The sequence below is a fragment of the Theropithecus gelada genome, chromosome 3 (assembly GCF_003255815.1).
Source record: "Theropithecus gelada isolate Dixy chromosome 3, Tgel_1.0, whole genome shotgun sequence".
Taxonomy (NCBI): Eukaryota; Metazoa; Chordata; class Mammalia; order Primates; family Cercopithecidae; genus Theropithecus; species Theropithecus gelada.
Genome location: NC_037670.1, coordinates 1072312 through 1144400, shown reverse-complemented (window position 1 = coordinate 1144400; position 72089 = coordinate 1072312). Strand labels below are relative to the sequence as shown.

The 72089-nt window shown below is 43.4% G+C and overlaps 1 protein-coding gene, 1 long non-coding RNA gene, 1 other non-coding gene and 1 pseudogene across 3 annotated transcripts in view; 1 reads left to right on the top strand and 3 right to left on the bottom strand.

The window, feature by feature from the left end:
- The first annotated feature begins 15890 nt into the window (after positions 1 to 15890).
- Positions 15891 to 15997, top strand: LOC112621859. Its single transcript, XR_003118796.1, has one exon. It is a non-coding gene; the product is annotated as a U6 spliceosomal RNA (small nuclear RNA).
- Positions 15998 to 24738: 8741 nt separating this feature from the next.
- Positions 24739 to 57662, bottom strand: LOC112620576 (zinc finger protein 716-like). Its single transcript, XM_025379288.1, is given in 8 exon segments — positions 24739 to 25967; positions 31791 to 31886; positions 32371 to 32497; positions 38370 to 38422; positions 47814 to 47902; positions 49021 to 49137; positions 49263 to 49438; positions 57444 to 57662. Coding segments are annotated over 8 exon segments (2106 nt in total).
- A 561-nt stretch (positions 57663 to 58223) lies between these two features.
- LOC112620575 lies at positions 58224 to 59402 on the bottom strand (annotated as a pseudogene).
- Positions 59403 to 71370: 11968 nt separating this feature from the next.
- The window catches only part of LOC112621047, an 8841-nt gene continuing 8122 nt past the window's right edge, over positions 71371 to 72089 (bottom strand). The window contains exon 3 of the long non-coding RNA XR_003118648.1: positions 71371 to 72089. This exon is cut by the window's right edge and continues 1875 nt beyond it. This is a non-coding gene — a long non-coding RNA (uncharacterized LOC112621047).

The window sequence follows — 72089 nt, the reverse complement described above, 5'->3', positions numbered from 1 at the left end:
TCTTGGCTTCTATGGATACTTTGGAAGCAAGTAAACCAAAATCCTAAAACCAATGCTCCCAGAACTGACTGTGGCTAAGAAGTCAGTGGGTGACAATTACATCATTTCCATCACTCAATATCCCCAGCCTCAGTCACACCTGAGTCCCACTCTCAGCACTGAGAGGCAAAGGGGGGTTCCTTCTTAAGCATCAATGAGTTTACCCCGCAGTACAGGAACCTGGACTCAGAAGAGCCTCCTGACTATGGAATTTAGTTCACTTGACATTTGGTAAGTGTTTAACAAATTATTATGATATAATAATTACTGGCCTGTAGAATTTCATTTTCTGGAAACTTATAAAAATGAGTGAGGTGTTCACCTGTGTAAAATGGGGGTAGGAGGAGGAGTCCTGTCTGCAGGCTGGGCAGTGGATCTTTTATACTCCAGAGCAGGGTTCTTAAAATGTAATCCCTGAGCCAGCAGCCTTGTCACCTGGGAAAATGCAAATTCTCAGCTCCACCCTAGACCTACTGAATCAGGCTCTCTGAAGTTGGGACCCGGCCATCTCTCTTAACAAGCCCTCCGAGTGACTCTGATGCTTGCTCAGGTTTGGGAATCACTCCTCTTGCGTTCTCTTTACTATGTACATTGGTGAATTATATTTGATGTACTCAGAAAAGAAAAGGAGAGAGGGAGGGAAAGAGTGAAAGGGAGAGACAAGGAGAACTAAAACCACCTTTGCAAAACTATGACTGAGACAGTGAAAGAGATCTAACTTAACCGACTCCATCTTGCTTCTTACCTCCAAGCTGTCCTTGTTCATTTCTGGGTGTAGGCTGAACTAACTTTGGGAGAAACAGCTTATGGTTTAAAACAAAGATGATAACAATCCTTCCCAAAGCAGACCTCCTTCTTGCCTGGGGACTAGAATGCCTTCGTAGGATTAAAATTAGCACAAGATTAGAAATTATGGTTTAGGAGTCATGTAGCTGGAAGCTACAAGATTCTGACACTCCCTAAACTGCTCCTAAGACCACTACTTGAGATATATTTGGCAGACCCTGCACTTGGTGGATCAGCTGTCCCCACCCAGATGGATTAACTGGCTCATCTGATCTTGTGGCCCCCAGGAACTGACTCAGCACAAAAAGACAGCTTTGACTCCCTTTGATTTTACCCCTGATCCATCAGCACTCCTGGCTCACTGGCTTCCCCCCATCCACTAAATAGTCCTTAAAAACTCTAATTCCCGGAGTTTTCGGGGAGACTGATTTGAGTAATAACAAAACTCTGGTCTCCTGCACAGCCGGCTCTTCATGAATTACTCTTTCTCCGTTGCAATTCCCGTCTTTATAAATCGGCTCTGTCTAGGCAGCAGGCAAGGTGACCCCACTGGGCAGTTACAGAACCTCCTTTCGTAAGGGGTTATGGGTTATTCTGTTGTGGGGCATGAAATGATTAATTAATCTTTAAATGTTAAAAGAGATGGGAAATATAGGTAATTCAATTGAGGAGCATGAAATGATTACCAAGATAAAAATGCATGGGTATTTGGGAGAATGAATGGAAGCTAGGAACAAAGATTGACTTATAAATGGGTTCTCTTGGGAAGCTGAATGAAGCCGGGACGCAGGCATTATTTTGTAAAATGATTAGGCCAGTCTGGCTACATTCTTCCTTTCCTTTCCTGAAATAGATAATGAGATAGTAGAGAAGAGAAGGATAAAGCAATTGTTCTTCTTGGCAGGCCCATCTGATCTTTATGAGAATAAGGGAAAAGTCTTTTCCAAGGCCTGTAGATTTCGAAGGGTTTTTCAAAATAAATATTATACCAGGTGGCCATATTTGGGTGTGAAATTCTCCATGCTCCTTCAATTCGAACTTTGTCAATTAGATATTTGAAAAGAAAAATTTTTAAGAGATTCTATCACAACAGGTCTCTGTGGGTCTTGCCTCAGAAGCTGAGCCTGTTTCTTTGCAAACCCCCTGCTGGCTTTGCCCACAGCTGTGGTTCACGCTCTTGTTTCTACCCTATTTTGTTTCCTTACTCTCAACGCAGTGAACTTGCCTCCCTGTCCACCTTAATTGAGTTCACCATCATTCTCTCGCCTGGATTATTTCTAAAACCCTCTAACAGTTTTCCACTCCAACTCGACCTCTCTATGCTTCTGCCAGTGACCTTTCCACAAGCAAAGCTGATGGTGTCATTGCCCGCTTGAAGCCCTGTAGAGCTTCCCGCTCTTCCCAAGATTGAGCCCCGGCTCCTCACTGGCTACGCAAAGACCTCCTGGCTCTGCTCGCTCTGGGAACATGTCTCTCCAAGCCCTGTGCTCCATCCATTGTAAGTCATTAGCATTTCTACAAATGCACTGTAATTTCTTCAGCCTCTGGACCTTGTGTATTCCACTCTCCTATCTTCAACCAGATCAAAGTGCCATGATGGGAGGAAATGTGTTCTAAGCAAACTCATGTTCATTCACCAGCTCCCAAATCCACATGTAGACACGAGATCAACTTATTTATTTATTGTGTTAAGAGACAGGATCTCACTATATTGTCCAGGCTGGACTCGAACTCTCAGGCGGAAGTGATCCTCCTGCCTCAGCCTCTTAAGAAGTTGGAACCACAGGTTCTTGATGCCATGCCCTGCTAATCAACTTATTTATCTGAGCAATGAAATATGTAAAACAACTGCCTCTACCTTATGACTGCATAGGAATTTCAGATGCATGTGACTATCCAAGTCCTCCACACAGGCCATGAACATGTGGAAACAGCTAGTTATCCAAGGGTAAATTTCACTACCAGGAAACTGTTCACTGACAATATGGAAACCACAGTTACAGTGGAAAGAAATGCTAACGTTGAGTCCCAAGTTGTGGCACTCTGGAACAGTTAACTTGGAATATATTTTATTCATTACCCAAGTTTAGCTTAATTTACCTATTTTTTTTTCTTGTTTTTACCTTTAAACTTAGCTCAACCTCACTGAAACTGCCTTTGCAAAAATTATATCAGTTAGAAAATTACGGCAGTGAAGGAGATCTGGCCTGGCCAACCCTCACCTTGCCTTTGGCCTTCAAACTGCTCTTAATCATTCCTAGATTTAGACCAAGCTAACTTTGGGAGACACTGAGTTTATAGTGTAAATGATAATAGCCTTTGCCCGAAACTCAACCACTTTCATAAAGCCAGTGAGAGAACGCCAGGCTACGAAGATGAGTGGAGCCTGATTTCTGCTGAGGTGTAGACATAAACAATTGCCAGCCATTATTCCAGAGGTCACAAGATATGCAGCTTCCCAATTACTCCTGCAGATAACATCACTATTACAGAACCTAAGATTGGCCTTTTGAGATATCTTCTCAGGTTTTTTGCATTTCTGACTACAGATGGCTCCTCCTGGACCCACCAACCCCAACCACTCCAGTATCCCTTGCCATAAGTGACTTTGTGTGCAGGAAGACCATTTTCTACACCCCTATAATGATGCCTCCAACCATTCAACAGCAAGCACCCATTGCCTAGCCACCCCCACCTTCCCCCAAACTACCTTTGGAAAACCCTAGCCCCCAAATGCTCAGAGAGATGGATCTGAGTAACAACTGAATTTTCCATGTGGAGTAGCCAGCTTTGCATCAATCAAACTCTTTCTTCATTGCAAGGCTGTTGTCAGAGGCATTTGAACCAGAGCAAATCCATCTTGAATAGAAGCTGGGTAACATGAGGCTGAGACCTACTGGTCTCATTCCCAGATGATAAAGGCATTCTAAGTCACAGGATGAGATAGGAGATCGGCACAGGATACAGGTCATAAAGACCTTGCTGATAAAACAGTTTGCAGTAAAGAAGCCGGCCAAAACCCACCAAAACCAAGATGGCCACAAGAGTGACCTGTGGTCGTCCTCACTGCTACACTCCCACCAGTGCCATGACAGCTTACAAATGCCATGGCAACATCAGGAAGTTACCCTATATAGTCTAAAAGGGGGGACCCTTGTTTAGCATATCATCAAGAAATAACCATAAAAATGGGTAACCAGCAGCCCTCCGGTCTGCTTTCTCTATGGAATAGCCATTCTTTTATTCCCTTACTTTCCTAATAAACTTGCTTTCACTTTATGGACTTGCCCTGAATTCTTTCTTGCGTGAGATCCAAGAACCCCCTCTTGGTGTCTGGATTGGTACCCCTTTGCTGTAACATTTTGGCTCAGGGACCACGCAGCCTCTTCCTAAACCCCATCTTCAAAGGCATCAGCTTAAAAACAAATAAGAACAAGATGTGTTTTCTTACATCTAATTTCCTAAAACCTAAATGGCAAGTCAGGAAACAGTGAAGATCTTAAGACGTCCTTGACTGTTAAGGACCTGGAAAGGAGCCCAGAGAGGATTGATGAGGCAGGTGTGAGGCCCTTCCTGGGAAGTGAGAAGCACCCACTCGCCAGCTTCTCCCTGGAGCCCCAACCTCTCCTCAGATGGCAGGCAGCTCCAAGCCCACTCTTCATCTGTGTGTGTTCAGAGCTTTCCTGGGTCTTGTCACTGGGTCTCTGACTTCGCCAACTCATAGTGGCACGTAGGCCCAGGACATCAACCCTGGTGAAATGCATTCAGATGCTGAGGTGAAGCATGTCTTAGCTTCAAGGAAAAATGGGGAGTTCTTTATGCTCATGCTTGAAATGTTCACACAATTAAAATGCTTATGAAGAGATACATGCAGCTTGCATTGAAACATTAGAGATAGTTTTACCCTGGTCCTTTTCTTTTTTAAATTTACATATGTTATTTATTTATTTATTTTTATAGAGACAGGGTCTCCCTATGTTGCTCAGGCTGGTCTTAAACTCCTGTGCTCAAGGGATCCTCCTGCCTCAGCCTCCCAAAGTGTTAGGATTACAGGTGTGAGCCCCTGCACTTGACCCTACCCTAGTTCATTCTTTTCTTTTCTTTCTTTCTTTTCTTCCTTTCTTTCTTCCTTTCTTCCTTTCTTTCTTTCTTTCTTTCTTTCTTTCTTTCTTTCTTTCTTTCTTTCTTTCTTTCTTTCTTTCTTTCTTTCTTTCTTTCCTTCTTTCTTTCTTTCTTTCTTTCTTTCTCTTCCTTCCTTCCTACCTTCCTACCTTCCTTCCTTCCTTCCTTCCTTCCTTCCTTCCTTCCTTCCTTCCTTCCTTCCTTCCTTTCTTTCCTCCCTTCCTTCTTTCCATCCTTCTTTCTTTCTCTTTCTTTCTTTTTTTCTTTCTTTCTCTTTCTTTCTTTTCTTTCTTTCTCTCTCTCTCTTTCTTTCTTCTCTCTCTCCCTCCCTTCCTTCCTTCCTTCCTTCCTTCCTTCCTTCCTTCCTTCCTTCCTTCCTTCCTTCTTCCTTCCTTCCTCCCTCCCTCCTTCCTTTTTCTTTCTTTTATCTTTTTCCTTCCTTCCTTCCTTCTTTCCTTCCTTCTGTCCATCTTTCTTTCCCTCCCTCCTTCCCTCCTTCCCTCCCTCCCTTCTCTCTCTCTCTCTCTCTCATTTTTTATAGGGTCTTACTCTGTTGCCCAGGATGGAGTTCAGTGCTGTGATCATAGCTCACTACACCCTCAAACTCCTAGGCTTAAGTGATCCTCCCTCCTCAGCCTCCCAAGTAGCAGGACTAAAAATAGGCATCACCATGCTGGGCAAATTTTTACTTTTTGTAGAGATGTGTTGGTTATATTGCCCATGTGGTCTCAAACTCCTGGCCTCAAGCCGTCTTCCCTCCTTGACTTCCCAAAGTGCTGGGATTATAGATGTAAGCTACCATGCCCAGCCATGGCTCTTCATTAAAAAAAAAAAAAAAAGAAGAAGCCTTGCAGATATGCTTCTCAGATCTCTTTACAAGAACGAATTTGCCATTCAACTACAAAGAGTGCAGTTAGACATCAGCCTCCACTTCAGCAGTTGAGCTGAGACCACAGTCTTCCCAGACAGTGCCCAGTCAGTGACTAGCTTGGAAAGGCACCAGTGCCTGGCCAGTCCCACTCAACATGGGACACCTCTCTGGGATGTCTCTCTGCCCTAGAGGTCCCCATTCAACTTGCTCAGATATTCTCATAGTACCACCCCTATCTCAGACTCTTGCCACCCCATCTCCCTTCCTTCCCCTTCTCCTTTCGCAAGTACTGGGCCTGTACAATGATCTCAGGGCATTCCCTGTGCTGACAAAGACTCTTTGCTGGGCCAAATTTCAGTTAGGCCTTTGAATCTTCTGGTAGGCCTGTCTGTGCACTTTCTTATAGAATCTGGTTTTAGCAAGAACCCTGCTAAGTCAGTTTAGCAAGAACCCCCTGACATAGTTTGGATATTTGTCCCCTCCAAATCTCATGTTGAAATGTGATACCCAGTGTTGAAAGTGGGACCTAATGGGAGGTGTTTTGGTCATCGGGGTTGGATCCCTGATGAATGTCTTGGTGCTGTCCCAGCCGTAATAAACAAGTTCTCACTCTGCCAGTTCCTGGGAGTACTGATTGTTAAAAAGAGCCTGGCACCTCCTCCCCTCTCTCTTCCTTTCTCTCCCACCATTTAGGTGAAGGGTTGGTTCTCCTTCACCTTCTACCGTGAATGGAAGCTTCCTGAGGCTCTCACCAGAAGCAGATGCTGGCATCATGCTTCTTGTACACCCTGCAGTGAGCTGATGAAGGGGTGGCCTGCCCCGCCACACCTGTGGGTATATCTCGTCAGGTGGGACGAGAGACTGAGAAAAGAAAGAAGACACAGAGACAAAGTATAGAGAAACAGCAGTGGGCCCAGGAGACCGGTACTCAGCATACAAAGGACCTGCACCAGCACCCGTCTCTGAGTTTCCTCAGTTTTTATCCATTATTATTTTCATTATCTCAGCAAGTGGAATGCGGTAGGAGAGCAGGGTGATAATAGGGAGAAGGTCAGCAAGAAAACATGTGAGCAAAATAATCTATGTCATAATTAAATTCAAGGGAAGGTACTATACCTGGATGTGCGCGTAGGCCAGATTTATGTTTCTCTCCACCCAAACATCTCAGTGGAGTAAAGAATAACAAAGCAGCATTGCTGCCAACATGTCTCGCCTCCCGCCATAGGGCAGTTTTTCTCCTATCTCAGAATTGAACAAATGTACAATCGGGTTTTATACCAAGACATTCAGTTCCCAGGGGCAGGCAGGAGACAGTGGCCTTCCTCTATTTCAACTGCAAGAGGCCTTCCTCTTTTACTAATCCTCCTCAGCACAGACCCTTTACGGGTGTTGGGCTGGGGGACGGTCAGGTCTTTCTCATCCTACGAGGCCATATTTCAGACTATCACGTGGAGAGAAACTAGTTCAACCATTTTGGAAAACAGTATGGCGATTCCTCAAGGATCTAGAACTAGAAATACCATTTGACCCAGCCATCCCATTACTGGGGATATACCCAAAGGATTATAACTCATGCTGTTATAAAGACACATGCACATATATGTTTATTGTGGCACTATTCACAATAGCAAAGACTTGGAATCAACCCAAATGTCCATCAGTGACAGACTGAAGAAAATGTGGCACATATACACCATGGAATACTATGCAGCCATAAAAAAGGATGAGTTCGTGTCCTTTGTAGGGACATGGATACAGCTGGAAACCATCATTCTCAGCAAACTATCGCAAGAACAGAAAACCAAATACTGCATGTTCTCACTCATAGGTGGGAATTGAACAATGAGATCACTTGGACACAGGAAGGGGAGCATCACACACTGGGTCCTATTGTGGGGTAAGGGGAGGGGGGAGGGATAGCATTAGGAGATATACCTAATGTAAATGACGAGTTAATGGGTGCAGCACACCAACATGGCACATGTATACATGTGTAACAAACCTGCACATTGTGCACATGTACCCTAGAACTTAAAGTATAATAATAATAAAAAAAAAATTCCAAAGATAACTATTTACAAGTTCCCCAATCCATTTATTCTCCCTAGTAATCCCTTTGACAGAATTCTCCCTGCTCCTTTCCCATAACCTGTTTTTACCCAGATCCAAGGCCCCATTCTTTCTGTAACTTCAAAATGGTCTATAAGCTTCTGGTCTTGAACTCCTGACCTCAAGCAATCCTCCTCCCTGGGCTTCCCAAAGTGCTAGGATTACAAACATGAGCCATTGCTCTCTGCCAAGATGGCATACAATCTTCTGTAACTCATTGGGAGGTTGGGTCTTTATTCTGAAGGCTCTTGTGTACACATGTTAAATAAATTCGTATGCCTTTTCTCCTATTAATCAATCTACCTTATATCAGTGATTTTCAATAAACATTTAGGGGGCTAAAGCCTTTACAAAGGCTGGTGAATCTGTGTAAATGCTCTTCCACCTGGATTGCTCACCTCTGTTTAGACTTTCCTCAAATGTCACTTTCTCAGCAAGGCCTAACCTGTCTACCATATTTAAAATGGCACCTCACCCCTGTATTCCTATTACCCTGCTGTGCTTTTTATGTTACCCAGTATAATTTATCACACATGAATTTATTTACTATATTTATTGCATTTTTACATTATATATTAAATAATTTACCTTTATTACCTTTATCATATTATAAAAATGTATTATATTTATACTTATTGTTTTAAGTGGAGATTTATTCTCTCTCTCTACTCACCCTGTAAGCTCCTTATGAATGGAAATCTTTATTTTGCTCACGGACATATCCCAGTGATATGGTTTGGCGGTGTCCCCACCCAAATTTCATCTTGAATTGTAGTTTCCGTAATTCCCATGTGCCATGGGAAGGGCCCAGTGGAAGGTAATTTAATCATGGCGGGTCTTTCCCATGCTGTTCTCATAACAGTGAATAAGTCTAAAGAGATCTGATGGTTTTATAAAGGGGAGTTTCCTTGCACAAGCTCTCTCTTGCCTGCCGCCATGTGAGATATGCCTTTTGCCTTCTGCCGTGATTATGAAAGCTCCCCAGCCATGTAGAGCTGTGAGTCCATTAAACCTCTTTTTCTTTATAAGTTACCCAGTTTCAGGTATGTCTTTGCCAGCAGCATGAGAACAGACTAATAAACTGAAGCACCTAAACTGGTACCTGATGCATAGAAGATGCTCAGTAATTATTTGTGGACTAATAAATAAATAAGTGAATGGATGGGTTACATGTCTTCAGCTCTAGCACGATGGTCCTGTGCATCATAGGTATTTAATTATTGCTTACCAAAGGGAAGAGCTCCACAATCAGATCCAGTCCACTTTATCAATGACAGCAGTCCTGGAAAAACCAGTGTTAGGTATGATCTCATTCTTCCTGTTCGCATTTTTGTTCTTAGAGACAGGGCTTTATTGTGTCACCCAGGCTGGAGTGCAGTGGTGCAATCATAGCTTGCTGCAGCCTCCAACTCCTGGGCTCAAGCAATTCTCCAACCTCTGTCTCCCAAGTAGCTGGGAATACAGGTATATACCACCACACCTGGCTAATTTTTAAAAATTTGTTTAGAGACAAGGTCTCACTACATTGCCCAGGCTTGTCATGAATACCTGGGCTCAAGCAATCCTCCCACCTCAGCCTCCCAAAACACAGGTGTTAGCCATCTTTCCCAGCCCTCTCTTTGCATTTTTAGGATGAAATCATAGTCATGGAGGTATAATCAGGATGAAGGGAAGTTCAGGGCTCACCAGGATCCCTGGCCTCATATCCCTCCAAGCCCATTTCCTCTCTACCTGCCCCACCCGGGGAACCCTCCTCCCTGCAGACAAGGGCCCCAGCTTTCAACCATCAATCTGGTCTTTTTCCTCATCCTGCTCTGACCTTAGCAACCACATTTTATGATGACTGGTTTCCACTTTGAGATCCACTCCCAGGCTCTTGGAGTTGGTTCCTACTCCTTCCTCCTCCATTTTTTAGCTGCTCTATGGGGAAAGAGCATTTAGGCAGATCCCCACCAGCCTGTGCAAAGGCCCTGTGGCAGAATTGTGATTGGCATGCTTGAGGCTTGGCAAGGAGGCATATGTTTCAAGTGGAGGACCAAGAGACAGACTAAAGAATGGAGGAAGGGGTTTGGTTGCTTCCTGCTGTGTTGTTCCCAGTGCCTGGTTCTGGGCCTCCTTCCCAGTCTTCCAGGGCTAGATCCTGCCCGTATCTCCTTTCTCCAAGCCCCTGACCCCTGATTCCACTTGCCTGGCAATGGGTGTCTCAAGCATCAAGACCCATGGCTTAGTAGCTCCCAAAAAGAACTAGCAGTAGGCTTTCTGGACAAGCTTCTGGAGTTGAGGGCTCCATAGCTGCTTGTTCTATTCTAGGCCGCATCAAAGGCTGGGATCCTGGGCTATGTGCTGACCACAGCTTAGCAGAGTACCCAGATCTTGCCTTTCTTCCTCCATTTCCAAGTAGCCAATCCTCGGTGTATTAATGAGGGTTCTCTAGAGGGATAGGATTCATAGAATAGATGTATACATGAAGGGAATTTTATCAAGGAGAATTGACTCACACGATCACAAGGTGAAGTCCGACAATAGGCTGTCTGTAAGCTGAGGAGCAAGGAAGTCAGTCCGATTCCCCAAACCTCCAAAGTAGGGAAGCCGACAGTGCAGCCTTCAGTCTGTGGCCAAAGGCCTGAGAGCCCCTGGCAAACCCCTGGTGTAAGTCCAAAAGTCCACAAGCTGAAGGACTTGTAGTCTGATTTTTGAGGGCAGGAAGTATCCAGCAGGAGAGAAAGATGGAGGCCGGAAGACTCAGCAAGTCTAGTCCTTCCTGGCTCCTCTGGCTGCTTTATTCTAGCCACGCTGGCAGCTGATTAGATGGTGCCCACCCAGATTGAGAGTGGGTCTGCCTCTCCCAGTCCACTGACTCAAATGTTAATCTCCTTTGGCAACACCCTCACAGACACACACAGGAATAATACTTTGCTTCCTTCAGTCCAAACAAGTTGACACTCAATATTCACCAGCACACTGAGTCTGGTCTGCTTTCCAGACTCACACTTTTTCATGGGCTTTACTTCCCTGACATGCTCCTGCATCTTGTACTCCAGATGTGAATGGTCTGGTGGATTGTAGACTCTTTCTAGTTGTCTATTGAATTATCTCAAAGTTCTTCTATTGCTACTCAGCATCCAGCATCTCTGGACCACATGAATAAGAGTCCTGGGAAACCAGAGGGAGAAGGGGAAGCAGAAAGCAGAATACAGAAAATACAACAACAAAAAAGTAATGCACTAGAATCATCCCAAAACCATCCACCCCCCACCCACAATGGTCCGTAGAAAAATTGTCTTCTGCAAAACCAGTCCCTGGTGCCAAAAGGTTAGGGACTGCTGTTTTAAAGCCACTGTGTTTGTGCTTATGTGGCCTGGGTGGGGGCTGCACAGACGTCTCTCACAAGTCCAGGCCAGGAGTCAGAGAGCAAATGGAGCTTAAGGGTATAGAATAAGTTCTGTCCTTACAGGGGAGGGAGGTTGACGTCAGCCAGTACCTAAGCAGTAGAGCTGGCTGTCATTACCTGAATCTGAGGTCGTTAGACCAGACAAGTACAAGTTCTCAGTTGCCTCTGGTTGACTTTTCCTGGATTTGAGTAAAGCAGGAAAGGAAAACAAAGAACCAGCTCTGGTGGAAAAGAGGAAGAAGACCAGGTCCTGTCCACATGGATTACATTTGTAGGACTGCTGTAACACATGAGCACAAACACAGTGGCTTGAAAACAGCAGTCCCTAACTTTTTGGCACCAGGGACCAGTTTCGTGGAAGACAATTTTTCCACGGACCATTGCGGGTTGAGGGGGTGGATAGTTTTGGGATGATTCTAGTGCATTACTTTTTTTGTGTGTATCCTTCTGTATTTTTGTAGGGATGGGGTTTTGCCATGTTGCCCAGGCTGGTCTCAAACTCATGAGCTCAAGTGATTCGCCCACCTCAGCCTCTCAAAGTGCTGGGATTACAGATGTGAGACACTGTGCCCAGCCAGCATTACATTTATCATGTACTTTATTTCTCTTATTATTACATTGTAATATGTAAGAAAATAATTCTACAACTCACCATCGTGTAGAATCAATGGGAGCCCTGAGCTTGTTTTCCTGCAACCGGACGGTCCCATCTGGGGGTGATGGGGGACAGCGACAGATCTTCATGCATTAGACTCTCATAAAGAGCATGCAACCTAGATCCCTCGTATGCTCAGTTGACAATAGGGTTCACACTCCTATGAGAATCTAATGCCACAGCTGATCTGACAGGAGGTGGAGCTCAGGCCGTAATGTGAGCAAGAGAGAGTGGCTGTAAATATAGATGAAACTGCGCCGTTCTCCCGCTGTGTGGCCTGGTTCCTAACAGGCCACACATCTGTCATTTTACAGGCCTGGAAGTCTGAAGTCTGTGGTCAGTCTCACTGGGTTACAGTTGAAGGGTTGGCAGGGCCTATTCCTTCTGGAAGCTCTAAGGGGAGAATCAGTTTCCCTGACTTCTCCAACTCCTGGGGGAATCTTCATTCCTAGGTTTGTAGCACCTTCCTCCTTCTTCAACCTCCACTTTCATTATCACATGACCTCTGCTCCGACTCTGACTCACCTGCCACCCTCTTCTAAGAGCCCTTATGATGACATGGAGCCCACTGGATATTCCAGGATAATGTCTCCATCTCAAGGTCCTTGACTTAAGCACATCCCCAGAGTCCCTTTTGTCATATAAGGTAACATTCCCCAGTTCTGTGGATTAGGTCATGGCTCTATTTGGAGGAGTCATTATTCACACCACATCACCCCTCCTGGGGTCAAGGCATACCTTATTACATAGCTGGGCCACTCATCCTTTCCTAGGCTTATCTAGGAAATTTGTGTCCTAGGGAATCCCCAGGGTGGAGAGAAAATAAGGTCCTCCAGGAGCTGATCAACAGGGACCCACGCAAGGGCCAGGCTGCCAGCCTAGAGCCTCCCACTCAGGAGTGGGGGAATCTCACACGTTCACTTTGCCCTCCTGTTATAAATTATAACACCATCAGATCTCGAGACTTATTCACTAGCATGAGAATAGCAGGGGAAAAACCTACTCCCATGATTCAATGACCTCCTACTGGGTCCCTCCCACAACACGTGGGGATTATAGGAGCTAAATTTCAAGATGAGATTTGGGTGGGGACACAGCCAAACCATATCACTGGTTTTCCCCCAGGTTCCCCCATATAAGTCAGTGGATGCAGATGGATACTTGTGACAAAGGGCACCGTTGTGGTCCAGACACTGAATACACTGAAGTCCCAGCTCCTGCCCTGCCAGGATAGCCTAGCCCACCTGCCAAGACCTCCCCTTAACCAACTCCCTCTTCAGGAGGTGCCCATATATTCAAGAGACAGTTTTCATAATTTTATTTTCTTTCCTTCCTTCCTTCCTTCCTTCTTTCTTTCTTTTTTTTTTTTTTTTTTGAAACTTTTGCTCTGTCACCTAGGCTGCAGTGCAGTGGCACGACTTTGGCTCACTGCAACCTCCACCTCCCGGGTGCAAGTGATTCTCATGCATCAGCCTCTGAAGTAGCTGGGATTACAGGCTCCCACCAGCACGCCCAGCTAATTTTTTGTATTTTTAGTAGAGATGGGGTTTCACTATGTTGGCCAGGCTGGTCTCAGACTCCTGACTTTGCAATCCTCCTGCCTCGGCCTCCCAAAGTGCTGGAATTACAGGAACTTGCCACCATGCCTGGCCCAGAAATTTTGTATTTTTAGTAGAGACAGGGTTTCACCACATTGGCCAGGCTGGTCTTGAACTCCTGACCTCAGGTAATCTTCCTGCCTCGGCCTCCCAAAGTGCTAGGATTACAGGCGTAAGCCGCTACACCTGGCCTAATTTAAACAATTAAAATCTTGTTTAAATTTTGAAGTAAAATCTCAATTTGGTTTTTAAAAAACTCTGTCCAGATTGAGATGACTGACATTTGTAACTTTCAGCACTTTGGGAAGCTGAGGTGGGAGGATCGCCCAGGAGTTCAAGACTAGCCTGGGCAACATAGGGATACCTAGTATCTCTAAAAAATAATAATAATACAAAAATTAGCTGAGTTTGGTGGTGGGCTCCTGTGATCCCAGCTACTTGGGAGGCTGAGGCAGAAGGATTGCTGGAACCAGGAAGGTCAAGGTTGCAGTGAGCTGAGATTGCACAACTACACTCCAGCCTGGGCAACAGAGTGAGACTCTGACTCAAAATAATAATAATAATAATAATAATAGTGCTTAGTGCCACAAACCAGGAACCACAATGACAACAAGTCAGAAGTGTGTTGAGTCAGGGCCCACCGAGAGCCGGTGGAGAGTCTGACTGAGGGGACCCTGCCCTTTTCCAGAAGGTGGAGGTGCAGAGGAGCTCGTAAGGATCACGGCTTCTCACCCTGGTCCTGAACCCAGTCACATCAGCAGCTCTCTGCACAGCCAACCGGCCAGCTCACACCAATAAATTAAACCTTCTTATTTCTTGCCAGACACAGTGGCTCATGCCTGTAATCTCAGCACTTTGGGAGGCTGAAGTGAGAAGATCATTTGAGGCCAGAAGTTCAAGACCAGCCTAGGCAGTATAGGAAGACCCTGCCTTTACAGAAAATTAATTGGGACTGATGGCATGTGACTGTGGTCCCAGTTACTCAAGAGGCTGAGGCAGGAGGATCTCTTGAGCTCAGGAGGTTAAGGCTGCAGTGAACTATCACACCACTGCATTCCAGCCTGGAGGACAAAGCAGACCTTGTCTCATTAGGAAAAACAAAAAACAAAAAACAAAAAAGAAGCAAACTAGCAGGTCTGATCCAGACTTAAGAGGAGGGTATCGGCCAGGAATGGTGGCTCACGCCTGTGATCCCAGCACTTTGGGAGGCCGAGTTTGGAGGATCACTTGAGATCAGGAGTTCAAGACCAGCCTGGCCAAATGGTGAAACCCCGTCTCTACTAAAAATTCAAAAATTAGCTGGGCATGGTGGCATGCACCTGTAATCGCAGCTACTCGGGAGGCTGAGGCATAAGAATCGCTTGAACCTGGGAGGCTGAGGTGGCAGTGAGCCGAGATTGCCCTACTGCACTCTAGCCTGGGCAACAGAGCAAGACTCTGTCTCAAAAAAAAAAAAAAAAAAAAAAAAAGAAAAAAAAAGGCCCTTCAAATTGAGCCATTTGCACGATGCCTGAATTCCTGCTATAGCCCCAGCCGACTGACTTTTCATTCTCTGTCTGCACAATAACATGGTTAGAAAAGGTATCCCCGTTATATTGCAATGAAAAATGTCTACCTGTAACACTCACTATTTCTCGCAGGCACCTATAACCTGTGGAAAGGGTAAAAAGCTCAGAAGATTCTATTGTCTATTTTATTTTATTTATTTATTTTTGAGGCTGGGTCTCACTCAGTCATCCCAGTTGGAGTGCAGTGGCATGATCAAAGCTCACTGCAGCCTCAAACTCTCAGGCTCAAGTAGTTCTTCTGCCTCAGCCTCCCAAGTTATCTAGGACTACAGATTTGCACCACCACACCCAGCTTTTTTTTTTTTTTTTTTTTTCCTGTAGAGATGGGGGTTTTACTATGTTACCCAGTCTGGTCTCAAACTCTTGGCCTAGAGTGATCCTCCCACCTTGGCCTCCCAAACAGATGGGATTACAGGCCTGAGCCACCATGCCTGGCCTCACATATTTTGATGTATAAAACACCAAAGATCCTTTTAAGGAGCTGAACAAACCAGTAATTTTTAAAGAAAAAAGAAGTGGGAGTGTCCAGTACAACCAAAACCAGGCATCAAAGTGAGCAGTTAAACATTCCAGGCTGGGCACAGTGGCTCATGCCTGTAATCTCAACACTTTGGGAGGCCCGGGCGGGAGGATTGCTTGAGCCCTAACAAGTGAAGGTTGCAGTGACCCATGATTATGTCACTGTATTCCGACCTGGGAGACACAGTGAAATCCCATCTCAAAAATAAACAAATCAATCAATCCAGAACCAGTGCTCACTTCGGCAGCACACGTACTAAAATTGACAGGACATGGAGAAGATGAGCATGGTCCCTGTGAAAGGATGACACACAAATTCATGAAGCATTCCATATTTAAAAAAATATTTCAGAACCAAGAAAATAAATGAATCAAAAGAAAGGGAAGACCCTGGTGATTCCTTTGATATTGGAAAAAATCAGCCGGGCACAGTGGCTCATGCCTGTAATCCCAGCACCTTGAGAGGCGGAGGTGGAGGCGGGCAGATCACTTGAGGTCAGGAGTTTGAAATCAGCCTGGCCAACATGGTGAAACCCCTAAAAGTACAAAAATTAGGCTGGGTGTGGTGGCTCACGCCTGTAATCCCAGCACTTTGGGAGGCCGAGGAGGGTGGATCACCTGAGGTCAGGAGTTTGAGACCAGCCTGGCCAACGTGGTGAAACCTTGTCTCTACTAAAAATACAAAACTGAGCCAGGCATAGTGGCAAGCACCTGTAATCCCAGCTACTCAGGAGGCTGAGTCAGGAGAATTGCTTGAACCTGGGAGGCAGAGGTGGCAGTGACCTGAGATCGTGCCACTGCACTTCAGCCTGGGCGACAGAGCAAGACTCCATCTAAATAAATAAATAAATAAATGTACAAAAATTAGCTGGATGTAGTGGCACATGCCAGTAATCCCAGCTACGTGGGAGGCAGAGGCAGGAGAATCGCTTGAACCCAGGAGGCAGAAGTTGCAGTGAGCCGACATCACACCACTGCACTCCAGCCTGTGTGACAGAGTGAGTCTGTCTAAAAAAATAAAATAGGCAGGGCATGGTGGCTCACGTCTGTAATCCCAACCTTTTGGGAGGCTGAGGTGGGCAGATCACCTGAGGTTGGGAGTTCGAGACCAGCCTGGCTGCCAGCATGGTGAAATGCCGTCTCTACTAAAAATACAAAATTAGTCAGGTGTGGTGGCACATGCCTGTAATCCCAGCTACTCAGGAGGCTGAGGCAGGAGACTGGGTTGAACCTGGGAGACGGAGTTTGAGTTGAGCTGAGATCCCGCCATTGCACTGCAGTCTGGGCAACAAGAGTGAAACTTCAAAAAAAAAAAAAAAAAAAAAAGCCTTTCCGAGGCAGAGTAAGATTCATAAAATGTCTTCATAATATAGAAGAAATGTGTTAACTCTGTTCCCAGTAATCAGCTCTGAACACTGAGCACTCTCAGTTCCCAGTATTCAAACTGAGTCATTCAGAAAAAATTGGGATCTCTGTAAGGAGGCAGAAAAAGGTGTTTGGGGGAGGGTCACATCATCGCACATAAATGCTTTCTACATGCACCTGTTAGGATCTTAATCTAATTGGTCTAACATTTGCTTGGCTAGATAGTTACTGAATCTAGCCATACTATTTTTTTTTTTTTTTTGCAGATAATGACATCTGTTACCTATAAGTTTCATACAATAACATGCTAAGCTGAAACGTGAGTCTTTTGTTAATTTACCCTAAATTGAGGGACTACATTTGCAATTTCTAATCTTTCAATGTGAAAGCAAATAAGAGAAATGTGTGTATGTAGTATGCATTTTCTTGCTTAACTATCAAAATTCTTCTCATATTGCCTTGGACACTCTAGGCAGCCACCTAAAAAATATTCCCTCCTAATTTTTTAGCCAGGATATTAGATTTCAAAAGTTCAAGGACTTAATAATTGGTCTAAGCCAAAATCTTGTCTTTGCTTCTTTCAAAGAACATAGCAGTTATGCCAAGCCATTTAAAAATGTGGATCTGATGACTTTTATTTCAAATGTTTTCTCTAATTGTTTGCTCTATTTGTCTTATTGCATTAATGTAAAAGAGAAACTACACAATAATTTATGCATTCAAGAAACATTCATGTTAAGGTGATCAAAGTTCAATATTGTATTACAATATAGTAGAATACTCTAAAATTAGAAAATCAGATTCTTTATAAATTCACTAATTTTTCAACATTTTCCAATGTTGAAATTAAATAATTGGCTATGCTTTTTCATGATAAATTCAAATCTAGGATAGTACTCACGGGTCTGCATATTTTTTTTTTCTTTTTTTGGGGGGGGTGGGGGGCGGGGAATGGAGTTTCACCCTTGTTGCCCAGGCTGGAGTGAAATGGGCGCAATCTTGGCTCACCACAACCTCTGTCTCCCAGGTTCAAGCAGTTCTCCTGCCTCAGTCTCTTGAGTAGCAGGGATTACAGGCATGCACCGCCATTCTTGGCTAATTCTGTATTTTTAGTAGCAATGGGGTTTCTCCATGTTGATCAGTCTGGTCTCCAACTCACTAACTCTGGTGATCCGCCTGCCTCATCCTCCCAAAGTGCTGGGATAACGGGCATGAGCCACCACACCCTGCTGGTATTTTTGTCATGAATTATGTAAAACTGAGTTGCCATAATGGTACAGAAATGCTAATTTGATCAGAACAAGAAGGAATACAGCCTTGTTGGTAGACGATTGGTATCCCAGAGGCTGGTCATTTACTTCGGCTGTGTAGACATTGCTTCACAATGCCAGTGAGCCCTTTCAACCAAGTTGCCTTTGTTTCCATTGATGTGGTCATGTTCTGGTCTGTTTTTCTTAAGCTGTCCCAGATGAGGGGTGATTATTTCTTGCATAAATGAGATCCCTTCTTTTTCCTCTGCCATGAGATCCTCCTATTCTCTCTATTGAAAGCAACATGTTGAAGGCAGAAATGGAGACAATATACAAATATATCCCTTTCCATGTGGCCACCATAAACAGTTTATGACATCACTTACCAAGAAGTTTGATTAATTTCAGGGAAGCACGGCTGTTTTTCTATGATGTGCTCTTTCTCTTAAAAGTACCTCTGACTAAGTTTAGTCTAATCAAGATAATCTCTCTTATGATAAACAGGAAGCCAATACATTACTAACCTAATTACATGAATAACGTCCTGCCACAGTCACACATTTTCTTACACTCAAGAGAAAAGGATTACACAGCAGGTGTGCATGGAAGTGGAAACCTGAGGGTCATCTGAGAATTTTGCCTACCCACCTGAATAGATTTCTAAAATCGCCTTTCAGTTGCTTTTGTTGTCTTTCTAAGTAAACAAAGATATCATCTGCAAACAATAATTAATTGAACTGCTTTTCAATTTTATTCGTTAAAATAATTATATTTTTCTGGCTTACATGAAGTATTTATTTATAATATACATTCACACATATACATATATAACAATACAAATGTATCTATTTTCATTTTTGTTAAATTTTTAAGAATGGATGTTAAAGGTAACTTATTTTCTGTCTGAAGTGTTTTTATTGTTGTATTCAAGAGTATTATCTCTGGAGTCAAAGTTGTTTGTATTTTAATACTGGCTCTGCTATTGTGAGGAATTTATTTCTCGCTGGCTCTGTTTCTTTCTTTATATATTGAGAATAATAATGATATCTTTGTTATTAAGTTACTGTGTCTATTAGTCCATTCTCACACTGCTGTAAGGACACACCAAAGACTAGGTAAATTATAAAGCAAAGAGGTTAATTTGACTCACAGGTCAGCATGGCTGGGGAGGCCTCAAGAACCTTACAATGATAGCAGAAGGTGAAGGAGAAGCAGGTATCTTCTTTGTTAGGTGAAGGAGAGCAGGAAAAATTACCACTTACAAAACCATCTGATCTCATGAGAACTCACTCACTATCATGAGAACACCATGAGTATCATCCTGCCCCTGGCAAATCTCATGTCCTTTTTATATTTCAAAACCAAACATGCTTTCCCAACCATCCCCCAAAGTCTTAGTTCATCGTAGCATTAACCCAAAAGTCTAAGTCCAAAGTCTCATCTGAGACAAGGCAAGTCCCTGCTACCTATGAGCCTGTAAATCAAAAGCGAGTTAGTAACTTCCAAGATACAATGGGGGTACAGGCATTAGATAAATTCTCCCATTTCAAATGGGATAAATTGACCAAAACCAAGGAGCTACAGGCCCCATGCAAGTTTGAATTCCAATGGGGCAGTCATTAAATCTTAAAGCTCTGAGATGATCTCATTGACTCCATGTCTCACATGTGGGCCATGCTGATGCAAGGGGTGGGCCCTCATGATTTTGGGAAGTTCCTTCATGGACCGGAATTGAGTGCCTGTGGCTTTTCCACATGCACAGTGCAAGCTCATGGTGGATCTGTCATTCTGGGGTCTGGATTATAGTGGCCTTCTCACAGCTCCCGCAGGCAGCTTCAGTGGGGACTCTGTGTGTGAGGGCTCCAACCCCACATTTCCCTTCTGCATTGCCCTATCACAGGTTCTCCATGAGGGCGAAGAAGACTTTTGTAGAAGACTTCTGACTGAACATTCAGGCATTTTTATACATCCTCTGAAATCTAGGCAGAGGTTCCTAGAGCTCAACTTTTGTCTTATATGCACTCGCATGCACAACACCACATGGAAGCCACCAAGGCTTGAGGATTGCCCTTTCTGAAGAAATAACCCAAGCTGTACCTTGGCTCTTTTTAGCCACAGCTGGATCTGGAGCAGTTGGGATGCAGGGCACCAAGTCCCAAGGCTTCATAGAGGAGTGGGGCCCTGGGCCTCAACCATGGAACCATTGTTTCCTCCTATGGCTCCTGGCCTGTGATGGAAGGACCTGTCTCAGATCTTTGACATGACCTGAAGACATTTTCCCCATGGTCTTGGTTATTAACATTCAGCTTCTCTTTACTTTTGCAATTTTCTGCAGCGGCTTGAATTTCTTTCCAAAAAATGGGGTTTTATGTTCTACTTCATGGTCAGGTTGCAAATTTTCCAAACTTTTATGTTCTGCTTCCATTTTAAACATAAGTTTCTCATCTCCATCTGAGACAACCTCAGCCTGGACTTTATCATTCATATCACTGTTAGTATTTTGGTCAAAAGCATTCAACAAGTCTCTAGGAAGTTCCAAACTTTCCCACATTTTTCTATCTTTTTCTGAGCCCTCTAAACTGTTTCAACCTCCGCCTATTACCCAGATCCAAAGTCACTTCCACATTTTCAATTATCTTTGTAGCAGTGCCCCAAACTCCCAGTATTAATTTTCTGTATTAGTCTGTTTTCACACTACTATGAAGATACTACCAGAGAATGGATAATTTATACAGAAAGGAGGTTTAACTTACAATTCTGCATGGTTTGAGAGGTCTAGGAAACCTACAATTATGGTAGAAGGTGAAGGATAAGCAAGTACCTTCTTGACTAGGCAGCAGGAGAGAGGGAGAGCAGAAAAAACCACCACTTATAAAACCATCAGATCTTTTGAGAACTCAATTACTATCAAAAATAGCATGGAGGAAAACTACCCCCATGTTCCAATCACCTCCCATCAAGTCCCTCCCTTGACACGTGGGGATTACAATTTGAGATAAGATTTGGGTGGGATAAGATTTTACACTGACGAATTCAATACAAGGCAGAGAATATAAACTTTTTTTTTTGAGAATCTCTGAGGTTTCCTGTTTCTCGTTAATTATCCACCTTATTAAAATAATCTTTTTTGTTTCAACATTGTTCAATTCTGAAATGCATACAAACTCACACGCAAACACACTCACTTGCTACATAACTTTCTTATGTGTAAGGTATACCTTTTAAAAAAAATGTTTAAACAGTGTCTTGCTCTGTCATCCAGGCTGGAGTGCAGTGGTGGCATCTTGGCTCACTGCAACCTCTGTATCCCAGGATCAAGCGATTCTCCTGCCTCAGCCTCCCTAGTAGCTGGGAATATAGGCACGCACCACCACACCCAGCTAATTTTTTGTATTTTTAGTAGAGATGGGGTTTCGAGATTACAGGTCTGAGCCACTGTGCCTGGCTGATATATCTTTAGAGTAATATATTTGCATATGTAACTCTATGGAAATCAAAACTAAAAGTCTGTTTGTTTTTTTTTTTGTCAGCAGAGAGGCCACATGTACAAAAAATATATAAAACAAACTTTTAAAACTATTTAATCGAGACTCAGAAATGTATGGATATTAATTATACTCATGTAATTTTATGATCATAAAATGACCCTGTGGTTAATAATTCAATTGCACATATTGAAATAACTAAAGCTATATAATGGGATTGTTTGTAATACAAAGGATAAATACATGCTCAAGGTGACGAATACCTCATTTACTCTGCTGTGATAATTAAATAATGTATGCCCATGTTTAAATACCTCATATATGCCATAAGTGTGTATGCCACACAATCTACCCACAAACATTTTTAAAAATCAAAATAAGGTAAATAAGAATACAAACTTGACCTATGAGAACAAAATTATTCAACTTATTTACAGTTTAAAACCACTGGAGGGCCAGGTGTGGTGGCTCATGCCTATAATCCCAGCACTTTAGGGCACCGAGGCGGGTGGATCACCTGAGGTCAGGAGTTCAAGACCAGCTTGGCCAACATGGTGAAACCCTGTCTCTACTAAAAATACAAAAATTAGCCAGGTATGGTGGCACATGCCTGTCGTCCCAGCTACTTAGCAGGCTCAGGCAGGAGAATCGCTTGGACTCAGGAGGTGGAGGTTGCACTGAGCGAAGATCATGCCACTGCACTCCAGCCTGGGCAACAGAGCAAGATTCCGTCTCAAACCAAACAAACAAAAAACACTGGCAAAAGAGAGATTACTAGAGATGTCATTCCCCTACATTACCAAATAGTATATTGTCACCATTGTTCACTTAGAACCTTAAGTAAAATGGGACACATTAATGTTGATGGTAAATTTCCACTTCATTCAAACCACAATAGTTTTAACACATTAAAAACAACTTTGTTTAATTAAAAATTAAGATCATACATAATCTTCAAACATTTTTTAAATTTATTGCATTTTATTACATAAATGTACATTGAAAAAAACACTCTCATATCTCTGATGCAACAATTGATGAAATACTTAAACAATGGGAAGAATCAACACGAAATAATCTGAGACTTGAGTTACATTATTTGTTTTTCAGAAAATCTAATTTTGTTTTACAGAAAAAGAAGCATAACCTCAAAGATAATTATAAATCTCCAAAAAAAATCTACTTTAAAAAAAATATATTTGGATCTCTTTTACACTCAACACTCTGATTTAGTGTAATGTCTGAAGTTTCAGTGCCTTTATTCTTTTTACTGTGAATCCTCAAATGTTTATGTAAACAATTTTTGATTAAACATATTTTCCCCATTTACTAGACCTGCAAAAAGAATTTAGTATAAACTGGTGTCTGCTTCACCAGTTTAACTGCTTCAGATTTTTCCTTTAATATAAAATGTGTACAATAAAATCTATAATGCAAGTAAAGGTACAACAATCCTCTTTATGTTTGTATGTCTTCAGAATAAATAGTTTTTACTTTAAAGGCCTACATTTTCTGAAGTCTTTTTACAGTAATCACATTTATTAATGCTTTGTTTTTTTGAGATGGAGTCTTGCTCTGTCACCCAGGCTGCAGTGTAGCAGCTCTATTTAGGTTCACTGCAACCTCCGCCTCCCAGGTTCAAGCAGTTCTCCTGCCTCAGCCTCTCGAGTAGCTGGGATTACAGGTGCATGCCACCATGCCTGGCTAATTTTTGTATTTTTAGTAAAAATGGGGCTTCACCATATTGGTCAGGCTGGTCTTGAACTCCTGACCTCATGATCCACCAATCTTGGCCTCCCAAAGTGCTGGAATTACAAGCATGAGCCAACACACCTGACCTATAATGCTTTTATTAAGTATAAACTTTGATACTAAGATGTGAGCTGATATTAATGACTTTTCACATTCTTGGTACAATTTTTCTCTAGTAGAAATGCTTTCCTGTGTCATATGAGAATTTGTTAAAAGTTTTGCCACATTCTTCATATTTGTAGGAGTTGTCTTCAGTATAAATTATCTTACTTACCATAACATATGACTACCATTTAAAGGCCTTGCCACATTGAACACATTTCTGGAGTTTCTCACCAGCATGATTTCTCTTTTTTAGAAAAGTTTGAGGTGTGGTTAAATGCTCTGTCACATTTTTTATGTATGTGGAGTTTCTCTCCAGTATAAAATTTTTAAATTAATTAGGATGGAGAACCAGTTAAAGGCTTTGCCACATTTTTTTCTACAATTGCAGTGGTTCTCTCCAGTATCAATTACCTTACATTTGTTCAGGTTTGAGGACTTTTTAATGACATTGCCATATTCCTTATTGTAGGGTTTCTCTTCAGTATTATCTTATGTATAATAAGGGTTCAACACTAGTTAAAAGCTTTACCACATTCTTTGCTTTTGTAGGGTTTCTCTCTAGAATGAATTATAAGATATTGTGTAAGGCCTGAGTGTGCTTAAAGGTTTTGTCACATTTTTTACCTTTCTAGGGTCTAATATAAATTCTCTTAGGCTTTGGGAGGCTGAGGCAGATGGATCACCTGAGGTCAGGAGTTTGAGACCAGGTTGGCCAACATGGCAAAACCCCGTCTCTACTAAAAACAAAAAATCAGCCAGTGTGGTGGTGGGCGCCTGTAATCCCAGCTACTCAGGAGGCTGAGGCAGGAGAATCACTTGAACCCGGAAGGAAGAGTTTGCAGTGAGGTGAGATCATGCCACTGCACTCCAGCCTGGGTGACAAAGTGAGACTCCATCTCAAAAAAATTCTTTTTTCAATAAATTCTCTTAGGTTTATTAAGTTTAAGCATTAGTCAAAGGGTTTGTTACTTACATTTATAAGATTTTCATCCAATATGAATTCTCATATGTTCAATTAAGGTTTGGAACTGGTTAAAGGCCTGACCACATTCTCTACACTTGTAGTGTTTTTCAGTATAAATTATTTTATGTATTATAAGGCCTGAGGGTGGACTTTGCCACATTATTCACATTTGTGGGATTTCTCTCCAGTGTGACATATCCTATGTATAGCAAAACTTGAATGCCATGTAAAAGCTCTGCCACATTCTTCACATTTGTAGGGTTTCTCTCCAGTGTGAATTCTCTTATGCTTCTTAAGGGTTGAGGAGCAGTTAAAGGCTTTGCCACATTCTTCACATGTGTAGGGTCTCTCTCCAGTATGAATTCTCTTGTGGTCAGTGAGGGCTGAGGAAAAGCTAAAGGCTTTGCCACATTCTTCACATTTGTAGGGTCTCTCTCCAGTATGAATTCTCTTTTGGTTAGTAAGGGCTGAGGAGCACCTAAAGGCTTTGCCACATTCTTCACATGTGTAGGGTTTCTCTCCGGTATGAATTCTCTTATGTTGCATGAGGCTGGAGGAGCAGTTAAAGGCTTTGCCGCATTCTTCACATATGTAGGGTCTCTCTCTAGTATGAATTCTCTTGTGGTCAGTGAGGGCTGAGGAAAAGGTAAAGGCTTTGCCACATTCTTCACATTTGTAGGGTCTCTCTCCAGTATGAATTCTCTTGTGGTTAGTAAGTGCTGAGGAGCGCCTAAAGGCTTTGCCACATTCTTCACATGTGTAGGGTTTCCCTCCAGTATGAAATTGGGTATGTTTCTTAAGGGCTGAGGACCGGCTAAAGGCTTGGCCACATCCTTCACATGTGAAGGGTTTCTCTCCAGTATGAATTCTCTTATGTCTACTAAGGCTTGAGGACCAGCGAAAGGCTTTGCCACATTCCTCACATCTGTAGGGTTTCTCTCCAATATGAATTCTTTTATGTTTAGTACAGTATGAGGAGCAGTTAAAGGATTTGCCACATTCTTCACATTTGTAAGACTTCTCCTTAGTATGAATTACCTGATGTTGATTTAGGTGTGAAAGCATGCAAAATGATTTGCCACATTTTTTACATTTGAAATGATTCTTTCCAGTATGTCTTGTCTTATGCTTACTGGAATTTGAAAATTTACCAAAGACTTTGACATATTTATGAGTCTGAAATATTTTGTTTTGGGTAGTTGACAAACATTGGTTAACATCATTATAACCTCCTTTGTGCACCTCACACTCACCCACACTTTTACAGCATTTTTTAAATTGTAAATTCTCATTTCCACATTTTTCATATGTTCTTGGTATTGCTTTTTGGAGTGAATCTTTTATGCCCTGCTGTGGCTGAAGGTCTTGGGCGCAATGAGAACACATAACTGAAAGACATAAAAATCACAAAGTACTCTACTTACTGGACTCAGATAAATATACTTTACAAATTGAATATATAAAATTATATATGGTACATTAGCAAAATGGCATATCAAAACATCACAGGCCATAATTCCTTCATAGATGTATAAATGCAACAGAATCATAGTAATCAAAATGCCTTTGTTAGAAATTTAGAAAGTGTGTGCACCATGTGAGCACAATGTCAAGAGCTTTATAGATAGAAAAGTCTGCTACCTTTACTGAACACAGCCCTTCCTCATCCCCAACAGAAGAACATGGTGTCTTTAATGACAGATTTAATTCTTTTGAGATAAAAAGTGAATGTTACAACAGCAGAAAGACTGCAGTACCATGGACAGACAATAGGTGTAGAAAGTAGTTACTGACCAGTAAGAGGAAATATGAAGAAGTCTTTCAACTGAAAAATAAGTACAAAATTGCAGACAAGACACATCCTAAGAACATGGTCGTGAGACTCCCAGAATCTTTGCCCAAGACAATTGGTTTCAGGCTATGCCAGGAAAGAGCCGTATTATAAAGACGGTGAAAGGTAGTTTTATGTTAGTGTCTAAATCTCAACCAAAGATTACAATGTATACAAAATATTTGGGCAACATGGTCTAATCAAAAAACTCAAAAATTGTGAAAAAGCAACTATAAAAATAAAGATATATGTATTAATTTTTAAAATTTAAGATAATCCATATTATGCTCAATGAGAAAAATGGAAAACCAGACACCAAAATAAAATCAGAAAAATAAGAATATCAACAAAAAGCTTGGAATAATAAAAATAAACAATTGTGGAGGTAAAAAAGAATAACTGAAAAAATTTAAAAGTAGGAAAAAAAGTAATATAGAAAAATGAAGAAGCTAAACAAACTAGGATATACACAAAAAGATCCATAACACATATTTAAGCAAAGTTTGAAAAGTCACAAACCATAAGATAATCTTGGGAGCTGCAAGATAAAAGTGAGGTATTATTTATAAGCATAGTCCTCCGAGACAACCAATGAATTTGTCAACAGAAACCTTGCGGGTCAGAAAAGAACTGTGTAAAATGGTCAAAGTGCTGAAAAAAATCTTCATGGTGAGAATAATATAACCAGCAAAAATGTAAATGTACTACAAAATAAACAATGAAGATATTCCAGAATAAACAAATTCTGGAGAAGCATATAAACACTACATGTGCCCTAAATAAAATGCTGAAAAGAGGTCTTTCCACTTAAAATAATATGATGAAAAAAATATATAATCATATGAAAATACGTAACTTTCTGAAAAACATATGCATATACAAAAAAGTAAAAATCTGTGTCATTATTGTGATCGTGCAGAAAACACTGTTAGTATTTAAAATTTGAAATATATAAGCATAAAAACAATCATAAAATATACAAAGATATAATTTGCAACATCAGTAAGAAGTATAGGGTAGATATAATGAGGACAAATTGTTCTATGCAACTGAAGTCATTTTTTTTTTTTTACCAGATTAAAATACACTGTTATAACATTAAGAGGTTTTATAAAATCTCCAATGTAGCACAAAGAAAAAATATTTATAGACACACAAAAGAAAATGAGTCAATTACTAGCATGAGACAGATTGATATTATATAATGGTAAAATGAGTCAATTGGCTAGGAATCTATAACTATTATGTCTATCTATATATATGTGCATATATAACATCAGGGCTTCAAAATATGTAAAGCAAATATTGACAGAAATGAAGCAAGAAATAAAATAGCAACAAAAATTATAAACATTAAGACCTCAATTTCAATAAAGAAAAATTAAAATAATCAATTAAAAAAACAGAAAACCTGAAGAACATTATATTGTGTATGAATTCATTTTGCATTGCTATATAAAATAACCTCAGACTGGATAACTGATACAGAAAAAGATTTCTTTGGTTCACAATTCAGTAGACTGTACAAGAAGTATATACCAGCATCTGCTTCTGGTGAGGATATGAGGAAGCTTAAAATTATAGCGGAAGGCAAAAAAGAACCAAACATGTCACATGGTGAAAGATGATGCACGTGTGAGGTGGAGGAGCCAGGTTCCTTTAAACAACCAGCTCTCATGTGGATTAATAGAGTGAGAACTCTATGACTACCAAGGGGATTGTACCAAGTCATTCATGAGGGATTTGTCTCCATGATGCAAACAGCTCTCATTAGGCCCCACATCCAACAATGGAGATTATATTTCTACATGAGATTTGGAGGGCATCTACACCATATCACAAACCAAATAGGCTAAACAGACATGTACACAGAACTCTCCAATGAAAAACAATTGGATACACAATATTCTTATTTGCACCTGGTGTATTCTGTCAGAACACATAAGACCTAGTAAATTTCAAAAGATCAGCCGGGGGCAGTGGCTCCAGGTGTAATCCCAGCACGTTGGGAGGCCAAGGTGGAAGGATCACTTGGGGCAAGAAGTTTGATACCAGCCCTGGGAACACAGTGAGACCCTGTTTCTACAAATAATTAAAAATTAGCTGGGCATGGTGGGGTATGTCTGTAGTGCCAGCCACTCAGGAGGCCAAGGTAAAAGGATTACTTGAGTCCAGGTGGTTCAGGCTACGATGAGCCAAGATTGTGCTACTGCACCACAGTCTGGGCAACAGAGTGAGAAACCCTGTGTCAAAAATCTTTAAGAAGAGCAAAATCATACAGTGTATGTTTTCTAGCCAAAACTGAAAAAAACTAAAAAGAAAAAAGTAATACTGGCAAATCAAAAATGTATGGAAATAAACACACTCTTCACTGTATTCTTGCACAGGGTCAAATAATTTAATTTAATATTTTTGCTCAAGGGTCAACATATTTAAGTGACAACTTAATTTGTTAAGATGTCAATATGACCCGAAGTGGTGAACTAATTTAATATAATCTGTATCAAAATTCCAAAAATATATTTATTCCTGGAATATTGTTTAAAATTTTTAAATTTTATTATGAACTATATCTAGAGAAACACACATGAAAAACACAGAGGCATTATACTTCATAATTTCAAATCATAATAAAAAGCTGCAATAACAATAACTATGTGGTACTCAAAGACAGATAAAGACATGATAGAACAAAATAGGGAGCCCAGCAATTGAACTCTTCTGTGTATGACCAAATAATCTGCCTCAAGGTTGTCATGAGCAGACAATGGAGAAAATATAATCCCTTCAACAGATAATGTTGAAAACCGGATATCTACATTGAAACAATGAAGTTGGATGCTTTAATTGCATCATATACAAAAAATATTTTAAACAAAATACTTTAACTAAAAAAAAAATACAATGGAAAGACATGACATTGGTCTTGGCACCATTTTCTTAGATATGCCATTAAATGCTTGAGCAACAAAGAGAAGAACAGAAAAATTTAACTGGGCTAAACTTCAAAATTTCTGCAATCAAATAAAACATTTAATAGAGTAATAGTATCACCCAAGAAATGGGTGACAATATTTGAAAATCACATGTGATAAGATTTAATATTGAGAATATATAAACAACTCCTAGAGCTAGACAAGAAAAATTAATTACTTGATTTAGAAATGGGTGACGTGGCTCATGCATGTAATCCCAGAACTTTGGGAGGCTGAAGTGGGCAGAGCACCTGAGGTCAGGAATTTGAGACTAGCCTGACCAACATGTGAAACCCATCTTTACTAAAAATACAAAATTAGCTGTACATGGTGGCACATCCCTGATCCCAGCTACTCAGGAGGCCAAGGCAGGAGAATCATTTTAATCCAGGAGGCAGAGGTTGCCATGAGCCAAAATCATGCCATTGCACTCCAGCCTGGGCAACAAGAGTGAAACTCAATCTCAAAAAAAAAAAAAAAAAAAAAAAAAAGAAATGGACAAATGATTAAGCTAAACTTTAATAAAAAGGATATACAAATGAAAAGAAGCATTTGAAAAGTTGCACAAAATTGATAATTTATAGAAAAATGCAAAACAAAATCACAATACAAAACAAAACTACCTTATGTCAATTAGGATGACCACTATAAATTTTTTAAAACACCAACTATGTTCATGATGTAAAGAAATTGAAACCTATGTAAGTTGATGAGAAAAAAAGGTGCACCCATCATAAAAAAATCATGTTTTTCAAATAAATAAAAATGAAATTATCACATAATCCAGCAATACCATGTATAAATCTATATCTAAAATATGCAGCACAGTAAAATGAAGACATAAGAGGTACCCCGCTTGCATATGCCCACATAGCAAGTATCATAACCCAGCCTCTAAATAAATAAATACATACAGATATAAAAATTTAAAAATTGTAAAAAAAAACTTTAAGTTATATCTCAAGGCTATGGTAATAAAAACAGAATGGCATGTGCAGAAAAATGGACAACCACCAATGAAACAGAAACTACTGTTCTCACACATTTTAGACATGATGCAAAAAAAGAATTTTAAAAGTGGTTTAACATAGAGTTTCTCAAAAATATGCAGATATTAGTGTGTCCCCAAAAGTAATGGCAAAGCAGTCAGTTTGTGCAGTCCCTGATAAGCCATAAAGAAAACTTTGGCTCATACTGTAAACTTGAAGAAAGATTACTGAAGCGAAAGTAGAATCCTTAGAGAATTTAACAGCATGGGGCAGAAGGTGTGAGGCGGGAAATTAAAGAAAAAGAAAATTAAAAAGAAAGAGAAATAAGCTTTCCTATATTAGGCTGACTTGTCCCAGAGGCAGCAATAGGCACAGCCCAGACCCAGGAAAAGTCTTGATAATATTATCTAATGTGCTCTGGAGACTCGCCCAGTACTCCATCAACATTGGGAGAAGAAAATCAAATTTTCCTTTGTTTTATAGTATAAGTTTATAGATTCTTTTTTTTTTTTTTTTTTTTTTTTTTGAGACGGAGTCTCGCTCTGTCGCCCAAGCTGGAATGCAGTGGCTGGATCTCAGCTCACTGCAAGCTCCGCCGCCCGAGTTTACGCCATTCTCCTGCCTCAGCCTCCCGAGTAGCTGGGACTACAGGCACCCGCCACCTCGCCCGGCTAGTTTTTTTTTTTGTATTTTTTAGTAGAGTCGGGGTTTCACCGTGTTAGCCAGGATGGTCTTGATTTCCTGACCTGGTGATCCGCCCATCTCGGCCTCCCAAAGTGCTGGGATTACAAGCTTGAGCCACCGCGCCCGGCCCTGTTTATAGATTCTTAGTCTCTGTAACTAGTAACTTCAAGTATTCTGTTTTACGTAAGAAGTACAGTGAAGGTCATGAGAAGCCTGAGCAGGCCTGAACCACAGCTGTCTAGGCACCATAGTGAAGGTTATGGGATAAGCCTGTGCCTAGGCAAACCTAGACAACGGACATCTGGGTTGCCTGGCAACAGTTATGCGCAATCCTGAGTTATGAAGCTGTTACAATTTGATTAACTGTCTTTGTCCTGCCTCTGTATCCCTGCTTTCACACCACTGTAAGCTTGCTTCAAGCTAGCCCACCCTCCTTGTGAAGTGTGTATAAAAGTCAAGTGCTGTCTTTGTTCGGGGCCCAGTCTTTGGATGTGAGTCTGCTCGGTCTGCACTCAATAAAAGATTCTCCTGTTTTAAACCCGAGGTGTCTTTCATCCTCCTAAATCCTGCAACAGGTGTCCCTGTGTGAGAGCAATAGAAAAAAATGACTCAGGCTTCCCAGAAACTCTTTCCATAGAAGCACAGCTCCCCAGACTACATTTTAAGGAATGGATGCCTTCTTAACTTGTGTACCTCTCATCTGTCTCATCTACTTAATTTGCTATCACCTACCTGGGTGTTTGGCTAACATCTCATTTTTCTTTATATTCCGGGGCTCTTTATTTTGCTCTAGATGGGTGATCAAGTCTGGCTTAGAGACAGCAATACCTGTTTTATTCAGAAAAAAAGTAACATAAATCTGGCTGAATTCTTTAATTACCAAATTAGTCTTATGCTTAGTAAAGAGGATATAATAGAAAGTTCTAGAAAATTAACATTGATTCATAACAGAATTTTCTAAATATTTAGAAATTATTTTAAATTTATAGGTCCTTAATTTCACTACTCAGTAATACTGAATCAAAAATTGATGGTGGCAACTGAATTCTAAGGCATGGGCAATGCTATTTTATGCCATGAGACTTTTGGAATTGCCACTAACCTAGAGCAAAAGATACATAAGCTCAGGGAAGGGAAAAGTTTAGGTCAAGATAAAACATCCTGAAGAATTTGTTCTACACCAATGAATCCACAAGATTTTCTTAAAATCGGAGAGCTAAAATTCATTCATGCAAAGCAGAAATTACCAAAATCATCTTAGAAAAGAGAGAAAGGCAATATATTAGGAATGGTGTATTGAAGTTACCCTCACCCAGGGAGACCAGGTTTTTGTAGTTCTCTAACATCACATCTCTATACAAATTCTGCTGAGCACGATCCAGGCATTGCCATTCCGCCAGAGAGAACTCTATAGCCACATCTCTGAATCTCAACAGTCCCTGAAACAAACAAAAAAAAAACAAACAAAAAAACAAAACAAAACAAAAAAACATGAACACACAAACACCCGGTAGCCATAGGCAGAGATTTTTATTTGATTCAAGTTTAAAAAGAGAGTAAAAAGAAGTGGTTCTCACTTAGTGACTAAAATTATTCAATAAGATAATTTTTAACACTGAAGTATTATCTAACTCTGAGAAAAGAGGATAGCATAAGATCCACAATACCATGGTGGATTTGATACTTTTCCGGACAATAAATTATAAAACTAAGGGCATCAATATGGACATGTCTCTCTTTTTTTTTTCTTTTCTTCTTCTTTTTTTTTTGTTTTTTCTTTTATTTCAAACTGAGTCTCCCTCTGTTGCCCAAGCTGGAGTGCAGTGGTATGATGTTGGCTCACTGCAACCTCCGCCTCCCGAGTTCCAGCAATTCTCCTGCCTCAGCCTCCCATGTAGCAGAGTCTACATGCGTAAGCCACCATGCCTGTCTAATTTTTGTATTTTTAATAGAGATAGGATTTCTCCACGTTGGCCAGGCAGGCCTTGAACTCCTGACCTCAGGTGATTCACCCACTTTGGCCTCCCAAAGTGCTGGGATGGCATGCGTGAGCCACCTCACCCCCTCGAACATGTTTATTTTTGAGTGTTATATTTACATAATACAGAATAAGTTGTGTATATTTCTCAGAGCAGTCATGATGAGTTGGAAGGTACCTCTCAATTCTTAATATGTGCAATAAACTAAAGATCGTGTTGTGAGATTTTGTTTCAGACTATTTGAGATAAAGTCTGAATTTCTGAATTTTTAGCAAGCTCACCAATGTTTCTAGCCTAGTAAGAATAGTTTGTCAAACATCCACTAAGTGGCAGAGTCTCGGTTTCTCCCAGTTTCTCTCACCTGTAAATAAAGATAAGAGCCTTCATTTTTAAAAGACAAATATATAAAAAGACATCTAAAAAGAAAGGACAGCTTCCAGATTAAATGTGATGGTTTATGCACTTCAGCTAGTAAATCTCCTAAGTGTACTTAATAATTAAGAGAATAATAACTAACTCTATAGTGGAAAAAATATCATAGAGATCTTGAACCAAGTGAATAAAACTGTTATCAACTGTACCGGGACACATTTTTATTACGTGCTGATGCACACAGGACACAACATCACTGCTGTGGTATTTCTCTCCTCTCAGAAAAGTAAATTGTAATCTAAATTCAATTATATATAAATTTTATTTATTTATGTATTTATTAAGACAGAGTCTTGCTCTGTTGCACAGGCTAGAGTGCAGGGGTGCAATCTCAGCTCACTGCAACCTCTGCCTCCTGAATTCAAGAAATTCTCCTGCCTCAACCTCCCAAGTAGCTGAAAATACAGGTGCATGCCACCACGCCTGGCTAATTTTTGTATTTTTTTTTTTAGTAGAGACAGGGTTTCACCATGTTGGCCAGGCTGGCCTCGAACTCCTGACCTCACGTGAAGTGCCTGCCTCGGCCTCCCAAAGTGCTGGGATTGCAAGCCTGAGCCACCGCGCCTGGCTTAAATTTAATTATAAAGAAACATCAGTTTTATGCAAAGTTGAAGGTGCAGATAACTTCCCTGTTCTGTAATTTTTAGTAGTAATTTCAAGTAGTCTTTCCTTAGCACCCTGGAGAGCAAGTATCTCCTAATAGTTTTTTCAGAACTTTCTGGGTAATAAATGCTATCCTGTTTAAATGAGCATTTTCTAAACCTCAACATGACATGTTTCATTTTTCACTAATATCCAAAGATAACTGTGTTTCCCCAAGAGAAATATTGAGTATTTACACCTTCTCATGTTCAACAGCTACAATGGGAACATTTTAAGTATTGCAGGTCATATATTTGTGGTGAGAATTCTGCATGGCATACAAGAACCCAAGATGAAGAGAATGTATAGAACGCTATGGTAAACAGAAAAAAAATATTTTTTTCAGAACCCCTTGACTATCATAAAAATAACAAAATATAGTTGAAACAAACTCAATAGGGATCAACAGCACAAGTAGAGAAGTAAAAATTTGCAAGTTCTGAACACAAGGCATTCCAAAAGGCAGAGTGGACACGACGCTTCATCTGAGACATGCTCACTCGAGAAAAACTGATTTTTTTTCTCTTCCTCTTCTTTCTCTGAAATGTATTTTCAGATACGATGCTCTGGACATATCAAACCTGCATCTTGAGAATATGCCTTTAAAGGACAACCTACTCACCTGCTACCACCACACACACCCACGGGCAGAAAGACAGAGGCTTGCAGAAAACTTTCACCCACTTTTGTTGTTTATAACTGAAAAGATTTAACAGCAATGAGAGAACAACGAGCTTCTCCATAACTATTAAAATATAAGTTTCTTTTTCCCTGCCCTCCCCTATCAGTCACCAGCAATTTTCTTTACAGTAACGGGAGCATGAACTGCACTGACCTCTTCCTACCAAACTGCAGTGCAGTTTTCTTTGCGGTGCAGCCTTTCTTTGATGCAAAGGTTGAACTAAACTCTCCTGAATGTATCTTGAACCCCTCAAGTTTATAAATCAGTTGGTAATCTCGGCCCTGTTTATGCAATGTGATTCTGCAGGATCCAAAAGGGTCCAGGAATGGGCTTTTCCAACAAATCCCCAGTAAATGCTGATTGCGCTTTCCCAGACACATTATTAGCATTAGCAAGAGAAAGCAGGCACAGTAAAGAGTCCCTTACACACACCACGTTTGTCCCAATACAAATACTTCTGGTACAAATAAAGACAACCAATTTCCACCCTGAAATACTATATTTTTGTTGGCTTTTTAAAGTTTACAGGGACAACAGAAGACAGTAATGTCTGAGTAAATCTGTACTTGGGAAACCTGTACGCAAGTACTAATACAATGTTTATTAAGTAGGTACTATGTGCTCAGGAGCATGTCACAGAACACTGTGCTGGGAATAACATATTTTGTGATTTAATTTTCATAGCACCCTGGGAGTTGGTACTAAGTGTTGAATAATTGTTAGCATTTACATTAAGAGCAAAGGATTTTTATTTCTTCTTATGTTTCTCTATCATTAATTTTAAAAAGAAAATGTACAGGCTGGGCACAGTGGCTCATGCCTGTAATCCTAGCACTTTGGGAGGCCGAGGCGGGCGGATCACAAGGTCAGGAGATCGAGACCACGGTGAAACCCCGTCTCTACTAAAAATACAAAAAATTAGCCGGGCGTGGTGGTGGGCGCCTGCAGTCCCAGCTACTCAGGAGGCTGAGGCAGGAGCGTGAACCCGGGAGGCGGAGCTTGCAGGGAGCCGAGATCATGCCGCTGCACTCCAGCCTGGGTGACAGAGCAAGACTCCGTCTCAAAAAAAAAAGAAAATGTACAGAATAATAATTCAATACAAAAAACATACAAAATGATGCAATTACATAAAGATTGAATAATCAGCTTCCAAATGGCTATTTTGTAAATAATGAAGTTAAGGCAGAAATAAAATTTTTGAAACTAATTAGAGCCAAAATACAACATACCAGAATCTCAGAGTTAGAGCTATGTGTTAAGATGTGTTAAGGAAAAAATGTATATAATGTGCTATATAATGTTATATATAAATGTATATATGTTATATAATGTGTTAAGAAAAAATGTATATAACTGAACATCCACATCAAAAAGTTGGAAAGATCTCAATTTAAAAATCTAATGTTAATTTCAAAAGTAAGAGCAAACCAACTTCAAAGCTCGCAAAAGTCAAGAAATAACCAAAATCAGAGCTGAAATGAAGAAGGTTGAGACAAAACAACCATAAAAATTTCAATGGGCCATGCACTGTGGCTCACTCCTGTAATCCCAGCACTTTGGATGGCCAAGGCGGGCAGATCATGAGGTCAGGAGTTTGAGACCAGCCTGGTCAACATGGTGAAACCCTGTCTCTACTAAAAATACAAAAATTAGCTGGGCGTGGTGGTACATGCCTGTAATTCCAGCTACTTGGGAGGCTGAGGCAGGAGAATCGCTTGAAAATGCAAAGCGGAGGTTGCAGTGAGCCAAGATCGTGCCACTGCACTCCAGCCTGGGCAGAAGAGCAAAACACTGTCTCAAAAAAAAAAAAAAAAGTTCAACGAAACCAGAAGTTGATTCTATGTAAAACCAAGAAGACAGATAAAACACTAGACTAATGGAGAAAAAAGAAATAATTCAAATAAAAACAACTGGACTAAAAAGTCAAAAAAAAAAAAAAAAACAACAACAGATGCTTATGAGGTTATGGAGAAACTGAATGCTTATACGCTGCTGACGGGAGTATAAATTTGTTTAACCATTGAGAAAAGCAGCTTAGCATTTTTTCAAAAACCTGAAAACAGAATTACCACTCCCAATCCCACAATTGGGAATATACCCAATGAATGTAAGTTATTCTACCATGAAGACGCATGCATGCATGTTAATTGCAGCACGATTCACAATAGTAAAATCAAGAAATAAACCTGTATGTCTTCAACGGTAGACTGGATAAAGAAAATGTGCTATGTAAACACCATGAAACATGATGCAGCTACAAGAAAGAACATCATCATGTCCTTTGCAGCAATGTCGATGGAGCTGCAGACTGTTATTTTTAGAAAACCAGTGCAGGAACAGAAAATCAAAAACTGTATGTTGTCACTTTTAAGTGGGAGTGAAATAATGAGAATACGTGGACACAAATAAGAGAACAACAGACACTGAGGTTCAGTTCAGGGTGGAGGGTTGGAGGATGAAGAAAATCAAAAAACAAATCTGTTGGGTACTATGCCTAGTACCTGAGTGATAAAATAATCTCTACACAAAAACTTCATGATACGATTTTACCTATATAACAAACCTGCATGTATCCTTGAACCTAAAATAAAAGGTAAAACAAAAATTCAGCTGGGTGTGTGGTGGCTCACAGTCGTAACCCCAGCCCGTTGGGAGGCTGAGGCAGGCAGATCACCTGAGACCAAAAGTTGAAGACCAATCTGGCCAACATGGTGAAATCCCATCTCTACCAAAAATACACAAATTAGCTGGGCGTGATGGCACGCACCTGTAATCCCAGGTACTCAGGAGGCTGAAGCAGGACAATCACTTGAACCTGGGAGGCGGAGGTTATAATGAGGTGAGATCACACCACTGAACTCCAGCTTGGAGGACAGAGCGAGACTCCCTCTCAAACAAACAAACAAAAATTACTATCTTGAAGAAAATATTCAGGCGTAGGCAACCACAGACTGCCAATTAATCTCTGATGACATAACCAAGAAATGTTCACCGGGATCTTACAAATAAGGAAACTACATAACTCTACCAAACCAATTATTAAATCTGGTTTGCTTCATCATGCAACTTAGACTTTTCTTCAAGTCTCTCCCATGGATCACAACCCACAAACCATAGCTGGGCGCTATTCTTGAATCACACTTTGATCAGATTCTCATTTTTACAGTGACTCTCATATATTTTTAAAAGGAAAAATGAGGAACTAGGGAACCCAGGACCACAGCTCTTTCCACTCATGAATCCTGTACCCTGAGTCAGGATTCTCCCCCAATGACTTTCTCATCGCCGCACAATATGGGTGAGATGAGGCGCTGGGAGTGCAGAGCAAACCAGGGAGGCCTCCAGTCCAGGGCAAAGCCACGGCAGAGGAAAAAGACTCAACTCCCAGGGTCCCAGCCGCTGGCCCAGGCACCATCTTGTGGCTCAAGGGGACTGAGAGCCGAGCTGGGCCAAAGAGGATTTGGGTCCTCAGATTCTGGAGCTGACTGCGGTAAAGTTTGGGTCCTGCCACAGCCACTTTCAGCCGGTTCCAACCAGCCTCCACCCCTCTCTCACGATGACAGACCCAGCACTCACCATTTCTCAGCTTCTAGGGGGTCCCGGTCTTTCAGTCACAAATTTGCGGATACCTGCATGACACAAGGAAACATAGATTTGACCTGTAGGAGCAGAGGACGCAGAGCAGTGAAGAGAAGAACTGCAGCTCTGGACACAGAGAAACACAAAGGACCCGCAAACTTAACGGAAGCAGCCTGTTCTCTCCAGCTGCATGCCTGACTGGATAGTTTCTAGTCTGCGGCTCCTGATTGGATAAGGTTTCAGGCCCCACCCTTCATGCTCCAATGAGGTAATAGTGATCAGACACTGGGCTGAATCGAGCAAAAGTAACAGCCTAGGCTGCAGCCTTTACAGGCAGGGCTTCTTCCTTCATCTGAACCAGGCCAGCTTCAGAGGATATTTGCATTTAACCTTGTGTACAACGTGACATGCATTTATAAATGATATACAATATTTATTCATAAATTGAAATAATAACAAGCATTTTAAAATTTAGGATTTTATGACCTTTCTTGCTGTGGATCCTTTGCAGTGATATGGTGTGACTCTGTGGCTCCACCCAAATCTCGTCTCAAATTGTAATTCCCGTCCATGCGCGGTGGCTCACACCTGTAATCGCAGCACTTTGGGGGGCCGAGCAGGCAGGTCACTAGTTCAGGAGTTTGAGACAGGCCCGGCAAATATGGTAAAACCCCGTCTGTACTAAAAATACAAAAATTATCCAGGCGTGGCCCCACGCGCCTGTAGTCCCAGCTACTTGGGAGGCTGAGGCAGGAGAATTGCTTGAACCTGGGAGAAAGAGGTTGCAGTGAGCCAAGATGGTGCTATTGCACTCCAGCCTGGGAGGCAGAGCAAGACTCCATTTCAAAAAAGAAAGAAAGAAAGAAACAAAAAAGAAGTCCCTGAAACAAACAAAAACAACAAAATAATGGATCAAGTTTCCCTCTTGTTTTATGTTCTTGGGAGCTTGAACTTGTAGCCGTGTGGCAGTATTTTGTCTTGGTTTCTACTATCAGCATACAGAAATTTTGAAATTTATGTTATACTTAACTCTAAAAATGATCTTTGAGCCGTTAAAAACCTTTGCAAGCTCAAAATTGGCTGCTGTAGGCTTCTTCTGGGAGACTCCATTGGAGACTGCTCAGTGCTGTAGCTCAGTAGTTGGGCTTTGCTGTCTCACAGTGGCAACCGGAGTTCAGAGTTCAATTTCTGGCTTAGGAAATGAGTCCTTTCTGATTTGATATCTGTGTGAACATTTGTTGATTCTCCTCCCCTCCATGAATCATTCTGGATTTTCCTTTCTCTGAGCTACCTTTGAAGATTCTAGATTTTGTAAAAACTGCTTGGCACCTTTTTGAAAATACTTTGTACACTGGTGGTTAGGTTCATAACCTTAGTTAAAGCTTATTGGTTTCAGGAGGCGGAGGTTGCAGTGAGCCGAGTTTGGCCACTGCCCTCCAGCCTGGGTGACAGAGGGAGACTCCATCTCAAAACAAAACAAAACACAAAACAAAACAAAACAAAAGTTTATTGGTTTGAACTGGGAGGTTATGTTAGTGAAGTTCAAAAGTCAGAAATGTTGGCAATTTGGCATGGCTAAAGTCAAGCAATGTGAGAATTAAATAAATGTTTTTAAAAAGGACATCATGGTTAAAAGCTGGCTTAATTATTATTATTTTATTTACTTATTTATTTTGAGACGGAGTCTTGCTCTGTCACTCAGGCTGGAATGCAGTGGTGCAATCTTGGCTCACTGCAACTTCCACCTCCGGGGATCAATCAATTCTCCTGCCTCAGCCTCCTGAGTAGTAGGGATTACAGACACCCACCACCACATGTGGCTAATTTTTGTATGTTTAGTAGAGACAGGGTTTCACCATGTTGGCCAGGCTGGTCTTGAATTCCTGACCTCAATTGATCCGCCTGCCTCAGCCTCCCAAAGTGCTGGGATTACAGGCATGAGCCACCACACCTGGCCCAAAAGTTGGCTTAATTAATTGCAGATATTCAAGCTCCAACAGCTGGAAGTCCTTGGAAAAACAGAGGAGGTGCCACAATAGGCTTTTTGGGAAAAACGTCTGTTTTCCTCATGAAACCCCAGGAATTGGAAGTAGATAGATCCCTCTCAGAGTCTAAGGCTCTGTTCCATTTTTGCATTGCATTATCTGATGGTTTTACTTTCCAGGGTATCAGAAATTACTTCACATTATGAGACAATTTAGATATGTAACAAGTAGGTAGGAAATATATATTTAGGGATGGTTAATGGCAGCTACAGGGGATACTCAGCTTTTTGCACATTTGAATCAGAGAAATGTGCTCTTGGCCGCCTAGAAGGCATGGAAATGTCCCCTCCCCACAATGAGCAGTAAGACGCCAGTGGGAGATGGGCCGATTCTCTCTTTTTGGGATCCAGGTTCTGGTATAAAAATAGCAGACTTAATTTGTGGGGGGCGGGGGGGGGGGGGGGAAAAAAAAAAATCTGTTTTGCCTTCCAGCTGTGCCTACTTATTAGGCTGTAGAAACTGCTTGGTTTTTGCTTTCCTGGCCCTGTTTCTCCTAGGGATCCATCTTGAAGCCAGGGTGGTAATCCAATTAAGAAACTGATGAATGAAAAATCTTACAGGTACTTGATCTTCTTCCATCTGTGTATTTCTATGTGTTGTGTGTGTAATATGAAGGAGCTTTGATTAATTGGTTTAAAAATAATAAGAGCTCAAATCAAATATTTTATCAGAAAAATAGAAACCATGGTGTACTGTAGTTTACATCACTTTAGTAATCATTGGGAAATAAAAACAGTTTTACATGCTAGGTATGTAAAAAAAGTAAAATGTGTTTTTGGTAAAAGATTACAAGAAGTCATGGGAATGTGGATTACTTTTGGCCTAAATTAAAGGATTAAAGGATTGTTTTAAGTTAGATAAAATGGAGCTGAAGGATTAACCAAGTTGTGAAAGGTTTGTAAAAATTTACATCTTGTAAAAGAAATTCTGTGTGTTAACATATTGGCTAAAGTTAAAGGCGTATTCAGTTTTTTTATAAATTGAACACTGGAATAAAAGTACAACTGGTTTTCCTTAGAGCACTAATCTGCTCTTTCACAAAATTTGTAAAGTGTTATAAAAGGGTTATAGGAATCTTACCTTATGGTCAAACTGATTAAGACTAGATAGATTTGTCTATAAGGTTTTATTAAGAATTAGGTTTGACATCAATAGTGCACTAATGCAACGGTGAGATTTAGCTTTCTTTCATGAACAAGATTTTCATGTAATATTTTAAAAATGAAAGATTTTGTCTGCCCTTTTGAATAAACTGGAGCGAAAGGAAAGGAAAAAAAGATTGTTTGGAAAGTGAAGTCTTCCCTCTATTCATGAGTAAGGGTTTTTGCCTTTTTAAAATTTTTGAGTTATCATTTTGGTTAATGAGTGACTTATGATAACCTGGGATTTGATATTTGACAAACCTTTAAAAAAATCAAATTATAAATTATGTATTTTTCTTACCTAAACATCTTTTAGATATTAGGTCCTCTAAAGTACAAAAATGACATTTGGCTTATTCGGTATAAAAATCATACAGGAAGAAATGTCAGAAAGCATTGTCAGGCTGGGTGCAATGACTCACATCTGAAATCCCAGCACTTTGGGAGGTCAAGGAGGGTGGATCACCTGAGATCAGGAGTTAGAGACCAGCCTGGACAACATGGTGAAACCCTGTCTCTACTAAAAATACAAAAAAATTAGCCAGATGTGGTGGCATGCACCTGTAATCTCAGCTACTCACGGGGCTGAGGCAGGAGAATAACTTGAAGTCAGGAAGCGGAGGTTGCAGTGAGCAGAGATTGCAGCATTGTACTCCAGTCTGGGCAAAAAGAGTGATACTCTATCTCAGAAAAAAAAAAAAAAAAAAAAGGAAAGAAGGAAAGCATTGTCAAATATGAAATGGTGTTTGATTTTTCTTGGGCTGTATTTGTATAAATATGTTATTGGTATGTGATTCAAAACAATGGAAAACTCCTATAATTCCAATATGACTTAGTGTATGTTATTAATAGTAATAATTGTTATGTAAAATCATTGTATGCAACAGAAATAACCAAAATCTGTCAATTGTAGCTTTAATAGTGGCTGTCCTAAGACTTCTTTGTCATCCACAGACAATTGTTGTCTTGTTTTAATCCTCTTTGAAAGGTGATTTACAATTATGTTTAGGACATTGATAGGTGCTCTTAAATGCAGGTTTCTGATACCTTTGGAAATTTTGGCAATAGAATAAAGAAAAAACTTTCAGGACTCTCATGGAGAGTTGAAATGTTCATGAATATCCAGCAGAAAGGGAGATAACTGCATGGAGTGAACTAATATAAGACTAAAGTAATTTTTTGACTTTGCCTGAAATATTACTGATTCTTTGTTTTGTTTTTCAGAGTCCTGAAAACTTTTATTTTGAGCTATTTACAGCTTTTAGCAATCGAATGAAATATACTTCTGTAAACAAAATTTGGAGCACATTTGTTGCTATCTGTTTTCTCCAGAATTTGGAAACTATTTGTGAGCATTCTTAACTTATGGCAATATAATTTGCATAAGTGCAAAAGAATGTTTTCTTCTGCAACAGGACACTGTTGGGGAAATTAGTTATTTTGCCAAGGCTTTGACTGGAATGACATGCTTTCCTTTAAGGAATCAAACTTGACTTACAGAGCCAATAAAAGCCCACTGGGAAAACTGGCTTTATGCCTTGTCTACACAGTCCCTATACAGGGTTCCTAATCTGTGGTAAGTAAATAATGTCACTTTTTCACAGGCTCTTGAGCCTGAGTTATCCCGTGATATCAAAAGAGAAATGTATGCAACTCATATTTCAGGGTATAGACTCATGGCTGGCTCAGCTTTAAAAATTCTTATCTGAGATTCATTTTATGGAACAAAATTTCATCAATTCCAATTTTTAAAACCTATGTAAAAATAATTATTCTTGCTGCACTTCATCCAAATAATCAGGCCAAGTATAATAAAGCAACTTGGTCATACCATGATTTGTCTTTAGTAAAATGGCAGACTGGGGAGAGTAAAACTTACACTTTAAGAACTATGGTACATCTGTTATTAAATTCTAGATTTATCTGTTGTTGTTGAAATTTTTTTGAAGAAGTTGAATCTTTGAGTAAGCCAATAACAAGTTCTAAAACTGAGGCAATAATAAATAGCTTACTAACCAAAAAAACCCAGGACCAGATGTTTTCACCACCAAATTCTACCAGAGGTACAAAGAGTAACTGGTACCATTTCTTCTGAAACTATTCTAAACAATTGACAAAGAGGGACTCCTCCCTAACTCATTTAGTGAGGCCAGCATCATCCTGATACCAAAACCTGACCCTGGTGGCAGTGCAGCATGAGATGGGGTGGGGATGGGGTTTATCCACGGGCCAGGGGTTAGAGGATTCCCTGGGCAGCACACTGCCTGGCTCCATTCTCTTCATCTTAGATGTATTGGGAGGGTTTGATACACAGAGAAAGAGGAGACCCATCTCAATAAAGGGTATGAATAGGGGATGAAATCAAGGACCAATCTTTGGAGGAGGGCTGCTTGTATCTATCTAACTCTGAGAACAGATTGGAGCAGCATGGGATTGGAGGAGAGGAGGCAGCCTCTTAGGGGAAAGGCCCCAGGAGGTTGGACCCCTACTCCCTCCCTTCCCCACAAGACCCCTTCAGCATCTTCCACCCAGGCCCTGTCAGTATCCTGTCCTTCCCTCTGTGTCTAGAAAATCAAAGTTCTCCAGGAGATGTAGCCACTATAGGTGGCTGAAAAAAATGACTATTTTCAGTCCAAGGAGCAATTTTGGGTCTGCTTTCAGGCAATGAAGTGGTGAAGTGAGAATGAGAGAAGAGGATCCAGTAAATTAGCATAGGGGAGGAGAAGACTCTTTTTTTGTGGCCAGCTGCAGAGAGCCTGTGGCCATAGCTCCCTGGCCAGTGTCAGGTCCTGTTGCATAGTAACCACTGGGGCACAAATATTCCAGCTGGGCAGGTACTGGGAGTGAGACCTGAGGTGTGACTCCCAGTAGCCTCACAGCTGCCTTAATGTCCTGCAGCTACAACCATTTCTGCCAGCTGCTGCCCCCATCCCAGCAGGCCAGCAGCTCATTCAGCACCTGTAGTATCTGAGGCTCCACCAGAATGGGATTCAGGACATCAGTCCTGTACCATCCTTGACCTAGAGAGTGAGCCCCAGGGGACAACCTCGATGCAGGTATCAACTTAGCTCCGTGATGTCTCTGTTACCAACCACCAAGTGCTCCTGCTGGTTGGGATCAGATCCTAGGACCTCTGCAGGTGAGGTGGGTGACATGAGGCAGGCACCCCAATATTTGATGCTCTGGGGCTTAACATCTGCACAATAGGCGCATGGCACCCCCACTTTACAGACACCCCGGTGAAGGTCAAAGCAGCTCTGAGAGGGGAAGAATCTGACCCAGAGCCCAGAGTCCCACCGGACAATTCTCAAACCAGGGTCTAAAACCTCTTCCTCAAAATGGCTAGGGGTCAATATTTGCAGCTTTGCCAACCCATGTCGATTGCAATGACTCAAATCTGCAGCTGCAGCATGACAGCAGCCTCCCACAGACAACCTGTGAATGAAGGCGCGAGGCTGCAATCTCACAGAACTTTCCTTACAGGCACTGGAAACTCCAATTTCAAAACATCAAGTATGAGTCTTCTTTTGGTTCGTTCGACCATTTGGAAATGTAAAATTCATCCTTGGCTCATGGGAGACAGAAGAGCAGGTGGGGACAGGCTGCACTTTGATGACCTCTGGCAGAAATGAAGCTCAGAGGAGGAGATGACAGGAGGGGGTGAGCCCAACCCCCTCACAGCTGAGATATACCCCAGGAGGGGCCCCTGTTGGCAGCACCCTACTTATCCCTCATCTTGGCTTCAAGAGCAGTTCAAGTGAAGAGCAGGGGAATAGAAAAGACCTCAGCAACAAAAAGGAAGGAGACTCAGGGTCGGGCAGCCATGTGGATGGGTGGCTCTCAACAGTGCATGCTACAGCAGCCATTGCTTTTTATTTTTTATTTATTTTTTACTTTTTGAGATAGAGTCTTGCTCTGTCGCCCAGGCTGGAGTGCAGTGGTGTGATCTCGTCTCATTGCAATCTCCACCTGCCGAGCTCAAGCAATTAACCTGCCTCAGCCTCTTGAGTAGCTGGGATTACAGGGGTGCGCCAAAACACCTGGCTAATTTTGTAATTTTAGTAGACACAGGGTTTCACTGGTCAGACTGGTCTCAAACTCCTGACCTCGTCCTCCACCTGTTTGGCCTCCCAAAATGCTGGGTTTACAGGCATGAGTCACTGCACCCGGCCTAATTTTTATATTTTTAGTAGAGATAAGGTTTCGTCATGTTGGCCAGGCTGGTCTCGAACTCCTGACCTCAGGTGATCACTCGCCTTGGCCTCCCAAGTGCTAGGATTACAGGTGTGAGCCACTGTACTGGGCCAACAGCAGTCATTTACACCAAGTTGAGTAAGGCATGACCAGCCCCAGGAGGACCATGGTGGGGGCTCTGTGGGGTAGAGGACATTCTGTATTCTGCACTTATATGGAAGCTCCACATAGCAGTCATTACAGGAAACACACCGGGTAAAAAGGCAATATACAAGTAGGACACCAGGACTGGCCAGTTGGGTCTCACTGGTCAGTGGGGTAAAGAGGTCCAGGTGGGCCCACAGGGTGTGGCTGCTGGTTGGCTTCTGTCTGAAGGAAGCCTGGGACCCCTGTCTAACAGAGGAGGACCCAGGCTTGGGCGAGGAAGCCATCAGAGTCACCAGGTGAGTGGGTCAGAGCTCGAAACAGAACAGGCAGGGAGCCCTGGCCTCTCCCTGTGAGGGCTGAGAAGCTGGGGTGGGAACACAACCCATGGGCAGATGCACACAGGTGATCTCTGGGCCCCTCCCCCTGACCAGTGACTGCCCAGTTGCTAAGGAGCCACTGAGGCCTGAGACCCAGGGACACACCACCTGATCATCACCCCCAGGCCTTTCTGCCAAGACCCGACAATGCCCAGTGCAGGCAGGTGTTCTGGGATTGGGGTCTGGGGCAGGGGTGCATGTTCCTATCTGGCAGGCACTCTGACCTAGACCTGCCTGAGCTGACTGCACCATCGCTTGTTTTTCTGCCTGTGTATGGCCTAGATTCAAAGGTCTAGCTATCCATTCTGGCCACACCATTCTCTGACTTCTCTACCAGGCCCTATTGTGCCTGACCTACCTAAGCCAGCCCCACCTGCCCAGTGATCACCAGAATCCTGCCAGCCAGAAGGACCCACTTTTGACCCCTGAAATATCCACAGGAGCCTTTATTTATTTATTTATTTATTTATTTATTTATTTATTAATTGAGATGGAGTCTCACTCTGTCGCCCGGGCTGGAGTGCAGTGGTGTGATCTCAGAGGAGCCTGTCTTTAGGAGGGGCCACAGCTCAGGGCCAGCTTTCTGGAAGCCCCAGAGTCAGGGGTACTCCTGTTCTGAGTTCCAGCCTCCCAGTTCTGGCTGTCATGTCTTTTGGGAATCACTCAGCACTGGGAGCTGCCTGAGGCTCCCACATGGCAGAGAACATGCTGGTCATGACAGCCTCAGCCCAAGACCCTGGACCAAGAGCAACAGCCAGTTTGTTCTAGTGTCTGGATAGTGACAATAGGTGAAGCCATCTGCAGAAATACTGCTTCAATCTGGTGCAGTGACAGACTAGGGGGGGCCATAGAGCAGCTCCCAGGTCAGCTCTGCCCAGTGTCTCCATCATTGTGGCATGGCAAAAGAACCTGTGCTCAGCCAAAAGCTGAGACCTGACCTGCCCATCCTGCCCACGAGGGACTCTGAGTTCAGGCAGAGGCCGGCAGCAGGGTTGTCAACTTCTGTGATGCTATCCCAGGGCTCACAAGAGCCTGAGGAGACTCAAAAGGAGCCAAGCTGGGGGCATCAGGGAGGAGCCTGCTGAGTGAAGGGCAATGTGGGCCAGGGCATGAGTCAGCACTAAGAGCACATGGCCTGGTTCCCACTGGGGAGGAGGCAGCAGGGGAGAGTCCTGCAGAGCCCTCACGTGCTCCACTTAGCTTCCAGGTACATGGAGTGCCCATAAGCCTCCCAGGAGACCCAGGAATGGTTCTTTCTTGGTCAAGAAAAGAGGCAACCCCACCCATACCCACACAGGCCCTGATGCCCACACATATCAGAGAACAAAACTTTTGTGCCCAGGATGGGGCACTTCTGTGGATTCCAGACCACTTGCTCCTCCTTGTGCCCCCACCCCCACCCTACAGGGTGCTGACCACAACCAAAGTGCCCCATGGAAAAAACAGCCCATGGATGGAGCCCAGATGTTCTGAATGGGCCATGATGGGTCTAAAGTGATATTTCCCAATCACAGAGTCTCTAACTTCGCCACCCACTGGCCCTGTGCTTCAGCTTCTCTTGGTGGCCCTGGATAACAATCTGAAGGCTGGAGGACCCACAGAGGCCACCACCTCCAGTTAAATGGCTGCATTGTAAAAGTTGGGGGCAAGAGACATTCCCTGCCTTGGGTCTCTTGCCTTGGGACTGATGACCATCAGGCCATGGCCAGGCCAGCCTGCTGGATAGGACTGTGTTCCCTGTACTCTGTGTGGGGAATGGTGCTCACAGTTCCGGGTCACTACTGTTGACGCCCCCAAAACACAGGGGCAGGCGTGCTCCATTATATAAGCCTTGGGTCAATCCCAGAGAACAAGCATCAAATTCACTCCTGTCTGAAGGTGGCCACCCCAAGGCATTTGGGTTTTGGAGTGAGGTAAGGGTCTGGAGTCAGCATCAAAGTGTTCTGGTTTGGGAATCGCATGAAGTTCTCTGCAACTCTCTGAGGTACAGGATGTGGTGCCAGGTCTGTGCTTTTTAAAAAGCCCGAAGTCAGGGGTGCCTGGAAGGAACACTGAAGCCAAGGGGTTTCACCTTTCCTACCTCCCCACCGGAGACATTCCACAAAGTCTCATGACAAACTCAGAATAGGCAAAAAAAAAAAAAAAAAAAAAAAAAAAAAAAAAAAAAAAAAAAAAAAAGGAGGCTGTGTGCAGGAAAGTGGACGGGAGGGAGGGGGTAATAAGAGATTACAGGGGATCATCTGACCCAATCCTGAAACACCCCTGCCATATCATGCCCTATCAGTCCTCTCAGACAGCTGAGGAATCTGAGGTGTGGAGGAGGCGCCCAGAACCTGGACAGGCAGTTGGTAGCCTGGAGCCCCCGAGGTCCAGGCAGACACCACCCCAACCTCCAGCCAGAGGCAGCCGGACCCCCAGCTTATTCACTTAGAAGTCACCCAGGTTGGCTGGGCCACTGCCCCTCCCCAGACCCTCCCCTACCACTTGTCAGGCACAGCCTTCCTGCGAAGCTGCCAGGCTAGGGATGAGGATGCCTCGGTCCCCCTAGGAATTGGCTGTCCCCAGGGGGCAGGTGCCCAGCAGCTGCCCACGAGGCCACTGCTCTCTGCTTACCGTGTGGAGCCTGGGGCCCATGTAAGGAGCAGAGGGCACGCGGAGCGCTTAGCCCGGCTCCGCTGGGGACTGTAGGTGCTCCACCTCGGGGATGTGGTCCTCATGCAGGTTGGGGTCGGCGCAGCCTTACCCCTGCTGGCCCACAAACCCTTCTAGAAGACCCACTATGTCCCGCCTGACCTTGACAGCCAGCGGCCCCACAGCCCTGGGACATCGGCCGCTCCCCTCCTCTTTGCTTTCTGCATCTCTGGGGGAGAGACCTATCAGCCCCAGGTATGAAAGCAGGGTGGGGGCAGTGGTGACGCTAGAGGGTGTCACCTTGTCATGCCGGGCACTGGAGGGCTGAACATGAGCTCATGCACTCACACTCACTCTCCGAAGTCCAGTCTCTCGCTTTGGCCAAAGCTGGCCAGGAACTGGGCCCTGTGAACAGACGGGACAGACGTCTGCTTGCTGGCTCCCTGCAGCGTCCTCTTGGTTGGGTGTCGGTTCTGCCGCTGCAGGTGCCACATCAAACACTGCGCCCATGTGACTCCAGCCACGATCTTCTGAAAGCAGGGGCAGCAAAACCGGGGACTGGCCCCACGGTGCCACTCACACCTGGTGACCGCTTTCCACCCAGGTGTCCGTTCCGCGTCCTCGAAGCCTCAACCCGCTGAACCTGGACCTTGGTCTTGTGCCGGTTGAGTCTTTCTTCACCTGCCGCTCTCCAGGAGCTCCGAGGGGGTGTCCGCCACAGTGGCCGTAGCCAGACGGAGCGCAATGGTGCAGGCTGAGGCGTCCAAGACGGGGAGGGGACCTTAGCGTCTTCAAAGAGTGCCCTCGACTATTTGGGCGTGCTGCCCCCCAGGCCCGTCTATGGCACCCGCAGAAGGAGGGTTATGAGAAGCATGCTGCTCATCATAACTCCAGTTCTGGGCCCCCTGGATGTGAGATAAAGGGGGACAGGCAGAGCTGGGATGTGACTGTAACAGGGATGGGTCTGTCAAGGGCTGGCTGGGAGCTCCAGCCTCCTCTCTTCTTAGTAGGGGGCCTGAGGCCCATCTGCAGCCTCTTTGACTCCTTTTATTCTGCAGAATACCCAGACCCCAGCATTTCCATGGGAATCGTAAGATGCATGAGACTCAGGGTTCTTTCGGCCTCTTCCCAACCATGGTCTTTGTATTTCCCCCATATATTTGGGGGACAGGAAGCCCTTGTTATGAACTCAAATTCCACCCACCTTATAGTTGGTCCTGGGATTTGTCATCTTGGTCAGAATCTGAGAGAGTGCTTCCCTATCTAGAAGAAGCCATTGGGCATCTTATCTCACATCCTGTGGACATGACCTGCTATGATGTCTGTCTACTTTGAAGGAGTGTCTAACTCATTGAATAGAATTGAGGCCCAGAGATCTAAATGCCGAAGTCGTTGAATTATGCCAAGGTTCTAGAAAAGTACTCACACAAAGTTAAGTGCTCAGTATTTCTGTGTTAAATGAAAGAATCCCAACCAGAACCTTCTTGGATATCTGAGTGGGCCTGAGACCCCTTTTCCAGCACCCAGGGACCTCCTAATCTGTCTATACAAAGGATGATGACAGCCAGGCACGGTGGCTCATGTCTGTAATCCCAGCACTTTGGGAGGCTGAAGTGGGTGGATCACCTAAGGTTGGAAGTTCGAGACCAGCCTTATCAACATGGAGAAACCCCATCTCTACTAAAAATACAAAATTAACTGGGCATGGTGGCACATGCCTGTAATCCCAGCTACCAGGGAGGCTGAGGCAGGAGAATCGCTTGAATCCAGGAGGCGGAGATTGCGGTGAGCTGAGATTGCACCATTGCACTCCAGCCTGGGCAACAAGAGCGAAACTTTGTCTCAAAAAATAAATAAATAAAAATAAAGGATTATGACTAGCTAGAAAAAAATCCCTCACAATTTCTCTAAAATGGAAAACAGATTATTAATTTGTCTTAATGAATAAAACAGATTTGCTTTCTATGTGCTCTTTTAAATACAATGTAAAAAATGTGGCAAAGCCTTTATTGTTCACACTTTACTCAACGTCAGATAATTCATATTAGAGAAACACTATACATGTAATGGTTGTAGAAAGAGTTTGATCTAAAATATAAACTTTAGAAATAACCAGAATTCACAGGGAATTCTTCCATAGGGAAACTTTTCAGATACAATAAATGTGAGGAAGTATTCAAAAATCAAGTCTAAATAAACCGGAGAATTTCCATGATAAAGTACGAAGGCACTAAAATTTTCAAATTTTACATTAAACAAGAATATTTAATATAGAGCATAATCTAAAGTCAAAACAATTAGATAATTTATTTGTTTGTATGTTTCAAAGAAGCAAGGACTCTGGTATTTGGACAGGTATAATTATTATTTCAATGGATACTTATTTTGTATTGTCATTATTTGAGATTCTTTTTAGAAACAACTATTACTAATGTAATTCAACTCTCAAATCTGTTGGCACTATGCCTGCATTCCTAGTGTTTATGTGAAAACATGTGGCCTATTGTTGCTGCATCAGAGCTGGAAGAGGCCATTCTATATGAATTTCTCCATGGAATCTTAGTGGCAAATGTAAAATTCAAAAATAAATACCAAAAAAACCTGCTAGGCTCAGTGGCTTATGCCTGTAATCCCACCACTTTGGGAGGCTGAGGTGGGTGCATCACCTGAAGTCAGGAGTTTGAGACCAGCCTGGCCAACATGGTGAAACCCTGTCTCTACTAAAAATACAAAAAAAATTAAAAATAGCTGGGTGTGGTGGTGGGTGCCTGTAATCCCAGCCACTCAGGAGGCTGAGGCAGGAAAATTGCTTCAACCCGGGAGGCAGAGGTTGTAGTGAGCAGAAATTGCACCATTGCACTCCAGCCTGGGCACCAAGAGTGAAACTGCATCTGAAAAACCAAAAAAAAAAAAAAAAAAAAAAAAAAAAGAATTAAAGAGAGATGCTTCTTTTGGTTTACTTAAACTCTACATGAGGTAGATGTTCTCGGAATTATTCTTCTCTATTAAAGCAAGAGTGAAAAATTATGAATTTTTGAAATAAATAATTTTACCAATCATCTCTCCTTAAGGGATAAAAAAGCTGGCCAGTCTTTCAAAATACCAATGTATTATGGTAAAAGGTTTTAAAGTCTTAAATATTATTCAGGGTAATAAAATTGTTTTTAAAATTACAGATACCAGAGAAAAGTAAAGATAACACCTCCATGAAAGGTTTTAAATGTATTTTAAATCAATGTTTCCTAAATAATTAACCTTAGTCTTTAAAAGTAGAGAAAGGAAGTGTCTAAGATAACTGCAGCAGAGAAAAAATAATGCTTATTCAGTGTTTGTGACTGTATTTTGACCAAGAAGAATATAGCAGAGTTTGCAATGCCTTACTTAGACTATGTGTGAACTTAGTTTTAATTAATAAATGAAATGGTTTTCAATGTTTTAACACTGATGTGCAATACATAAAATGTTATCCTGCCACCAATGTTAAACTATTTTACTTTAATCAAGATTGGGGGCAACAGATGGTAATAATATACTATTGGGTAATGCAGTGAAATGACTTATTTAGTAATCATTTGTTCAGATAATTTAAACAATTTGGAGACTATTGTTGTCAAAAGCTCTATTTCACATTTTTTACGCTTTTGGTAACTATGGGAAGATGTGCCAGTTAGAATAAAAATCACACAGGAAAGTAATTGGAAGTCATAGTTTCTGAATTTTACATCATTATTTATAAAAATTTACTGGATATTGGCCAGGCACGGTGGTTCACGCCTGTAATCCCAGCACTTTGGGATACTGAGGCAGGTGGATCACAGGGTCAGGAGTTCAAGACCAGCCTGGCCAAGATGGTGAAACCTCCTCTCTACTAAAGATACAAAAAATTAGCCGGGCATGGTGGCATGCACCTGTAATCTCAGCTACCCAGGAGGCTGAGGCAGGAGAATCACTTGAACCTGGATGGCAGAGCTTGCAGTGAGCTGAGATCACACCAGTGCACTCCAGTCTAGGCAACAGAGTGAGACTCCATCTCAAAAAAAATAAATAAATAAAATTTACTGAATATTTTTCTTTGCACATTTCCTGTATATGTCCCCAACTGAACACATAAAGATTTTTTTGTGTTTTGATTTATATTGAATGTAATATACAAATATATTAAGCTAAAAATAAATTATAAGTGTAAGAGAAATATAAAGGAGGAAATTGTGTGTGTGTGTGTGTGTACACTTCTTTAAATGGGAGAGGAAATAGTGGACCAAAAAAATAGTGTCAGAAAAGTTGACAATTTGCTAGCAAATCAGGAACCTCACAAATGTTTAAAGCAAAATTAGTTTCTCTATTGTATGCTAAACTTTCTTTTCCCAAATCTCAAGTCTCCTGGGTTCAGAATCTTCCTTATATATATATATTTTTTTTTGTTTGTTTAGTTGCCTATTATTCATATGAGAACAAATATATAATTTTTTTGTTCCAAAGTTTATGAAATATTTTTGTATTATCTGCCCAGGGATTTTTAAAGTGTTTTCATAAAATTTAATGTTGCTCAGAAGTTAATTTGAAGATTTAATTCTACAGTGAGTGAGCATATTACATTTCATTTCACTATTGCATTCCATTTTCTCACTTACTGATTGGAGAAAAAACTATTTAAGTCAAAATTTTCTTTAGTTAATTGTTCCTTCTATTTATTTTAAGCGACATCATATAATATTTTAATTTTACCAAGCTGTTTTTTTTTCCAGTGGAAATTTAGAGTGTTTTATAAGTTATGGAGTTCTTTTATATAGCTTTTATATGTTTTATATGTATTTACCTTTTATATGTTTATATAAGGTAAACAAAACACAGAGGGCAGTGCTGGGTGTGTACCAGGTACTCAACATTTAAGAGAAAACTGTTTTTTTTTTTTTTTGAGACAGACTCTTGCTCTGTCCCCCAGGCTGGAGTGCAGTGGCACGATCTTGGCTCACTACAAACTCTGCCTCCTGGGTTCAAGGGATTCTCCTGCCTCAGCCTCCTGAGTGGCTGGGACTACAGGTGCGTGCCACCATGCCGGACTAATTTTTCTATTTTTGGTAGATATGGGGTTTCACGGTGTTAGCCAGGATGGTCTTGATCTCCTGACTTCGTGATCCACCCACCTCGGTCTCCCAAAGTGCTGGAATTACAGGCAAGAGCCACTGTGCCAGGTCAAGAAAACCATTTCTACTGGAGTAACATCACATCTTTCAGGTAAGAGACTGAAACATTTAGAGTGAAGAAATAGCATTGATTGTGCATGTGGAGAGAGGACACCTGCTCTTCAGCTGAACTGACTGAATTTAGAAAAGAAAATTCTGCTTGTTTTATTTTATAATTATCTCCAGTTCCTCACTCCCTCTTTATTTTTACCCCCAGCTACATATGTATCAAAGCCACTTTCTTGTCTGTGTTATGGTTACAGCTTCCTCACTGCTCTCCTTACCCCATGGAATCTCACACAACACTTTTTTCAGTTCTGATGAATAGTTTGGAACTTTTACAATGCAATGATAAATTGTTTTTTACTGAAGAGTTCGAGGTCACTGATGGGTTTTAAATAGCACATTCTGATCACTGAATTGAGGTAAGAGAAAAGTAATGCAATAGTCCAGAGGATAAGATCAGGCAGTCAGCACTGTGGCAGATGTGGAGACAGATTAAACATGAGGATGGTGTCTTTCTTAGCAAGGTAGATGAGGCCTATTGAAAAAAATATATAGCAGATGCGTTTGAAATTTGGGGTGGAAATTGAAGTGAGCTCTCTGTAATCACTCTGAGGTCTTAGGATAGCTACAAGTGGTGTCATCACATGAACAAATGTGACAGAGATGAGCTGGGAATGTGGGAAATATATTAAGTTCATTTTTCTTTTCTTTCTTTTGTTTTTTAGACAGGGTCTCACTCTGTCATGCAGGCTGGAGTGCAGTGGTGCGATCTCAGCTCACTGCAACCTCCCCTTCCCGGGTTCAAGTGATTCTCCTGCCTCAGCCTCCTGAGTAGCTGGGATTACAGGTGTGCGCCACCACCACGCCTGATAAATTTTTGTATTTTTGGTAGAGACAGGGTTTCACAGTGTTGGCCAGGCTGATCTAGAACTCCTGACCTGAATTTATTTTTTTATTTTTATTTTTTTATTTTTTTGTTTTGTTTTTTGTTTTTTGAGACAGAGTCTTGCTTTGTCGCCCAGGCTGGAGTGCAGTGGCACCATCTCGGCTCACTGCAAGCTCCGCCTCCCGGGTTTACGCCATTCTCCTGCCTCAGCCTCCGAGTAGCTGGGACTACAGGCACGCACCACCACGCCCGGCTAATTTTTTGTATTTTTAGTAGACACGGGGTTTCACCGTGTTAGCCAGGATGGTCTCGATCTCCTGACCTCGTGATCCGCCCACCTCGGCCTCCCAAAGTGCTGGGATTACAGGCGTGAGCCACCGCGCCTGGCTCTGACCTCAATTTATCCACCTGCCTCAGCCTCCCAAAGTGCTGGAATTACAGGCCTGAGCTGCTGTGCTTGGTCAAGTTTCTGATAATCAGAGAAGAGAGATTCTGTCCCCATGATTTCTAGGGATTATTGAGCAGTGATGCAGACCAGACTGTTGTACATCCCCAAGCCTAGATCACTGGAAGTTGTAGAGATGAGGAGAAGTAGATGAAGCAACTTTTGTAGGCACAGCTTTAAAATATCAGATAGCCACACCAGATCTTAATAATTATGATGTCTTTGGGAGACGGTATGAAGCAGGATCTGCAAGGTGTGCATGCTGTGGTTACACACAATCTGTGTCCCAGATGGTGAACATGAAGTATAACCCCAATTTAGGTTGATCCACTGTAGGAGGCAGGAACCTCCCTCCTGTCCACTCCGCTGATTGATCAGCCTCATCATGTGGTCCTGGCTCTGTGGGAGGAACCAGAAAATTTGGGGGAAAGATTTCCAGACAGATGCTGGAGTTGGGGGTTGGGGGAAAGATTTCCAGACAGATGCTGTGGGTGTTTCAACCTCAAGCACTGCACACAGCTTTTAGGCTAGAAGTTCTCAGGTTCTTTTACAGCCCATGTTCTGCTTCTGTGCAGCCTGTCTAGAGAGGAAAGTTGAGGGTCAACTGTGGGAATAGATACAATAAAATTAGGTAACAGGTCATGCCCACACATTCAACACTGGTGCAATTGACACATAGTAATGCATCTAATTCTGCAGCTAGTAATTTGTGTTTGGTGATATCAAGACAATAACGTCGTATAGTACTAGCACGTGTTATGTGTATTTCATTTTATGTACAACATAAATAGGTAGCACCAGGACAGATGAAATACCCAATGACCTAATGAAGTAGCAACTTATTTTTATCTCCTCTCTCTGATGTTGTCTATGCTTAGTAACTGTGCTCATGCTTACTTCTTCTGGACTCCAAGTTGTCTGTCCCATGTCCAGGCATTAACCACATTCCAAATAGCAACAAGGACAAAATGTGAAGATGATAGGACACAGAGAATTACACGGAAAACCATTACCTTTTAATTCAGAGAAGGGCAGCCTCCCCAGGCATTTCTCTCTAAATCTCATTGACAGGAACTGTATCATAAGGCCTCCCTAGGCAGAAACATTTCTCTGAAACACAGGAAGACAGGAGAGCATGACTGGGAATGCCTGTTGTTACTTGTGCCATTTCATGAGATCTGACAAAAAGACCATCACCTGGTACACTGGAAGAGTATGTCATAAAGAAAAACCCACAGATTTAGAAAACACCAATCCTAGGTGCTGTATATTAAAACGGTGAATGCAAAGAGAGTGTATATCCTTTTTCCTTTTTCAAAAATGTTTTTAGTGTTTTGTAGAGATGGGATCTCACTATGTTTCCCAGGTCGCTCTCAAGCTCCTGGGCTCCAGTGATCCTTCTACCTCAGCCTTTCAAAATCCTGGAATTACAGGCATGAGCCACTGTGCCTAGTAGAGGGCTTATTCTTTAGAGGTGTGCTTGAAAAGCTGTTTAATTGTTTGATTGTTATTTATAGCTTTATAATAAAACTTATCAAGCACAATACAATAAAATATTATCAAATATAACATCTGCTACTCATTTGCCATGTGAATTTTCTATTGTATTTAATAAAATAGTGAATAAATTATCATTTGTTTTCCATTAGAAAGTTGTGATACTTAATAGGTGCAAGAGGTTAATGTGGGAGGTAATCCCAGGAAGTGCAAAGAGGTCAGGGAGAGAAGTCAGACAGAAAACAGTGAAAGTCAGCCGGGCGCGGTGGCTCACGCCTGTAATCCCAGCACTTTGGGAGGCCGAGGCAGGTGGATCACGAGGTCAGGAAATCGAGACCATCCTGATTAACACGGTGAAACCCCGTCTCTACTAAACAAAATACAAAAAAACTAGCCGGGCATGGTGGCGGGCGCCTGTAGTCCCAGCTACTCGGGAGGCTGAGGCAGGAGAATGGCGTGAACCCGGGAGGTGACAGACTTCCCCTACGACGTGCCTGGAAACTGTCTGGCGGCCCAACCTGATCCCCCTCCTGGGGACAGGGCCCTCCTGGGGAGCCAGGCTCATAGGTTGTTCTGTGGGACTCAATGTGGGGCAGCGTCCTGGCCAGGATGAGGAGGACCATCACCGCGGGGTCTGCGGGAGGTACACGCAGGCCAAGTTCTGGTCCAACCGGCTCCCCGATCCGCAGCAGCCAGAGTCTCTCAGCCTTAGCCCGGACCTGAAGTCCGACTGCCATCCCTGGGGCTCCCCTGCCAGGCGGGCAACCCCTGTTTACAGGCCTTCCCTATCCCCTCCATCTGCTCCCGACCGAGCGACAGCCACCTTGTCCTGGTGCCCTGGTTGAGGTTGGGGGTAAGCTGCCCTTGGACCTCCTCCCCGGGTCTTGGGCATAGCCTCAGCGCCGCATCCGTGCCGCCCGGCGCCCTCTGCTGGCCGTTGTCGGAAGTTCAGCCTGGCGTGAGTAGTGCCTCTCCCTGGAGGTGGGATCCAGGGCAGCACCGTGGGAAACCGGGGCGACCAGAGATCTGGTAACTGGCGGAAGGGTCCCCCACTGTCCACTGACAGCGGCAGTAGTAGTCACGAACTATGTGGAATTAAGAGAGCCTCAGCCCATGTCAGCACCGGAAGCCAAAACCAAGTCAAGGGCTCGGTGTGGGGACCAGCCGGGGGCAGGCCTGGGAAGCCTGGATAGCAAGGGGTGCAGGAAGGAAACCATTCTGGGCCTGCCTGGGCCTGCCGGGGGTCTCCAGTCAGAGAGGTTGGGTGCGATAGAGCGCTCGCCCCGAAGGGCTGAGTGTCAGGCAATATGGTGGGGTCCAGAGGCGCCCCCGTCTTGCTGGCTCACGGTGCGGGACTCAAACAGCTGCTTAATGAGCGCGGACTTCTCCTGCTCCACCTGCATGATGCGCTCTCTCTTCTCGGTCACCTCCTGGTGAGGAGACGGTTCTGCTCCTTCAGCGTGAGGATGGTCTGCTGCTGCTAGCCCGGGGAAGAGGTGGACGTCAGGGCAGAGTGGGGGGGCCCGGAGGAGGACATGGGCAGGGCCCGGCCGGCACAAGCCGCAGCCAGCAAGTCTCCCAGGCACCCGGCCACCTCCTGTACCTTGGACAGTAGCCGCCCCAGTGGGCGGGGGCTCCCCATGGCTCCAAAGTCGGCGCTGGCTCTGCTCTGGCCCAGGCGGCACTGGCGCTCCTGCACTCGTTGCAGCTGCTGCTGTTACCAATCGCAGCCCTGCGCCATCATCTCCAAACCCTGCAGCAGCACCTCCTTCTCCTGCTCCAGCTCCTTCATGTGCTTCAGCAGTCCACGCCGCTGGTGATGGTGTGCCTCCGACGTTCCCCTCCGGCACTGGGCACCCCTCGAGTCCGCCTCCAGGGTCCTGCAGGCCGATGCACCTGCGTCCGCGCTGGGGTTCCGTTCCAGCGCCGCGCTCTGGGAGCGCACTGGGAGCGCTCTGGTTCGGCGGGGCAGGGCGTGGCCTCGGCGGGGGCGCATAGCTGCTCCGGGTTGCGGGCCGCGCCGCTGGGAACGGCCAGAGAAGCGCGCACGCCCAGGGGCAGGGGCTTCCTCTCCAGGACCGTCCGCTGCTCGTCTGCCGGCGCGAACATCAGGCGCTGCGGCGGCTGAGGCGGCTGGTCCCCGGGCCAGACCAGGGCGTGCGTGGGGTCCGGGGGGCCGCCGTCGGCGCTCAGCAGCGCGGTGCGCAGGCCGGCCATGAAGCGCTCGAAGGTCAGGTAGCCGCTGTCCGGGGCCACCTCGCGCAGGCCCTCAGGACCCCGCGGGGCAGCTCTCGCGCGTCGGCGCCCTGCCAGCGGGACTGGATCTCGCGCAGGTGCCGGGAGCCGCGCCGTTGGTCGTCCAGGATGTGGAACAGCGTGCTCAGGCTCCGCAGGAAGGCGCGCGGGAGCCCCTCTGTGCTGCCCGCCGGCCCGGCGGGAGGCATGCGGCTCCGCTGGGCAGTCCCGGCCCGGGCCATGGGCGCCTGGGCTGGGTCCGCGCGTCCACCTGCGTGGGCCCCCGCGTGGCCCCACGGCGGGGCCAGTCAGGCGCGCTCCCAAGCTTTTTAATATATTTCACATTAAGATTTTAGTAGATGACCGTAATAAAATTATGTTTAATCCTATTATACTCATTGCTAATACGGAGATTTTTTTTACTACCACCAACTATCTGAAAAGAACACCTTCTGCCGTGTGTCTGCTATATAATTTTTATAGGATACATGAAACGTTGCATGCATGAATGTGATGTTCAGCATCGTGTCAGGCTGATGTGATATCACAGCCACTCAATGCATTATTACTTTTTTCCAAGATACATCAGGTGATTGCTTTTTCCATTAGCACAAAATCTACTTCAGTTCAGTTCTACAAACACCCATGATTCATTTTTATATACATGTCACAGTTCTGGGTGGTGAAAACTAAATGAAGGAATGCAAAAACAAAAACAAAAACAAAAACAAACAAAAACAAAACAAAAAAAAACAAAAACTAAATGCTTACTTAAAAAGCGTGGCCTTGGTATTACAGGAGCACAGATAATGTGCGCCCTCTACAGGTGCGACTGTGCATGTGTGGGTGTTCGATCAACTATATTAATAATTTGGTTTAGCATATAATGATCAGGCTGTAGGTTTAAAAATTTATACGTGATAATCAACATTAATCAAAATAAATAGATGGATTTAAAATGATAATGATGGTGATAATTTTTAATCTGAAGTGACATTGATGATGGAAGTTTTATTGATTTTTTCAGGTACATAAAATATTTCCTCTTTGCCATTAAAATGTACACAGTTTTCACTTATGTTATCATTCAAAAGTGACTTCTTTGCCCAAGCTGTTACTGGAGTCTCGGCCAACATCCTCCTTTTCTCTGGTATCATGACCCTCCTTCTGGATCCTAAGCCCACTGACCTCACCACCAGTCACTTGGCCTCGTCCACATCATGATGCTGCTCACTATTGTGTTCTTGGTGTCTCCAGACCTTTTTGAGTCCCTTCATTTTCAAAATGACTTCAAGTGTAAGATGCTTTCCTATCTGAGCAGGGTGATGCGGGTCCTCTCTGTCTGCACCACCTGCCTCCTGAGCGTGCTCCAGGCCATCGCCATCAGCCCCGGCACCTCCTGGTTGGTGAGGTTTAAACATAAACTCACAAATCACATGTCACATGTTCTTGTCTTCTTATGGTCCCTCAGTTGTCCTGCAGTAGTTACATAATCTTCGACACTGTGGTTTCTTTCCTTATGACTCAGACCAGTTTTCTGACGCTCAGTAAAACTGCCTCATTTCCCCAAGGAAATCCATCATCAGGAGCCTTATTTTTCTTACTCTGTCATTACCCAGAGATGTCTTCATTGTGGGAATTATGCTGCTCTCAAGTGTATACATGGAGACTCTCTTGTGCAGGCATCAGAGGCGATCCCAGCACCTTCACAGCACCAGACTCTCCCCAAGAGTCTCTCCAGAAAAAAGGGTGAGTTTCTTTGCGGTCATGTACTGAATGGATTTGCGCCTCTCATCCTGCTTAATCCTGATCAACATATGATCCAGTTGTCCTGGGTGTCCAGAGGCTTGTGACCAGGGCCTATGCCACTGTGAGCCCTTTCGTGCTAAAAAAAGGATAACTGATATTCTGCAAGTCATGAGACAGAAGTATTGTATATTTTTCTATGAAAATAATTATCTGAAAAGGAGATTCTAACATCAGTTAAATTATTCAAGTATCAGAGGATTTGATAATTTATTTCATTACATTGTATAGAGTTCATTTAACACTGTTATTTTATGTAAATCATTTGGAAACTGATGCTGCCAAAGACTTGATGGATCCTTTAGTTCATTGTCCACCATGATTTCATAGCCTAATATGTTTGCAGTTTCTTGCATTTCATTTTGATTCATTGAACTTCATTTTAAAACATTTTTCTTTTTGAAGTGTATTCTTAATAAGCTCATATTGGTAATAAGATTTCTCATTTTTTTTTTTTTACTTTTGGAAATCATTTAGTGCATCCTTACTTATTCAAAATATGTTAGTGAAATATCTAATTATTGGTTGAACAGTAACTTCTCCCAGCACTCTTACTTATTTCTGTGTTTTCTGACTGAACACAGGTTGTGGAGGCTTTGCTCTCACCTTCATTGTTTCTCTCTTCTTTTCTCTCTCATGCCTTTAAATTTTTTTCTTTTCTTTGGTGTTATGCAGCTTGACTTTTATTTCTGTTGAGTATTTTTTATTGGTGGTCACTATTAATCACAATACACTTCTGCATTCAAGGGTTCCCATCTGATATTCTGTTTCAGAAATTTATAAATATTTGTTATTAGTGTGATTTGTTATTTGTATGTAAGCTAGTGAAACCAATGTATTTGATTTCATTTCATTTTATTCTTTGTACATGTAAAATCATGTTTGTATTGTGATCATTTTGTTTTTCTGTAGTTCTCTTATTTATTCATCTCAGTATTCTAGTTCACTAATCCTGTTGTTATTAACTTGGTCTAATAATTAAACCATACATTGTATATTAAATTTACTTAAGTTTCAGTTGTTCAATTTGAGTCTTTGCAAAATATGCCTGTTTTTTTTGTGTGTGTGTGTGTGTGAAAGAATCTCTCTGTCACCCAGGTTTGAGTTCGGTGGTGGTCATAGCTCACTGCAACCTCAAATTCCCGGTCTCAAGAGACCTTCTCACATCCACCTCCCCAGTAGCTGACACTACAAGCACACACCACTGTGCCTGGCTTATATTTTTATGTCTATTTGTTGTAGAGACAGCTTTTGCTTTGTTGCCCAGGCTGATCTCAAACTCCTGGCCTCAAGTGATCTTCCTGCCTTGGCCCCCACAAAGTGCTGGGAGTACAGGCATGAGCCACTGCCCCCAGTGCCTGCTTTAGAACTTCATGTGTTTTCAAAATTATTTTGATATTCTCCTTCCCCATTTGTTACTTAATTATTTTAAATACGTTTCCAATCTGTGAAGTTTATGTGATGTATAATTTCTTCTTACCCTTTTTTGGGGTAGCTTATTTTGTGTGCTTCATAATTTATAATTTGGTTCTTACATTATAGAGATCTCACATTTGGGATGGCCCTGGTTAGAAATTTTCTCTGTATATTCCAAGGGGCAGAGTGGACGATTTTCACAGGCTTGAGGTCTGTGTAATCAGCCCTGCAATCAGAACTGTACCTGAAGGCAGTTCTAACTTCTCGCTTTCATGACTCCTGTGAATTTGCCTCTTGATTCACTTCTGTTCCTGGGAAGTTCCCATATTTTTCTATCAGTTCCGCTGAGCAGTTTTAAAATTCTTGTAAACTTTAAAGATTTTTAATTTACTACATTAAATGACCTTTGAGAATATGTTATTCTGTGCTAAAACATCAAATGTCCACATGCATATATGAGTAAAAAATTTTACATAAATATTTTGTGTATAACAGTACCCCATGAGAAATTTCAATTTTTCTCATTTGAAACATCTCAATGCCCATGTATTATACACTAACATTACTGTGAAGTATAAATATTTTCTTTTTTTTCAATTTTAATAATGTATTTTATTTAATCCAGTATAGCCAAAAATATCATTTCCACATGTGATCAATATTCAAAATTATTAATAAAATATTTCAGTTTTTTTTTCTGTATTGTCTTTGACATCCAGTGAATATTTTACACTTATAGCATGTCTCATTTCAGACTAGCCACATTTCAGGTGCCCAATAGTCACATGTGGCTGGTGGCTACTGTATCAGACAGCAAGTATGCTGACAAGGTCCACATTTACTTTTCCAACCTAGATCTCTCCCCTGCACTGCAGACTCATTCATCCAACTGTCTGCTCAACATCCCCACCTGCATTTATTATAGGCATCTAAAATTTAGTATGTCCAGGGCCAGGCGTGGTGGCTCACGCCTGTTATCCTAGCACTTTGGGAGGCTGAGGCGGCCAGATCACTTGAGGGCAGGAGTTTGAGATCAGCCTGGGCAACATGGCAAAACCCTATCTCTACTAAAAATACAAAAACAATTAGCCAAGCATGGTGGCCCGTGCCTGTAATCCCAGCTACTCCAGAGGCCGAGGCACGAGAATAGCTTGAACCAGGGAGGCAGAGGTTGCAGTGAGCTGAGATCGCTCCACTGCACTCCAGCCTGGGTGACGAAGTGAGACTCTGTCTCAAATATATACATATATATGTGATATTTATAATATATATATTTTGTGTGTGTGTGTGTGTGTGTGTATAGTATGTCCAAAATGAAGCTACCCATCTTCCCCCAAGAAAGCTTTCAGAGGCTTACACATCTCAATTAATGACAACTCCATTTTTCAGGTTGCTCAGGCCCAAATATTTTCTTAATACTTGGAAGAATTTTTATGTTTCGGACAAATATCCAAAGTGATCATGCTCCATTTTAAAGCATAACTCCTGCATGTGGGGAGAATTGCTGTTTTTCTATAAAGTTAAGAATGTTAATTAGTGGAATTAAATATATAAATTCAGGTATTTTGGTTTCAGTCACAAAGCTTCCTCCTTAGCATTTCTCTGGTGCTGTAAAAGTAATCTCAGTTTGAATGTTCTATTTAATCTAGATGTCATTTAAAACAATCTCAGGGATAAAAGACTACCCATTGGGGACAGTGTACACTGCTCGGGTGATGGCTGCACCAGTATCTCAGAAATCCCCACTAAAAAACTTATCCCTGTAACCAAACACCACCTGTTCCCCAAAAACCTATTAAAATAAAAATTCACATAAAATTAGAAAATAATAAAGCAATCTAAAAGGAAATTTGCATGTGGCTACACGTTACTTGTTGGTTACACTTTAATATTTATTGTCATTTTAAAGTGTTCAGGAAACATTACTTAGAGGATTTCTGCCTTTGTGAAGTTAAAGACACTAATTTAGGTTTAAAACCTTGTAATATCAAATGATTTTCTTGGTATTGGAAAATTATGGGCATGGTGTGGCGGCTCACGCCTATAATCCCAGCACTTTAAGAGGCTGAGGCGGGTGGATCACGAGGTCAGGAGATCTTGACCATCCTGGCTAACACGGTGAAATCCGTCTCTACTAAAAATGCAAAAAATTAGCCAGGGGTGGCGGTGGGTGCCTGCAGTCCCAGCTACTCGGGAGGCTGAGGCAGGAGAATGGCGTGAACCCGGGAGGCGGAGCTTGCAGGGAGCGGAGATCGAGATCGCACCACTGCACTCCAGCCTGGGCGACAGAGAGAGACTCCATCTAAAAAAAAAAAACAAAAAGAGAGAGAGAGAGAGAGAGACAGAAAGAAAGAAAGAAGGAAAGAAAGAAAGAAAGAAAGAAAGGAAGGAAGGAGAGAGAAAGAAAGGAAGAAAAATTATGTCCATCCTCTGTTTAGTGCTCAAAAATGCTGATCACTTTTTCACTTAACTTGCTAATAAAGTTTCAAACTTTCTACTAGTTACTTAACACTCTATTTTTTCTATACCAGACAGTTGATTTCCATAATCATTTTAATATCAATTAATATCATTGTAAATGTATCTTTTTTTACTTTATTAATCTCTGTGTACACATAAACTCTTTGGCATTAAATCTATGTGTAAGTGGCTTGAAATTGCTCCTAACACATCATTAATTATATCTAGGCATTAACCACTCTGATTCATCATATTTTCATCTCTTTCTACTGTTTTGCATTTACTGTGTCATTCTGTGTTTATTAAAATTTATAATTTCTTTTCTGTAAACATATTTCCAATATATGAAGTTTATGCGATGTACAAATATTAATATTTAGGAGGCAGTTTCAGTTTGTCATTTAGGCAAAATCAAATCTAATGATGCAAGTTTTCCAATTAACTTTATTCTTTGTTACCTATTTATAGCATTTAAATTTAATGAGTCCATAATTATACATATACATATACATATCAATGATGACTACGGTCAAACAATGTAACATATGCATGAACTCATGTAGTTTCCTTTTGGTGTCAAAGCACCTAAAGTTTACCCTGTTCAGAAATTACTAGTGTATAATATAAAAATAGTAACTATAACCTTTAAATTGTACTTTAGTCCTCCAGATTTATTTATTTTATATAACTGAAACATTGACTTGTGTCTCTTCTCCCCCAAGTCATCATTCTATCAAGTGTCTATGTATTTAATCTTTTTAAAGATTCATATATAACAGAAATTATGCAGTATTTTTCTCTCTCCCTAAGCTATTTCACTAGCTTATTATCCTCCAGGTTCATTTATGTTATCACAAATGGCAGTATCTTCAACTTTTTAAAAGCTGAAAAATATTTTATTATTATATATTACACACACACACACACATATACACACAAACACCTCCCCCACAATTTTTTTCTTCACTCGTACATCAATGCACAGTAACTTCATCCTATGGCTTGGCTGTTGGGAACAATGCTGCGGTGGGTCATGGGGAAGAAGGGAGTGCAGATGTCTCTATGAGATGCTGATTTCATTTCCTGTTGATATATAATTTATAAGAGGGATTGTCGAGCCATATGTAGTTCTATTTTTAGATTTTCAAGAACCTTCATACTGTTTCCCATAATGGCTGTACTAACTTACATTCTAACCAGCAGTGAACAAGGGTTCCCTTCTCTCCACACCATCACCAACACTTGTTATCTCTTGTCCTTTTTATAACAGCCATCCTAACAGATGGGAGCTGATAGCCCATTGTTATTTAATCAGAAACTGTAAAACTCCTAGAATAAAACACAGGGCAAAAGCTCCTTGACATTGGTTCAGATAATAATTTGTTAAATACGACATTAAAAGCACAAGCAACAATAATACAAGTAGGAGTATATCTAATCCTAAAGCTTCTGCACAGGAGAAATCAATCAATGAAATTAAAAAGCTGCTTATGACCTCAGAGAAAATATTTGCTAGCAATATATATCATAAGGGGTTAAAATCAAAATACATAAGAAGCCCACACAACTGAATAGAAAAAAAGAGAGAAAACTCACCAAAATCTAATAACCTGATTTAAATACAAGCAAAGAACCTGAATAGACATTTATCTTTTAAAAAAGATATAAAAATGGCTAACAAGTGCTCAACATCAGTAATCATCAGGAAAATGCAAACCAAAGTCCTCATTTACTTAGCTTCCATATTTTAATTCACACAATAAATATGAATGTGTACAGCAGGTACAGCAATCTCCATCCTACAACAGAGGACCCTGAGCCTGGTGACTCGGGGATGCATCTGCATGGAGCCGGCCTGGGGTGGGGTGGATGGTGCTGAAGAGGACAGCAGATGACGTAGAACCAGGGGCAGTGACTCACCTGGGACCCCTCAGCAGGGGAGCCTCGGTCAGTCCCCAAAGCTCAGCAGCACCCTCTGGGGACCTGCTACCTGCTGGCTTGGTCAGCACCACGGACAGAGGACAGGTGGGCGACGCTCAGTCAGAACTCCTGGGAGGAGGACAGCCAGGTGCCCCAAACGAGGGCTGCTGGCTGACAGCCCTGAGAACCCCCTGAGGCTAGGGATGGGGTAAAGGGCCAAGCTGGTCACCTGTGGGGCCCTCAGTTACCCTCATTGCCGCTGGTGCCACCCCGGCAGTGCACAGCAGCACAATTAGTAAGTGGACAAGCCAGGCATGTGGATGGGTCTGGGGAGTCTTGCTTAGGGGCTCTGACAGGACAAAAGAAGGGCCACTGGGGCTGGAGAGAGGGTCACAGCCTCTGGGTCAGTCACGATGGAGAAATGAGGAAAAGGGAACGGGTGGTGGCCGATATGCAGGAGAGGCAGGTGGACGCGGGATGGTCAGAGTCCATTAGATAGGATGGGCTCCAGGTGCATCCTTGCTGTTCTGGGCACTTCTCAGCATTCCTGGAACTCAGCTTGGTGATATAGTCACATTTTGGGAGACTGCTGTCAGGGCCCAGCCACACACCCCTGAGCAGCCCTGTGCCATCTCAGGACTGGACTTTCTCAGCTCCCATAGGGGATGCTGCCTGCAGCCCAGGAGGGGCAGCCCCATTGTGCAGCCTGATCCCCCATGGATCCTAAGCAGCCTCTGCCTGGCCCTGTGCTCCCTCTGCTCCATCGCTCCAGCCCCTCCTGAGTGTCAGCCAGCATGGAGGCCCTGTCTGTTCTTTCTTCCCTATGCAGTCTCCTGGGCTGAGACCTGGGTCAGATGAGGATGGGGCTGGTCCTTCCCTGAGACCTGCTCAGGAAAGGGGATGGCCCCCAACCTGGTCCAGGTCCTCAGCTCTCCTCGCAGCCTTACAGTGAGACAGACCTGCCCCTGTCTGTGCTTTGGAGGTGGAGGTAAGAGCCTGATCCTGCTGCATGGAAGCTGCTCCATAGATGGGTGACTTGGTGGGGGTTTGATGAGGCAGAGGCCGTGGCCTGTGGGCATGGTTGCTGGTGAGGGGGAGTGACACATTGTCACTGGGAGGGGCCACAGCTCCTGCTGAATCTCACACTAAACTCCAGCCCTGCAGGTGTTTTACCACAGCCACCACCGAGAATCACAGTAGTGTCTCTGGAGTCACTGCCCGCTGCCCACCAGGGCCCTACCTGGAGGCCAAGACCCAATCAAAGCCCAGGTTGTCCGTGCCCTGGAAACAGTGTGTCTTGTGGTCATGAGGCCAGGCCACCAGTGCCCACTCCTCAGGGGCTGGGTTCTGTCCTATTCTGGCTCCTTCCAGTTCAGTCACATTGGGTCCCCTAAGCACATGACCCAGCATCCAAGAATCAGAACAGGAAGCCTGGCAGCTCAGCTCACTCCATCACTTCTTATCTACAGCAAACATATCAGGGCATCAGATGCACAGATAAATGGCTATGAATGTTTAACAACTGGAATAAATCTAGGAAGAGCAAGAAGGCACAGCGGTGAGTGAGTGTCCCCCGTGACCGCTCTTCAGTGTTTAGGACAGGTGCCCATTGTTGCTGCCTGGTGCTGCCTGCCTTTCAGACAGAGAAGGGTACACTTTCCTCACCAAAAGGACAACAGGCCTGGTCCCCAGCCCTCCTGCCCATCCCTGCAAGGATCACCTTGCTGGGAGGAATCTGATACCGGAGCCTGGGCCACTTCTAAGCCAGGAACAGGAACACCTTCTGGTCACCCCAAAGGAAGGAATAAATCCCGATCAGAGTTCACAACCTGAGCTCTTGCTCACTCTTTATTCATGGGAAGGGAGGCCCAGGCCTAGGTAGACAAACCTCCCCTGAGGAATCGTGGAGCCAAAGGCTGGAAACTTCCAGAATCCTTAGGTTTGGATCCCCCTTGGGGTCACCCTGAGGCCTGTCTCACCAGAGCATTCGTCTGTCCACAGATGTCTTATTGGGTCTACAAAGGAATCCTCACAGAGGTCTGGGGCCCAGCATGGTCACCCCTACTGAATGTCAAGAAGGAGAAGGACAAGAACCCAGGGAAACACCAGGTCTGGTCCTTCCAGTCCCAGCCAGAGCAGGATGCATAGGCCAGAATGTGTCAGAAGCCCAGTTACCCAGATGGAGGGAAAGTCAACCCCAAGGGGGCAGAAGGGGTCAGTCACAAATCCTGGGCAGACAGTGGCGTGGGCAACACAGGTGAGCTGCACACTGCTGATTTTCCCTGGCTTTGGAAATGAAGTTTCTGCAGAAAAAGCCTCTTTTCCTTCCAGAACCACTGTTTCATGACAGCAGTTTTGACAGTGAGTCTTGTGTCTGTTCTGAGGCTTGGCCGTACTCTACAGAAAATGAAGCAGGCCCAGATGTCCTCAGTGAATGTGCACCAGAATGACCTAGATGTGAGCCACACCTTCATAAGCCACACCCTGTTCAGAGAGCGCTGCAGCATCAAGTAAGGCGTGTGGGGCGTGGAGGGTCCCCGGGGAGGTGGGCATTCTGGAGGGATGGGGCATCTGAGGGGCAATAGGGAGGTCTCAGGACAAGGGTAGTGTCTCAGAGAAGAGGGTGACAGCCCAGCCAACTGCTTGGAATTCTGGCCTTGGGAAGGGTCTGCAGAGGGGCCTGGAATATTGAGGTTTTCAGAGCAGTCCAGGGGGCTCTGAACACCTCTGCTCATTCCATGAAGACAAGCAAATGTTGTGTACCCAGATTATCACCTTAAAATGACTCCTACAGTGCTTGATGGGACAAGTGTGCAGAGGAGACCCCAGGCCACAGACCCTGCTGCCCTACAGGGCCTGGCTTCCCCAGCTGAGGGGTCTGGCTCCTCCAGAAGGACCCAGCTCCCTTTCTCTGCACAGGAGGCAGAAGCAGGTCCCTGCAGGGCACACAAACCATGCCCTGTCTGAGAGGGGGCATCACACGACTGGGGCTGGGACTCAGGGCCGGCATCCTGGGCCAAGACTCATCTTGGGAGAGTACTTGGGGAGCCCCTTCTTTCAGGGCCCACATTTGATGGAGATGAGACCACCCCTATAAGAAGCTGCAAGACCTTATCTGATCCAGCCTGTGGGAGGTCTCATCCCATGCATAGGGGGCCCCCAGCACCACAGACTGAGGTTCTAGTATTCCCTGCTCAGGCCACCAGCCCTCCACCTTGAAGGACCAGGTCCTCCCATGCCTGCTGTCCCCATAAATTCCTACTTCAAGCTAATCACAAGCTCATCCTGAGGCTCTGGTACATCTGCTTTCTGCAGGGCAAGCACATGCTCACAGCCAGGGCACATATGGCATTGAAAGTGCACAGAACCCGGTCCTCACGTGCCCGAGGGTGCTGGGGGAGCACACAAGCACATCAAACCTGGCTCAAGGGCAGTACCCACACTGCCCACAGGACCCTCCGCTTTAGCCCTGAGGGAGGGCCAAACCAATCCAACTCTGGTGGGCTGGAGAGGGCACCATGAGTCCTCCTGGAAACTGAACCCACCCCTGACACAACTCAGATGAAAGGCAGGAGTGTGGCGAGCACGTCCCTGCATAGACCTTCCTGTATCCGTTGCCTCCTGTGCAGAGCTGGTCCCCAGGGGTGTCCAGAAAGGACCCAGCACTGCCCAGTGCAATGTGCCCAGGGCAGAAACAGGGTGAAGGCACAGACCCCTCCCAGGAGACCCCCCCCTGGCCTGATGCCCAGCCCCAAACCTAGACCCTCTCCTGAAGCTCTCCTGTTTGTCCTGTGGGAGCTCTCCCAAGACGCACTGTCCCAGACCTGGGCTCTGGATGATGATGTGGTTCTCAGGCACTTTTAGGCCTCCATGGCTGAGCTCAGAAGGATGCACTGTGACATGCTCCCCAGGTGGTCTCGAGCACCAGGTCTCCTCTGAGTCACCATCTAAGACAGTAAACAGTGGGGAGTGCCCAGGACCCTCCATCCCTGCTCCCCAGGCCTTCCTTCTCCTCCTCCTCTTCCTTCTCTAAGAAGCTTCTAAAAACAGGCCAGCTGGGCCCCAGGGCAGGTGTTGGACTCACCTCAGTAACAGGGCAGGGGATGAGGGCAAGACCCCTCCAAACCCCCCACCACACCCTTCCCCTCCTGCCCTAGAAGAATCCTGGAGGGCCCTAGAGGGTTCAGTCCCATCTGTGCCAGCCCACACCCACAGCTGCAAGCACCAACAGGGCCAGAGAGAAACAGGGGTCCCCACTCATGAGTTCCCATACCCCAGGCAGCACACACCCCTCACTGTGAAATCACTAGGGACCCTCACTCACAAGTGCCCATACCCCAGGGGGCATACACCCCTCACTGTGGGATCAGCAGGGACCCTCACTCACGAGAGCCAGCAGGTACCCTCACTCACAAGCACCCATATCCCAGGTGGTACACATCCATCACTGTGAAATCAGTAAGGACCCTCACAAGCGCCCATACCCTAGGCAGCACACACCCCTCACTGTGGGATCAGCAGCCTGTAGTGTTTCTTCAGTGTCAGACCAGGTGGGTTCCTAGAGACCCCAAGACTCCAAAAACCCAAACTGTACAAGGGTCAGATGGGTTTGGGGGAGAAGTGGACCAAGTTTGCTTTCCATTCAGCTAAATATACAAAGATCCCTAGGAAGGCCCTGGTTCTGGAGCAAGTGTCTGTGGCACCCAGGCCTCTGCGGGTGTCCCTCAGCATGGAGACCCTTCCCAAGGGGGACAGGCTGGCCCACCAGCCCAGCTCCAGAAGCCCAGAAGCTGACCTGAGGCCAAGGCCCAGCAGCATGAGAATTCTGTAGAGCCCAGGACAGCAGGTCACTCTCTGGGGGCCCAGTGGCTCAAGATGTGGCAAGTCTGTTCCCATCTCAGGATAGACCATGGGATTTTTGGTGAGTTCTGTGTTGAAATTCTCTCCCAAACTCCCCATGGATCTCGACATCTGGGGCTCATGGTGTCCACAGTGCAGCTTTGAGCAGGGATGCTGAACCCTTGTTCTTTCATCTTCCCTGGACACCCCCAGGACCATAGGACAGGCCCTGGCCCTGAACCCCATCAGGGCCCCCACAACCAGGCCTTGCCCAGCCCACCGAAACCCCAGCGGCAGGGCCATAGATACTCCCCTTGCATGGTGGCACCTGGACCTAACCTTTCTCAGGGGCCACCGAGCTGCACAGCCTTAAAGGAGCCAAGACAGCACCCAGACAACCCCAGACAGCTCCTCAGCTGGGTGAAATCAGTGTCAATGGGGAAGCTGAACTCAGAGGCTGCTGGAGGGCAGAAGGACTGTGGCATCTG